The 72,089-nt window shown below is 37.7% G+C and overlaps 3 protein-coding genes across 5 annotated transcripts; 1 reads left to right on the top strand and 2 right to left on the bottom strand.

Annotated features, from left to right (window-relative positions):
• Positions 1-809: 809 nt before the first annotated feature.
• DGK2 (diacylglycerol kinase 2) lies at positions 810-8,940 on the bottom strand. Of its 2 annotated transcripts, none has more exons than XM_088252038.1 (8): positions 8,681-8,937; positions 6,723-7,946; positions 5,354-5,720; positions 5,201-5,277; positions 4,283-4,402; positions 4,019-4,183; positions 2,333-2,470; positions 810-1,264 (listed from the first exon to the last, which is right to left on the bottom strand). In XM_088252038.1, the coding sequence occupies exons 2-8, from the start codon at positions 7,833-7,835 to the stop codon at positions 1,115-1,117; spliced, it is 2,130 nt and encodes a 709-aa protein (XP_088108164.1). In that variant the 5' UTR covers positions 7,836-7,946; positions 8,681-8,937; the 3' UTR covers positions 810-1,114. The 2 variants fall into 2 exon arrangements, with proteins under 2 accessions (XP_088108164.1, XP_088108165.1); XM_088252039.1 differs by lacking the exon at positions 810-1,264 and adding an exon at positions 1,438-1,876 and having other exon boundaries at positions 8,681-8,940.
• A 21,660-nt stretch (positions 8,941-30,600) lies between these two features.
• Positions 30,601-46,225, bottom strand: LOC110762537 (fatty acid amide hydrolase-like). Of its 2 annotated transcripts, XM_088252663.1 has the most exons (20): positions 45,905-46,223; positions 45,130-45,239; positions 44,553-44,613; positions 44,003-44,190; positions 43,598-43,727; positions 43,124-43,201; positions 42,836-42,983; positions 42,487-42,599; positions 42,152-42,227; positions 41,985-42,056; positions 41,861-41,909; positions 41,651-41,722; positions 41,425-41,505; positions 41,193-41,296; positions 41,009-41,101; positions 37,964-38,032; positions 37,562-37,626; positions 37,359-37,420; positions 37,180-37,275; positions 30,601-30,924 (listed from the first exon to the last, which is right to left on the bottom strand). In XM_088252663.1, the coding sequence occupies exons 1-20, from the start codon at positions 46,008-46,010 to the stop codon at positions 30,853-30,855; spliced, it is 1,845 nt and encodes a 614-aa protein (XP_088108789.1). In that variant the 5' UTR covers positions 46,011-46,223; the 3' UTR covers positions 30,601-30,852. The 2 variants fall into 2 exon arrangements, with proteins under 2 accessions (XP_088108789.1, XP_088108790.1); XM_088252664.1 differs by lacking the exon at positions 41,985-42,056 and having other exon boundaries at positions 45,905-46,225.
• Positions 46,226-63,400: 17,175 nt separating this feature from the next.
• LOC110746929 (uncharacterized) lies at positions 63,401-69,651 on the top strand. Its single transcript, XM_021947158.2, is given in 2 exon segments — positions 63,401-64,730; positions 64,733-69,651. Coding segments are annotated over 2 exon segments (6,249 nt in total).
• The last annotated feature ends 2,438 nt before the right edge of the window (positions 69,652-72,089 follow it).

Here is a 72,089-nt window from a genome sequence, read left to right as displayed (position 1 = left end):
AGTCTGGGGATCGATCAGTTTCTAGCCGAGCCTTCCTCTTCCTTCTTCCTTCACATCCTTAAGGTAAGCCAACTCCAACAATATCTACTACTAGATTCAAGAATATCTTTAGCTAGATTTTTAGCTACATATCTACTACTATGTAGAACAGTTAAAACACATGAGAATGTGTCATTGGCTTGGGATACCTCTACAATGGCATCCCTGTGTATATGTAAAGTTAGGCGCATGAGAATGTGTCATTGGCTTTGCAGGTTTTCGTCTAGCCAAGTAGTCGATAATATGATCCTACCAGCTGGTTAATCTCCATTGCTTTCTTTCGGTTCTGGATTGTCCTTAATGCTTCCACATGTTCTATGGGAATTTTCCTATGTATCTACTAGTTCACAGCATACCCCAAGTTTGTCAATGCATTGGCATGAATATTTTCTGCTCTGCGAGGAGTTTGAAGGGAAGCTTGTCATGTCAGCCTATGAGAAGCTCCTGATATTTATCCAAGCTAAGCTAGGCAGTTTTGATAATTTCAAATATAGGTATTTTTTTTTTTTTTTTTTATTTATTTGGTCGAGAGGTATTTTTGTTTTTAATCTGCATTTTCTTAAGATGTGAGGTGAATTCCTCATTTGCCCTCAGATTTTAACGACAAATTAACAGAGTTAACGAAAAGGATTAATGGTACAACACCAGTCCAAAGTAAAGGACAAAAAAATATGAATCGGGGTGTTGGAAACAGGAGGTATGTATTAATAAATGTAGAAAATTCACTGTCGGAAACAAAAAAGAAGGAAAACGCTAATTCTCACGGGGTGTATGCGTAATTTAAACCTTTTATAACAAAGTCAAAAAACAGAAGGCATTCACAACTGCAGGAAAAATAGGATTTCAACCCAATGTGGTAATTCTCATAATATACAATCTCTCTCTCTCTCTCTCTCTCTCTCTCTCTCTCTCTCTCTATATATATATATGGGGTTTACAAAAACTGCTTCTACAAAGAAGATATTCCAAAAATGCGTGGGCTAGGGCTACTGAACCAACCCGAAAGAAGGGTAAGGAAAAGGAGGACAGGAGAATTGTTAAAAATTTGATGACGGGGAAGAGAAGCAGAGTGACATCAATTGAGCTGGAGGGCCATCTGCTGTAGAAGTATTTTCTTCTGGGATGCATTGATGATGCCTTTGCATTCAGCATCTAATAAAACCTCCGCCATGATTGCAGCCGCATGCCCTCTTGGCTCTTCTGAAGCTCTCCTCAACATGAACATCTGAAAATGCAATAACAAAAAGAAAAGAAAAATATTCAAGATTCATTATCTACCATTTTCATTTTTGGTTTTAAATTTTTCCCAACATGAAGCCAGACTGAGCAATTAATGGAGTAAAATAGAACTATCCAATGCTTACATCTCCTACCAGCATGCATGAAAACATATGCAGATAGTTCAAACCATGAGAGCCCAGCCCTCCCAACAGATTATACTTTTTTTTTAAAAGAGACAATATTATTCAATAAAGCAACACACACCAACAAAATAGGAGATGGCCAAGGAGGCCACCACACAATTAGATAGGTAAAGCTCTACACTACATAGCTACCGCTTTCCAATCTAGATGGATGAGCTGGAAACTAAACTCCCTAAACTCTGCTGAAACAGAAGCCCAAAGAGAGGCCCAGACTCGGATACGATCCCACAGCTGCTCAACCTCATCCCCAACCACATCCTCAAAGATTCTCCTATTTCTTTTCCACCAAATAACCCAAAAGATTGCCATCATGGCGCAATTTCCCAACACTGAACCCTTCCTCTTACCACCAAAGAAATTCAGCCTAGTTTCAAGCATCGCACTACATGTTGCGAAGTGACCCCACGTTAATCCTGCCACCTTAAATAGCTTAGCCCACAGGGATGAGGCAATAGGACAAAGCAAAGAGAATAATACCACATATATTTATATATCCATAGGTGCACACACACACACACACAAGTATAGAATGGCGATCAAGGGTTGACATCACGACCGCTCAAGCAGCCATTCAATTTTCTTACCAGCATTTTCCCCTTCCTTTTTTTATCTTTAAAATTTAGAGTTTCCTTATTACTTAGGGTGTATGTTGGGATTAGGGTTTAAAGCCTGAAACTTAAAACCTAAACCCTCAACCCTCAACCCTCAACCCTAAACATAATCATTTAACACACTAAGAAAGAAAAAGCCAAAAAACTGTATCAAACATACTAAACAATGAACAAGTTATGCATCTCTAACAAATCCTAGATGATCAGGCATATTTGTGTGCCTCAAAATACATTATTGAAGGGGTCTTCAAATCATACCTGCCCATGATGTGTGATCTCTAAGCAGCCAGGTTGTTGTATAAATGGCTCTCCATCTATTTGGACTGGGAAAGGACTGGAGGCATGTATTCTTATGACTTTCCCTTGGGCTAGTCTCCTAGCATGTGAAAGTCCAACCTGTACAGCAAAACAAGAATGAAATAGTAAGCAGACGTTTAACATTGGAACAAAAAAACAAAAAGAAAAAACAGAAAAAGGATACAAATGTGATTCTCAACAAATATTTCACCCCAAAAAAAAAAAAAATTTCATCGCTATTGTGAAGAGGCTAAATATATTTATAATGGCTTTTAACGATGCATAATAAGGTGCTTCATTCTGCAATACAGTTGTTTCAGTACACTACTAATCATGCTCTGTTAATGATGCATACTACACAGTAATTCGAGATAAAGGCCATATAGGCCAAAAACTGCATTCCCCATATTATCAAGCTGAAGGAAGGCTGGACAATGTACACCTCTGAAAGTCACCATGAAGGAGGGAAATCTTTATATCAAGCTGATATAAAGTCCAAGAATTACTAAAAAAACAGAAAGGACAAATTGGACAAATTTTAGATGGGCGACAAAGAGAATGTCCCCAGAGAAATCAACATCAGACTCAGCATGGACGGACAAAAGTTTCACAACTCTTCACTTTTTCTTTTCGGCCCCTCTAGTGCAATTTGGAAGGGAAAAAACTTCTTAAGGTGCAGGTGAATTATATCTCATGGGAGGATGAATGCTTGTGATTTGGTCAGTGTGATATGGAAAAATGCTGCTGAAACTTCAGATCACCTGCTGCTCCATTGCCCCATTGCGTTGTCCTTGTGGAGAAGATTGTTTAGGAACACCCAATTGAATTGGTACTCCAGCTTCTTGTGCTACATTATTGGGTGAGAGATGTAATTTCCCCAGTGGAAAAAAAAAGGGAGGGGTATATTGCTAGGGAGAAGTTATGTGAAGCAATCTTTTGGGTGGTGTGGATGGAGAGAAATAGAAGGATCTTTACGGGTGTAAGGTATGAGGAAGTGGACCTGTTGTGGGATAGAATTTGTTTTGGGCGTATCTTCAGAGATTGGGGATAGTTCTTTTCAGGCTTCATTTGATGATTGGAGTGCTGCTGTATTTTAGATTCAGTCATGGAACATTAGGATGCTTTAACTGTGCCACTGTTGTAGTTGAGTAGTGTAGCTTGTCAAGTAGACAACTTCTCCTCTGTTTTGTAGTATTTCTTTATTAAGGAAACCATGTTTCTTATCAAAAATAAAAAATAAGAAAAGGTGGGACTCATTTCAGAAAATAAAAGGATAAAAACAATAAACAAGGCAATACCCATTTTTAGATTCAAATCAAATCCATTCAAACTACCACATTAGGGTTGCATCGAAATAAAGTAGTAGATAATACTAGAACTGAAACTTGAGTTCATCTTTGGAGCTCTCTTGATAGGATTTTATTGTTAACAACTGGATATTGATACCAAGTTTTTTATATTTTATTATGGGGAAAAAGCTTCTTATCTAGCTTAACATATTAAGGAAAAAGAAACTAAATGGGAAAAACAAACTATTCCACACAAATGCATGTGTAAGACTTTCTTTTCGTGTTTCATTTTTTGGTAAAGCTTCCATGACAGAATACACTCAAACATAAAAATAGAAAATATACAAATTTCACAAACCTGAAGTTTGCCAAGGTGCCAAGCTCCACATATGCATACAACTTCAAGCATTTTATCATGCATGGACTGAAGACTGAATTCATCATCATGCTCAATATCATTTTGCCAAAGATTAACTCCACCCATGTAGCTGCCAATGTTGAGCACGATTAGACCCTCCGAATCCTGGAAGCAGAAGAAGAAAAAATATGACTAAAAGGCATCACTTCAAACATGAAAGAAAACAGCTTAAAACAGAAAAACACAATTATGATTATTGTGCACCTTTGGAATATCTATGTCTTCCCCATCAACTTCAAGCCAAACTTGCCAAGGAAGGTCAGCACAGGTTCGGTCCATTATATCTCTGGCACCTTCTTTAGCGTATCGTAATTTATTCACAAACTGCTCATAGAGCAATCATCAGTGAAGCAAAAATCACACGGAGCAAATAAAAGATAACAGTCGTTTCCTTAAATATTAGGTTATAATTCTCACAAATTAGAAAATGTGCCATTTAACCTAAAGCAATTCCACATCTGAAACTCAGAACTGAGAAGCAAACAATAATAACTTGAAAGAAAATTTTTTTATTCATATTGCCCTTCTGGTTTGAATACTCATGGTTGTAGTCAAGAGAATGATAATCGAGTTCAGCCAAAAGTTTTATAATAACATTTAAATTCCAGCCAATTATTATTTAAAGGCACAAAAAAACCTGGATTCCTAGAACAACAAATTTGGGATCATTGTGTTTAATTTCAGTTTTCCTCTCTTTCTAATCAAAGATACAAAAATAAAAAAAAGAGAGGCAGAAACGAGGGATGAAAATGAGCATTGAGAGAGATAAGAAAGATTTGAGAGAGTGCACAGAGAACTAAAACTTACAACAACTATTTTAAAATTGTTTATAGTTTACAGTTTTTATATTATAAACCATTCGCATTTTTATTTTTTGCTCTCTCATTCACATCCATCATCTCTCTTCTCACGTTTATCTCATTTTTTTCTTCTCTATCTTTAGTTAAAGCCAAAAAACAAAAAAGAAACATATCATTATGTAGCCTTCTGTAATTGTTAATTGAAAAATCACAACATTAAAAAGGCTATACACATGCGAGATCAAAAAACTGTAAAAGGGATAGTGCCACAAAACCCATCATTAAACAATTATACAAAACCCAAAGAGAGGAGTACAGGTACCTGACTACTGAACTTCTCAGGATTTATTTCCCGAGTCACATGAAATTCATATGCAACCTTTGCATCACATCCAATACCTTTCAAAGACAATGAGAAAAAGGTCAAACACATCCGACAAACCATAACTAGATAGTAGTACATTCAGAGAAATACCTAAATAGTTCATCATGAACTTAGACTGCACTTTATTCGGATCAGCTTCTGATTTGATGTTTACCTTCCAGCGATCTAACATTGTAACTGCAGCATGGTTAATTTCATGCAACAGCATGGTTAAGCCACCTTGTCCATCAACCGTCGAGAAGCCTCTTCCCCATTGCAATACCCTTGACAAATCATTTCCCGTGCCAAGGGGAAGAATAGCAACAGGTGGGGGTGATTCAAATTTATGCCTCTCAATCGCATCAAGGACCCATGCAACAGTGCCATCTCCTCCACATACCAAAACTCTAAAATACTGCACATGATTGAACAATTCCAAGCCCACCTCAGGCCCTTGGGAAGAACTCAGTTCAAAAACCTGCAATTTCAAAATAGAGCTCAGCTAATTATCTATAAACCATAATCTCCTGAGTGCAAAACCATTTCTAGCACACCCAGGATCCATCTCAATCACTGAATTCAAATATTGGTGATTTACTGTGGGAATATCTACTATTAACATTATGCTCTTGAATAAGCAATGCAGAAGATTTAAGCTGCTAAATAACCATGGAAATAAATTACCTGCACCCAAGGTGGGGAAAAGTACAAAATTTTGAATCCAACTTATACTCCTAGCAAGGAGGGAAATTTTATCATTTTGCACTTTCCTCCTTTATGACTATTTTAATCCTCACATCAAGCTATTTATGTTTTCTTCTACGCTTTTCTGTTTGTGGGAAATCAAAGGAAAAGGAAGAGCAAAGGCGGGGTATAATAGGTCCATTCACCCTAGGATGAGAGCATGTAAGCTTTAATGTTTCAAGAATGAGGAATGAATAAGATGCCAAAATAAAATACACGTAAGGTCCCACCACCCCCCACTCCCAAAATTCATCCAATGAATATCTTTTTTCCCTCTCCTCCCACATAAAGTTGCCAGATATCCTACTACTGGGAACAGCGCAGCAAATCACATCTCTGGATTAATATATGGAAATTTAATTTTGTACTAATACAGCTATTTTTATCGTTAGATGCTCACAAACTATAATTTGATGTTCATGTATCTAATTGTTTACGCACTTTTGCTTACGTGTATCTATATGCTTCAATTTGTGCACAAACAACAGGAGGTACGCAAGTGGGTTTAGGATTACTGTGATTAGCATGAAGAAGGGTTAAGTTCCTCCTGAAACTTATCCATTCATTTAGAAATAACTAACTTGAAAAAACAAGCATACAAACTACAGCGCAAATTAAGAGCTGTAACACAGCAGGATAACATTAAACATCAATGATCACCTTTTGTTTCCACCCTAAAACAATGTACAGTAATAATTCATCATAGTGACTGAGGCTGAAAAGGCACAAACATTACCTGCACAGGATTCAATAGCATGTTCAGCCTTCTCCTTAGAGAAGCCCCATTTTGACCTCCACTCCTGGCATTAATAAAGACCAAAAGAGGTCTTGCATCATGTGGCAAATCAACCAGTTTATATTTCTTAATTTGCCCATAGGTGACAGTTCCACCCTGTCTTTGCATAAACCCATTATGGTTGCCTTTAACAATCAGTGCCTTATCATCCTTATTCAAGTAGTCAAAACTCTTCTCACTACGGGATTTCTTCATACGAGTAAATCCATTGAACACACACTCCACAGGTGCATCAGTGGCTAAGTTACCATTAGCTGACTGACCATTACCATGCTTACAATGGCGGCGCTTTCTTCTATACTGGCGACGAACAGATGGGGTTATCATTTCCTCTGTGTATGAACTTAGCATTCCACCTCCATTATAGTGGCCAACTTCTTTCACACACAAAGGAGAAATAATAATTCTGCTAAGAGTACCAAAATCGCAAGCATCACCACATTCTTTTGCCATTTTGTTGTGACATCTGACATGTATGAGGCGTTGACACCATAGGCAATGCCATGTAGGAGAAGCATCAAGGAGAGGAACACCACATGGCTCATCACAATAAAAACAGAAGACCGATATCTCTGGATTATCATGCATATTAACCCATCTTTCGGACCAGTGGTGTCGGACATGGGTAAAACCAGCTTGTGCCACACACTTGCAATCCCTTACTGCGTACTGAGAACAATAGAAATGAGCTGCTACACCACAAACAGAGCAACGATGGACAGGAGTGCGATATGAGGCTTTTGTTCCTAGGTTATGAAGAAACACCAAGGAAGTCAAGCAAACACAACAAGTGGATGGCTGTTCACCATTAGTCATATCTTCCATCCACGTATGATGTGATAAAGGAACTTTTAGCTTCTTCCAGACTTTTTTCTTTGCTCTAGCTGCAGCTTTAACCCAATTTAGAGATGTCCTTCTCTGCCATTTAAGAAATGCAAAGATGATGGCTAGAAGCCCAAATGACCCAGTGACCAGCCATCCCAAAAGAAATGGACCATAACCATCCAAGCTGGTCACTACCCTTGCAAGTGAAATGCCCAAATCAACCATCATGACCTAGTTTTTCACTTCCAGTATATTTTTTTCCCAGATTACAATACTGTTCCTTTTCCAGGATTAAAAACTTGAAATTTCTCGGCAACATAAAGATTATGCATATGAAACCTGATTGTGAAATGAATTCATGAAAGAGAAAGGAAATGATTAGCATGCACAGACCAGACCAATTAAACAAGGCAATAATTAAATTTCACCTGACTAAGAGTCTAACATAATGGGGGAAGGTGGGCATGTGAGCGAGGGAAATCATTGTAAGGCATTCTAGAAGTATAAAATTATAAACGAATAAGATAATATAAAATGATAACATGCCAACAATTTCTGAGGCTCAAGCTAAGCTTGTTGCTCAGGATCAAAAGCAAAACAAAGAGGACAAACTAATGAATCAACGTTACTTCTCAAATAAGCTTACAACAAGAGCACTAATAAATCTATCTATCTTTTGAGTTGCCTAACATCCTTGTACAATAGCTGAACCAGAGGAATTCATCTGTTCAAATTCATGTGTTTTAGTTTTAGCAATAGCATGGATTAAATGATGAATGTTCAAATTCTCCATGACGAATGTTAAAATTTCATGTGTTTTAATTTTTCCATAACAATAACAACAGATAATAATAATAATAATAATAATAATAATAATAATAATAATAATAATAATAATAATAATAAGTCTTCAATTTGCTACATCAACAAATTCAAACGAAAAATCAAACCTTTCAGCATAATGAAAACATGAAAAGATCAAATGTCAACAAATTCCATAGAGAAAGAGTACGATCTAGAGCTGGAGGATGCAATTGAAAAAAATCCAATTTAGATCTGCAAAATGAAAATACCTCAAGAGGATGAACAGAAACCCTAGGAATTGAGAAAGTGAACGTGCGAGCGAGCGAAAGAGCGAAAGAAAGAGAGAGGACTTTCGAGCTTGCGGAAATTTTGGTTGAAAATCCAAAATAATGTGAGAAAGGGAAAATAATTAATAATTAAAAATAATATGATTTAGAAAATAATAATATTAATTTCATTCGTACAAGCCATGTTAGGAGTAAAGGAAGACGAAAAGGAGGAGAGAGGATAGAGAGAAAGAAAAGGGCGGGATTTTCATTTTTGCCTACGCAACGAACACGGCTCACCTTTGCCTTTGCCGTAGGCCGTAGGAAATGCGCGTGTGTGGGTGGGCCCCCCAACTTACGGAAAGGTCCTTGGTTTTGTTTTGTTTTCTACTTTAAATTACCCGCCTCTTCCCCTTGACTTTCACGCCCCCACTCCCCACAACTGAATCTCCAAGGTCAGATTCAAGATTCTCGGTATTATGCTACTCTTATCATATTTTGGTATCACAATTTGATACCATATGATGTGGCACATGACGTGTCAATTCATGTTATTGACCACATCATCAATTTTAATTTACTCCAAATTTATAATTTAATCCTGTTATTATTATTATTATTATTATTTGGAGAAAAAGGGATTTAATCTTGTTATTTAATTCATTAATTATCATAAAAATATAGGAGTTCCTACTTATATTAATGATCTATGTCCATCTACTGTATAACATACAGTAGGTGGGTTGGCGGGTTGGCGGGTTGGCGGGTTGGCTACCCAAAAGATCCAACAAAAAATTCACTTCAAAGCACGCCTAACTAATAAGGCTGTCAATCACATTCAAAGAACACATTAAAATGGCATAAAGAATAAACCAGGAAAAAGATCCGTGAGATAAACAAGTATTCAACAAATCCAATACAGCTACGCACTAGAGTACCTCATGCATCAAGTAAAATTATCTAGAAACAACCTATCAGGCATCTGGAACCACCTATGAAGACAACACTAAACTCCCAAACCAGAATATTATTAACAATGGAAGACACCCCTTTAAAATAACACCATTCTCCACCCCTCTCCGCCGTTCTTCATCTCTCCCCACCATTACCATTAGAGTGTTTTCCACAGGTTTCTTGTGTATCTCTTAATTTATTTATTTTTGGGCTTGTGTTTCTCTTCATGTATTGCAGATTCATCTTTTAATTGAAAGGAAGACTATTTCAGATTCTCAATGGTTTTTTTGTTGTCTCGTTCTCATCCACCTTTGCTAAAATCGGTCACCAAGAGAAGAAGTCTAGCATCTCCACCCTCTTGGTTGTTTCCTTCTTTATTTGGTGTGGTGAACTAGAGGGTAGCTACTGTGGTACCTTGTAAGAAAGCTTCACCCTTTCCTCCCTTTTTCTATTTGGGCATATATGAGATTAGACCTAGAAAGATACTTGGGAAATTGGATAGCATTAGGCTCAGTAAGAACTAAAATTCGCTTCCGCCTCTTTGAATGTTTAATTCATGTATGTTATAGCCCAAAATCCAATATATTTAAATTTTAAATATATGTTTCCTTCAAGTGGTATCAGAGAGGGATTTAATTTGTTTATGCCTTTTCTTTTGGTTATTAGAATCAATATGGGCTTAGGTTCAAGTTGTATAAGTGTTATGCTATATATGTTCATTCTTTCATGTTTTTCATCCATGTATATGAGATATTAGAGATATGGATGTTGTATGAAAGATGGGTTCAATGGAAAGAGCATATGGGTATTTCGGTCATAGGGATATTTTGGGATTTTTATGCTAGATGATGCTTATGTGTGTATGGATTACATGGTTGTGTTGTTCTTGAAGTTTTAACCATGAATATGATTTTTGCATGAAATTAGAATTTTTGTATTTTATGAAGTGTCATAAAATATAGAAAAGTGCATGAGATGTTCATATGAGTTCATGTCAATATGCCTTTTTGATCTTGTATGATGGTTGAAATATGAGTATTGAATGTTAGTAAAAAAAATCCTACGAAATTTCCACCTATTGTATTGTTTTGGTCCCCTAAAGTTTTTAAAATGGACCAATAGGAATAAAGTTGCGGTCGGTGCTTAGTATGCAAGGTCAAGTACCCAACATAGGCCCGAGCAGAAAAACCCTAACCACCTAACCAAACAGAGAAGCCACCCGAAACAAATGCCCACAAACTCGAAACCACCACTGCAAACCACCATGCCGAGAAGATACCAGAAGGACCAACCAGCATAGGCGACGAAAAACCCTACCACGATCCTAATCAAAGTCATAGAGAGATGAATGGCCAACAACCGATGCCGACGAAAACCCTAACCCTAATTTTTATATGACAACCCTCCTCGAGTACGAGAAAGCATCCCTTGTTGGAGAGTCCTTACTTAGTTAGGATTTTGGTTCCTTACTATGTTAGGATTTTGGTTACTTACCCATTTATCTAGTCCTATTATAATTGAGATTTATTTCCTATTGTAATTTATATTTATTTTCTATTGTAATTTGGATTTATTTCCTATGTTATTTAGGGTTCTACTTCTTTATAAATACCTCCATATTGGAAAAGAATAATATATGAGCATATACGAGCATATCTGAATATTTGCCCTACTTTGTTTAACTTGGTATCAGAGCCAGGTTCTCTTGTGACCTGTGCTGGCATTCTCCTTGCAATTGAAGTGCTCTCCTCCCTTCCTCTTCAAAGGGGGGGTGGGGGCAGGGGAGGGAGAGTGAAAAAGATATGTTTCTCTTCCTCATGGAGATATTGCATCTTTCTTGACTCTGACAACCTATTCTCTTCAGGGGGAGAGGAGGATTAAAGAGAAGTTGTGTCTGTGTGAATTAGCTAAAGTTTATATAGAAGAATTTATTGTTTCTGTTGCCGCTACTGTCGCCGTTCATGTTGCCTTTGTTTGCTTCGCTTTCCGTTGCTATGGTAATCGCCAATAATGTTGCCGTGTTTTGATCCGTCTCTACAACATAAAATAAAATAAAATAAAATAAAAACCCTAACCCTAAACACTACCTATTTCCTCTGCACTATACATCTAGCCTATAATCCTAGCCCCCCGCCGCCGTCGCCTACCTTGCTATTGCCGTCGAGTGAGCTTGGAATATTTTAAATCGATTGAACCTAGGATCCTTGGAATATTTTAAACCGATTGAACCTTGGATTGAAGCTTCATCATCAACTCCAAAAATTGTGAGTACTAGACTGAGTGAGCTTTTGCCTAATCATATAGAGGGTGGCGTTGGCAAAGTCTAAAATGACACAATATCGATAGATGGGTTACAGGGACAATTGGTCCAAGGATGTTGAAATTGTAGTTGGTGAGTGAGTATTCTTGGAATTATCTCCTTGGAAGACTTAATGAGGTTCGAGAAACGTGGGAAGTTAAGTCCCTGTCAGGTCAAGCCGTTGAGAAAGCTACTTGGGAACCCGAGGAGCAAATGTGGGCCCAATATCCATACCACTTCGAGTGACAAGTATGAAATATCGAGGACGAAATTTCTATGAGGGAGGTAGATTGTGATATCTCGTTTCTAAATTAATATTTAATTATTAAAAATATTCAAGTAAAAGACAATTTTATCCGATGATATTTTAATGGTTTAAAGTTGACTTTTTGTTCAGGAAAGAATTTGGGGATTTGGGTGGTACCGTTGCGTAGAGCTTGACGATACAAGTTCGTAGACATGCAACACGCCCAATTCCGAGTTGTAACAAAGGAGGAAATGTCTAAAAATGAAAAGGACGTAGTGGGAATTTTAAAATTTGTTATTGCTACAGTATCGCTTCATCGTCAACTCCAAAAAGTGTGAGTATTAGACCTAGTGAGCTTTTGCCTAATCATACAGAGGGTGACATTGGCAAAGTCTAAAATGACACAATATCGATATAAGGGTTACATGGCCAATTGGTCCAAGGATGTTGAAATTGTAGTTGGTGAGTGAGTATTCTTGGAATTATCTCCTTGGAAGATGTAATGAGGTTCGAAAAACGTGGGAAGTTAAGTCCCCATCAGGTCAAGCCATTGAGAAAGCTACTTGGGAACCCGAGGAGTAGATGCGGGCCCAATACCCATACCTCTTCGAGTGCAGGTACGAAATTTCAAGGACGAAATTTTATAAGGGGGGTAGATTGTATTAACCCAATCCTAAATTAATATTTAATTATTAAAATATTCAAGTTAAAAACAATTTTACCCCGATGATATTTTTATGGGTTTAGAGTTGACTTTTTGTTCGGGAAAGAATTTGGGGATTTGGATGGTATTGTTGCGTAGAGCTCGACGATACGAGTTCGTAGACATGCGACACACCCAATTCCGAGTTGTAACGAAGGAGGAAAGGTCTAGAAATGTAGGAATATTATTAGAACTGATAGAATATTAGTGGGATTTGATTTTCAACTTTAATTGCATATTTTTATAGGTGGAAGTTTTTGGGAATTCTCCGTTTTTCAGGGGAGACTCTGCCGGTTTTCTGGCAGAAGTCAAACCCTTAAGGTTGTGTTTGGTACCCCTCACTGGACTGGACTGGCATAAATAATACTGGAAACCCATGTTTGGTAAAAGAGGGGACTAACTTAAATGAGACTATATAGCACAACAGTGATCAGAACCCTTCACTCGTTGCTCTAATATAGCGAAGTCGAAAAGTGGTTCACAAAATAGCGAACTCGCTAAATAAAATAGGCAAGTCCGAACTACACCAATTTCTCCTTCTTCTTCATTTGGAACTAGATTTTCTGGATTTTTGTTTTCTGTAAACCGTATCATACCAAAAACCATACCCAATTAAACACCCATCACCACCCAACCCATTGCATAACCCATAAACTTGGTGTCTCCACCTCCCCTACACAACCACAACATCCCTTGCACAACCGATTTCCACAGAGCCAATAATTCCATTTGAAAAAATTAAAAACCAAAGAGAGTGACATATTTTGGGGGAAAAAAAAATCAAGGGATGAAGAATTTGGATTCTTGAAAATAGAAGAAGATTAATGGTGGGTTTGTCACCTTTGGAAATGTTTCTTCCCCAATTAATAGGCTGTAACGTTTCCCTCTTTCATCGCCTCTTCCAACTGCGAGCAATCCAATAAGACCCCATCATCATCATAATCATCCCCATCTTGTTCGTTTTGTTAATGTGGGTAAGAATCTGATGGCCTTAATTAAGGGGCAAAGTGGGGTGATAGGGAAGAGAAGAGGCATGGTTGTGTTTGTGGAAAGCATGGCCTAAGTTGTGCGGTTTGGGGAGCTAGGCAAGGCAAATGGGTTTGAGGAGGATTGTAGGTGGTGAGGTGACGGGGAGAGGAAGAAGAGAAGATATTTGTGGTTCTCTCAAATATTTTATTAGTTTATAGTTAATTAATTATTTTAGCTTAAATTTTATTTATTAATTGTCTATATCAATTATGATTTAATTATCTATTTTTTTTAAATAGAATTTTTATTATTTTTCAGAACATAAATTAACAAAAATACACTTGAAAATGGCTTATAGATTATTATTCTAAAAAAGATATTAGAAAGCCTTTAAAAAAAAAATATTAGAATCCTTAATTAAATTTAAATATTACAATATTTATTTTTTAGTTCGACACAATACCAAACATAGGTCTTCATTATTTTTACAATCCAGCTTCTTAGTCCGATGCAGCACCAAACGTAGGTCAGTACTTAATCCAGCTTAGTCCAATCCAACCCAATCCAAGATAGTCCCAGGATTTAGTCCAGTCTATGACAGTCTGCCGTACCAAACGACCCCTAAGGGTGTTTTTGTTTTTATTTTGTGGTTCAAGGTAAGAGGGGTAGTTTGGACAATTTGTGCCTAACACCTGCCAGGTGTTGGACACGCACAATGTTCGACACGGATTCCAAAGTGGAATTTGGGTCGGGTCTTGAATTAATATTTAATTATTAAAAATAATCAAGTAAAAGACAATTTTACCCCGATAATATTTTAATGGGTTTAAAGTTGACTTTTTGTTCAGGAAAAAATTTGGGGATTTGGGTGGTATCATTGTGTAGAGCTCGACGATACGAGTTCGTAGACATGCGGCACGCCAATTGCGAGTTGTAACGAAGGAGGAAAGGTCTAGAAACAAAAAGGACGTAGTGGGAATTTTAAAATTTGGTATTGCTACAGTACCCGGGGCTCCTATTTCTCTTCTTCTTCCTTGCAATACAACCAGATTTTCTGGTTTTTTTTTCTTCTTCTGGCAACCACTTCCATCACTTTTTCTGGCGCCGTCTTATCCCGGTTGCCATCATAACCTTCACGAAATATCTTCCCCTCGTCCTCCTCTACAAAACCCACCCAAGACCTAATCTGATTCGTTGACGAAGAGCTCGTTTGAAGCTGAAAAGGGTTAGGTTTTTTCGGTAGTGTTCTTGCATTTTCTGGCGATTCCGGCAATGGTTTTCGTCGAGTGAGGTATGAAACTTCATCTACTCTTCATGCTCTATCCGTTTTTGTAGGTATTATAGATCAATTTTGAGGTTTTATAATTCATTCATTATACCCATATTTGGCCGATGGTTTCGGCTCCGTTCCGGCTAGTTTTTTGCCGGGTCCAAGACCAAAAGTGACTCACCTCGTTGTGGTGGTTCTAGAGGTATAGATATTATCAGGTGTTTTGAGAATTTTCCGATTGCCAGAATTTTCTCAGGCCACCCACGCACTGTCGGTGCGTGAGCCAGGTCTGGGTGGCCCATTTGGTCCTAAAATGATCCCCATGTCGTCCTGAGCACGACGGTATGCTCGGATTCAAATTTGGTTATCGTTTGACAGTCGAACGAATTTTTACATATTAGGTGATACTCGGGTTCGATATGTTTGAACCGTTAGATCGACTCCATTTCCAAATATGTTGATTTAGGAACCTCTAGGATCGTGAAGGAACTCGCATATCAAAAATCGGAGTCTCGGATACTTCGAAACAATGAGTTAAGTTTACGTAAAACGGTAACCGTCTAATCGTGCGATCGAGAGCGATCCGACCGTTTGTTCGAGACCAAACTTTCGGGACATGTTAAGTAGACCTTGTTGGAGTTATAGGAATGTTCGGAATGGAATTTGGAGGCTGTGGGCCCCGTGGGCCCAATTGGTCAAATTTCTCAATCGGGATCAAACTGACCGTTGGATCATAACGAGAGTTCTAGGATGGGTTTACTCATGAGGTCGTGGGCCCTACAAGCCTAGTTGACTTAGATAGTGGGCTATGTCAGTCCACATTCGCCATTAGCTCGTCGAAAGCCTCAGGGGCTTGCATGGACCACCCACGTGTTGCCGAGAAGCCAAAACGTTTGTCGTCGGGTCTTCTATAGTCTGGACCCAGAACATCTAATTGAAACAATTTACCGTAAGGCTTTGCTCGATCATCATGGTAGATGTCCCCAATCAGAGTGCATGAGCTTTCCATGTGGCCAATGCAACCACATCGGTAGCAAGTGATGGGTAACTTCTCGTATCTGAGGGCCACCTCGATAGGTTCCCCATTGTTAATAATCGTTAATATATATTCGGAATAAGGTACTGCATACCTTGCGGAAGATTCCAAGTGAAAAACCGCTTGCAATTACTAGCCCGCCGAGATGCTTCCACGTCACGAACACGCCAACAAGATTCTACACGTTCCTCGTCTCCAAGGTCGTTGGATTGGCTATGAAAGTTACTCCATTGATTCCACGTACCCAAGACCAAGGCTCTTGGTGAATTGCCTAAAGGAGAGTGTTTAGGGAGATATGAGGTTTCTCTCTTTGTGGGTGTAAAACTCACTACAACTCTTTGATATGCACTCACACTTCTTGTCTCACACACACCAACTTAGAGAGTATGCACTAATGCTTCTCATCATCTCTTCACTTGCACACACTCCATCTATTTATAGGAGTTGTTTTAGCTCATCTCAAGAGAGCATAAAACATACACTAGTGCTTAAGTTGGTAGTGCCTTAAAACAAGGTTTAGTGCCTTAAAACAAGGATTAGTGTAGTGCCATAAAACAAGGCTAAGTGCCTTAATTTGTGTAGTGCCATAAAACAAGGATTAGTGCATAATCATTGTTTTATTACATCTCCCACTCACCCACATAGGGTGTGATGACCTTGTTTTATTACATCTCCCACTCACCCACATAGGGTGTGATAACCTCATAATCATCTTAAACCTCTTCTATACACTCTTCTTCTCATACAGGAAATGGGTCGTGCGACCTTGCAAGAAAAAACGTACAGCTACAAGAGCACATTTTATTAAGTCATCACCAAACTAATAAAAGTGCATCATTTGAAATCATCTCGTACATACCCCAGACTTATTCAGACTACACCGGTATCAGCACTCTTAACCCCTCATAAAAGCAGTGCTTCACCCCAAATATGTTTTGTACTCATGACATGTCATCAACAAATATGACATAGACGCTGGCCAGCTATGAGTCACAAAAACATGGTGTATTGTCGAACAGCCTTCCTTAAGCGCTTATATCAATCCAACTAGACTTAACTGCTTTCTTAGACATGCCCCTTGAGACCTTATAATTGATCCTAGGAAAACAAGCTAAAGTAGCAACATCAAGCATCCTCTTCATGCCATAGGCTAAAGTCAACTAAGGGTACATTTTTAGGATCTTAATTAATGATCCAAGTGGCTCACATAGTGATGAAGCAGGGATTCATTCATCGCTCCCACTGTCGATCGCATCTAGCACATACAGTATAAAATGTATGCTATGACGTATTCTCATAAAATGAGCATGTCACTTGTCCAAGAATTGGACATACGTCATACGAATCTTAGTCTAGACATTACACAAATGTCTAACTTTAGTTCTAGTCTCAGTCACCCTCTCGGTGCCTGTCTGGAATCTCACATTCGGCTCAATACAGGCTTCATAGATTTTATGGAAATTTTCTATGATCGACCTCTTTCCTTTTTCAAGGTCTCATCTTAGCTCCAACTAAGGCGACATTTAGAGAAGTGTTTTATCTTGCTGCCTACTTGGGCGCAGATATACATATATGTCATAATATGTTGTCTAAGCTTTTTAGAACATAACACAAATGTCTCATCTTGCTCGCTATCTTAGCGCCAAGGTGAATCTCCCATGTGAGTGGGCTGACTCAAGCCTGGTGACAAATCTTTGTGCAAAAACCATATCAATCATTCTAGAACAAGTACCATGGAAAAAACGATTAACATTGCATTAATAATAAAGTCAATTACAAAATAGGTATACTAAAACCTTCGTAGTCCCATACTCCTAATATGAGAAAGGAACACATCTCTAGCAATGGGTTTAGTGAGAGGATCAGCAACCATATTGCCACTTGAGATATGCTTTAATATAACCTCTCCTTGTGCTACCCTCTGTCTGATATAGTGATATCTGACATCTATGTGTTTGGATTTTCCATGGTATTTCGGATCCTTTACATATGCCAAAGCAGATGTACTATCTGAGTAAACAAGTACTGCCTCACAGGTTTTGGCTGTATAGTTTAGTCGTTGCAAGAATCTTCTTAACCAAACAGCTTCCTGAACTGCTGCTGAGCAAGCAACATATTCCGACTCCATTGTGGATAGGGCTATGCAAGACTGTTTCTTGCTACACCAAGAGATAGCTCCACCTCCAAGTATAAAAGCATAACCAGAGGTGGATTTACGTTCATCTCTGTCATTGGCCCAATCTGCATCGCTGTAACCTCTAAGTCTCAAATCGCCACCATGGTAGCATAAGACAAGATCAGCGGTACCTTGCAGATATCGAAAAATTCTCTTTACTGCTTTCCAATGAGCAGGTCCAGGGTTACTTTGATAACGGCTCACCATACCAACTGCATGACAGATGTCTGGCCGTGTACACAACATAGCGTACATTAGACTTCCTATCGCAGATGCATAAGGAACTTTGGTCATTTGGTTTCTTTCCTCATCATTTTTAGGACATTGGTCAAGGGTTAGGACACATCCTTTTTCCATTGGTGTGTCTATGGGTTTGGAGTGATGCATACGAAAACGTTCAAGTATCTTCTTAATGTAAGTCTCTTGAGACAAACCGAGAAGTCCTTTTGAACGGTCTCTTATGATTTTCACTCCTAGCACATAATTTGCCTCACCCATGTCCTTCATTTCAAACTTTGCGGACAACCACTTCTTAGTGGCGACAATGGAATCCATGTCATTTCCTGCTATGAGAATGTCATCAACATACAATGAAAGAATCTGAACATTTTCCTTGGATCGTTTTAGATACACACAGTGGTCTTCTTCAACCATCTCAAAACCAAAGGAGATGATTGAGGTATGAAATCTAATGTTCCACTGTCTAGACGCTTGTTTGAGGCCATAAATAGAACGTTTGAGACGGCAAACTTTGCGCTCTTGTCCTTTGACCTCAAAACCCATTGGTTGATCCATATAGATCTCTTCGTCTAGATCTCCATTGAGAAATGCAGTCTTAACATCCATTTGAAAAAGGTTCAAATCCTTTTGTGCGACAATAGCGAGGATTAGGCGAATAGATGCAAATCTCACCACAGGGGAGAAAGTATCATCATAGTCTATACCCTCTCTTTGAGTATAGCCTTTCGCCACAAGACGTGCCTTGTACTTGTCAATTGAACCGTCCGCTTTGCGTTTGATTTTCAAGACCCATTTGTTTCCAACGGTCTTGCGCCCAGGCGGAAGGTCAACTAACTCCCAGACCTTGTTTTTGTCCATTGAGCTTATCTCATCTTGCATAGCAGTCATCCACTCTTTACTAGCTAAAGATGATAGCGCTTCCTTATAAGAAGCAGGCTCTTCTTCATCTATTGGAGTACACAAGAAAGTTTCCCCTTCAATTTCAAAAAATCGACGGGGAATATTTCCTCGTTTGCTCTTGCGCACCATTAAATCTTGAGTTTCTAGCGGTGTACCATCCTTTGGTATACTCCCACTAGGTTGCAGATCATTGTCACTTTCTTTAGCGATTACTGGATTAGGAGTCAATTCCCCATCCTCGCTTAAAGATTGTGAAATATCTTCACTTCCTTCCAACTCATGGAGGTCAAGATTCTTTTGGGCATCACCAAGGCTAGGAAAATCATTCTCTATGAAATTCACATTTCGGGAATCTATTTCAGTCATTCCTCCATCAGCATGTTCACCATACATCACATAGCCTTTCGAGTGCTCGCAATACCTTATGAAGATATGTTTTTTACCTCGAGGGCCAAGCTTTCCATGTTTGTGAAAAGTATTATGAACAAAACCAGCTGATCCCCAAGGGCGCAAATGCCCCAAATTGGGCTTTTCGCCTTTCCATAATTCATAAGGGGTTGAAGTGACTGATTGGGAAGGCACTCGGTTAAGAATGTAGGCAGCAGTTAATATTGCATCTCCCCAAAACGAAATTGGGAGATTAGCTTGCGCCATCATAGACCTAACCATGTCTAATAAAGTTCTATTCCTTCTTTCCGCAACACCATTTTGTTGCGGTGTATAAGGAACAGTAAGTTGTCTGCGTATCCCCTTATTTTCACATAGTTCTTTAAACTGTTCAGATAAGTACTCGCGTCCGCGGTCTGTGCGAAGAGCCTTTAAACTCTTCTCTGTCTGATTCTCAACCTCAGCTATAAAATGCTTGAAACAATCCAAGGCTTCATAGCGGTGAGCGATCAGATAGACATAACCATATCGCGTGTAATCATCAATAAATGTGAGAAAATAAGAGGCGCCATGACGTGCCTTCACACTCATAGGTCCACAAATGTCCGAGTGAACTAACTCTAGCGGTTTAGTAGCTCTCTTAGCCTTACCAAAAGGCTTTCTTATAGCTTTACCAGCCAGACAACATTCACATATAGGTAGGTCAACTTTAGTGAGTGAGCCTAAAAGACCTTCTCTAGCTAACCTTGTCATCCTGTCACGTCCTATATGTCCTAGTCTAGCATGCCAAGTTGCAGAATCAACATGTACATCAGCATAAGCTATATAAGAAGATGAGTAATCAGAATCATTCAAATCCAAATAAAAGAAGTTACTCCTTAAAAAACCATGACCAACAATTGTACCATCCAATAACACATCCAAACCAAAAGCAGAAAACTTAAAACAATATCCATCACGCAAACACTCTAAAACTGAAAATAGATTATGCTGAATTCCAGGAACGTAGAGCACATTATTGAGGAGCAATGTGCGCCCATTGCGCATCTGAAGTTGATATGAACCAACTCCCAAAGCTTCTATACGGCTTCCATCACCCATGAACACACCAGAGGTGCCCTTTGGAATTCGTCGATAATCCAAAAAACCTTCTCGATCTCGAGTCACATGTTTGGTTGCTCCCGTATCTACAATCCACCCAGAGGACGTATTAGCAACTAAAACATGCTCACATACATATATGTGGGAAGGTTTAGTCAAGAAAGATACCTTCTTCGGCTCAGTACAATCACGAGCGAAGTGACCCTTCTTATCACAGTTATAGCATTTGACTTTGGACAAGTCTTTCTTCCCACCACGCTTGCCCCGACAGCGCTTGGTTTTGTTGTCATCCTTTGGTGCAAGCTTGTTTGCCCCATCCTGCTTATCTGTCTTTCCTTTTCCTTTACGCTTAGACCCTTTAGTCTTAGTCGTGCCACCCTGGGTGAAAAGGACAGTAGCATTGGTCGCCTCTTGGCGCTCCGATTCTAGCTCAACATGACGAGAAATATCAGAAAAATTCTTGATATTCTCATTATGTGTCATGATTTGTTTCATGGAGCCCCATGAATCTGGCAGGGATCTGATGACTGCCTGCACTTGCTGCTCATCAGTGAGGGTATTTCCAGCAGCCTTTAAGTAACGTATCATGCTAGAAAGCACCCTTAAGTGCTCATGAATCGTGTGCTTAGGATTTTTGCGGTATACCTCAAACTTCAGGACTAAACTTCTAAGTCGAGTGGTGGACGTACCACCAAAATCAAACTTTAGTTGATCCCATAAAGCCTTGGCAGTAGGGTAGCTTTCATATCCCCCAATAAGATCATTGTGCATGCTGCTTAGCATAGTAAAGCGCGCACAACGATCCTTTTTGAACTAAGTCTGATAAGCTTCAAGATCACGGCGATGTTGGGCCGTTTGCCCAACCTCAGGTTCGACCATTGAATTGGTTAATGTTTCCAATAACTCCTGCTCATTCAAGAGATATTGAATTTTCCTATGCCAAATATCATAGTTGGTACCCTCAAGCTTGTCTCCCTTATTTAGGTCAGCAACAACATTTTTGGTGGCCATTATCTATACAACACAAGGATTGACTTTAGTATTAGCGTTTTGCACATTTCTATTTGTTTCAAAAATAAATTGAAAAGAATTATCCTTCCTTACAAATTTGGACTCGAAAATTTGCTATGCTTATAATCATCACCCAAAAAAGCAAGTCAAAATAAACATTTTCAATTACTTTTAAACAAATTTCTACTTAGAAAACACAAAGTTTCCAACCAAACAAATGTTTGCGCAGTTTCATAAAAGCGCATGGGCCTCTCATAGATCTAAAATTGGGAATCCATTTAATAGGTTAACCAATGAAAGTCCACCGAAAAAATGTGACCAGGTAAGTTTCGGGAGTAGTGGTGGAGATGAACTCGCTTAAATACCATTTCCTCTTAAACACCAAAGGTGTTTCCTAAATAACTTGCCTAGACATCACACATTTTTGGGTAGTCAATTCCACTAGTATGACCCATAAATTAACTCAACCAATCTTAAGTCCATATTTGGCATGCTAAATATAAACAACTTAATAACATATTTAGTTTCTAAATGACATGTCATTATGTTGCAACTTCATAAACAAACAATTATTCATTTATTCCAAGTGATACTTTAGCCAAATGATTTTTAGAAAATAGACGGGAGGAGTCCACGATTGGATTCCGTATGTCTAAGATGAAGCTCTACAAAGGGCATACGTGCTCTCACGCGCCTTCAAAGAGGATGTGTTCACAAAGAACACTGTTCACGAAGAACACTGTTCATATGCTGAAATTTCCAGAAATTTTTTTCCAGATTTTCATGATCATTTGGCCATCTTTGGAGACCTCTATCTCCTTCGTTATGCATCCAAATGACGCATACAATATATCATTGGAAAGCTCATGCAACAGAGAATATGCTAAGGCAAAGAAACAGCATAGAAAAACAATTTAACAGCATACAAACATGCTCTAAAAAACTCGAAAATAAACTGTTTTTCATGCTCTTTGGTTTCAGTTTTTCTCCTAAACCACTCCTTTAAATTGTGCGAAAATTTAAAGGTAAGTTCTCATCACATAGAGGAACATACTTCATGGAAAGAAAACATCAAAAAACAATCAAACAAAAAACGAAGTTTCTTGGTTCATGCTTTCATGGTAGTTCTTGTGGAAGAAAAAACGGTAACCGTCTAATCGTGCGATCGAGAGCGATCCGACCGTTTGTTCGAGACCAAACTTTCGGGACATGTTAAGTAGACCTTGTTGGAGTTATAGGAATGTTCGGAATGGAATTTGGAGGCTGTGGGCCCCGTGGGCCCAATTGGTCAAATTTCTCAATCGGGATCAAACTGACCGTTGGATCATAACGAGAGTTCTAGGATGGGTTTACTCATGAGGTCGTGGGCCCTACAAGCCTAGTTGACTTAGATAGTGGGCTATGTCAGTCCACATTCGCCATTAGCTCGTCGAAAGCCTCAGGGGCTTGCATGGACCACCCACGTGTTGCCGAGAAGCCAAAACGTTTGTCGTCGGGTCTTCTATAGTCTGGACCCAGAACATCTAATTGAAACAATTTACCGTAAGGCTTTGCTCGATCATCATGGTAGATGTCCCCAATCAGAGTGCATGAGCTTTCCATGTGGCCAATGCAACCACATCGGTAGCAAGTGATGGGTAACTTCTCGTATCTGAGGGCCACCTCGATAGGTTCCCCATTGTTAATAATCGTTAATATATATTCGGAATAAGGTACTGCATACCTTGCGGAAGATTCCAAGTGAAAAACCGCTTGCAATTACTAGCCCGCCGAGATGCTTCCACGTCACGAACACGCCAACAAGATTCTACACGTTCCTCGTCTCCAAGGTCGTTGGATTGGCTATGAAAGTTACTCCATTGATTCCACGTACCCAAGACCAAGGCTCTTGGTGAATTGCCTAAAGGAGAGTGTTTAGGGAGATATGAGGTTTCTCTCTTTGTGGGTGTAAAACTCACTACAACTCTTTGATATGCACTCACACTTCTTGTCTCACACACACCAACTTAGAGAGTATGCACTAATGCTTCTCATCATCTCTTCACTTGCACACACTCCATCTATTTATAGGAGTTGTTTTAGCTCATCTCAAGAGAGCATAAAACATACACTAGTGCTTAAGTTGGTAGTGCCTTAAAACAAGGTTTAGTGCCTTAAAACAAGGATTAGTGTAGTGCCATAAAACAAGGCTAAGTGCCTTAATTTGTGTAGTGCCATAAAACAAGGATTAGTGCATAATCATTGTTTTATTACATCTCCCACTCACCCACATAGGGTGTGATGACCTTGTTTTATTACACCCATCTAGTCGGAGGATGAGGCTTCGTTGGAGTGGTTTGGTAAGGTCCACCAAAGTTCTGACCCTGAGGCAACTACCCAACTGCTCCTCCTTTCTGCTACGTACGGTCTGTTACCACGTAAACTCTAAGAGCCTCCCCGATCGTACTCCCCATTAGGCAGGTCATGAGGGAGAGTGGGAGTCCCTTGATTTAGACCCAGAATTTCTGCGATGTGAGGAGGATTTTTGTTAGGTTGGAAACCCAATCTGCTTCTGCGAGAGCCACAAGGTAGCTATTGAAAAGCCACGACCCTCCTTTCTTGACCATGTCTCTTTCTTCCGGACTGTTGAAGTCGAAGGTGAAGAGATCATGTTCCAGTGCAACAATCAGCACGCTCGCCTTAGGCCTTCAGATTTTGGCCATCGTTTTCTTGAAAGCTTCCTTATTATAGGGTTTGTCAGTGAGCAATTTCCCTACAAGGAGGAAACGCTCTGTTTTAACTCCTCGCAGTTCTCTAAACTCGACAACAATCTCTTGTTGTTCATCCTCGATAAGTACAAACTGTTAGACGTGTAGATGTCTAACCCATTAAAGTGTGGTCTTATAATCATCAAAGGATTCTAAGACTTGATATCAATTAGGAGTTCAAATACAACTAAACCTGCAGCTCTATTAAAGTTAGTGTTTTAAGGCTAATATAAGAGCTAGAAGGATTCCTATCTTAATTGTGGATTAGAAGTTATAAACCTAATGCAATAAGGACTTCTTAAGAGTTTCTTGATGGGCAAGACTCTTAGGAAGATGCATATAAATACAAGTGCCCCTGCTCAACCGATCAAGCCAACCCACACAAAAGAATTCACCCCATCTAGAATGAGTGTATGAAGGGATCGGATTGAGGAGATGTGCTCTTGTATATTCTTGATGTGTGTTCTATCATGTGTAGTCATTATAGTTTACATGTGGTATCAGAGCCTAGGCTACATGTTTTAGAACCAAAAGAAATCGCCCACGTTTTCTGCTGCTGCTGGCTTACACTGTACGACTTTGGGCTGTTGTGTTTTCCTCCTTTTTTGCTGCATCTTGATCAAGCTTCCATGGGGTATGATATTTTATTGAATATGAATTGATTGCTAAAGTTTGCGGCTATAACATTAGTTTCATGTTTTTAATTATGCAAATTGCATCCAGTGGTCACGAATTAGTTTTAATCCTAAAGAATTGGCAACTAGTATTATAAAGGACCTCTAATATGAACTCATGTCGTGACACTTATATTGTTTGCCTTTGTATTGTTTCCCCTTTTATACCTCCCTGGACACAAATTAAATACAATTTCAAATAAAAACATCTTGTTTTACGGCATATTTGCATGATATTCATATGGTTTCAGTTTACGATATCATGCATACTGAGTTTGTGAATTGCGGCATGTTAAAATATTTTATAAAGATGACATCAGTTTTCTATATGTCAAGCATGCTTAATTTTCATAAATTGATACATACTTTCAGCCGTAGCTTCAGTTATTAATGTTAAATTGACCCAATCATGTTAAGTAATCGCATATGTCATGAACTGTTTTTGTCGTGACCCATTTTGGAGAAATATGTTCTATTGAGGTTTAGGTTTTATATTAGCATAGCAACTATACACATGCGAAAGGTTATAAAGTACCAACCCAAAGTGATAAAACCTAAAACTGAAAGTTAAGCAATATATTGTTTTATTACCCTTTATTACACTAACATACTTTGTTAAGCGTGTTTCGATATACAGCTTTTTCTCGTTCATGCTTGAAGGGTTGAGATCAAAGTTTCAAGAGTTCTTGTTTCAATTTAAAGAGCGAAAGCAACCTAGTTGATTAAAGAACATTTGATTCTAAGATTGGTTATTAAATGTGATAAAAGTATAAAGTTTTAACTTTATCATATTTGGAAGTTTTATGATCATAGTCTACAGATATTCTAGCAATGGTTGAGTGAGCCAAAGCAACTCAATCATTAATAGTTTTCTGGATTTAAAGAATTGATCATAATTGGCATTATAGGTGAAGGCGTGTTAAAAAACTCTCTGTCCAAAGATGTGAGTGGTTTAACATGAGTACACTTATAATGGAACAATATGGGAGATGCACTGCATGAATTAGCAAGGAATTTCTTCAGTCCAAAGACGTGGGAGTTTCTTTGTTCCGGAAATTCGTGTATGTGCATGTCCTAGTGTTGAAAACATGTTTAATTCTCTACCCAAAGGTGTGAATTAATTATGTTTGATTGAGGATATGGGGACAGATTGATTATATGATATATTTTGGAAGATTTCAGTTATGTCACAATGAACCTTAACTCCATTGGCATACAAATTTTATTCTTGTTATACGGATTGTAACATGTTTAAGTTGTTGATGATAATTTGATATTGGTGATCTTGAATAGTCATGAAAGTTAATGGTATGACAAAGAAATAGATTTTTGGTTGATCACATAAAGGAGATATGAGTATGAAAAATTGATTGCATTAATTTCTCATATCAAATATTCTCTCAAGTTACACTACAGTTTCTGATCACTATTAGTTCACATCAAGGTTTATGCATATTCATAGAATGTATGCAATTTTGGTATTTGTGACTTGATTGATCGAAAATTTGTGTTTTCTTATTTGGTTATGTATGGACATGTTTGATACTTGGCTATTTTTCATATGCAATCAAGTGACTGTTTTATATCATACAGCTGGATTGATTCATACGTGTAAAAGGATTGATACATATTTAATTGGATTGAATCACGTAAAGTTGGATTGATCTGTAAGGTTGTGTTCGTCATATAGAATGAAATAAAATAAAGTTGGCTTGTTTTAAATGGTACGGCGTACTGCTGCAAGTGTTTTTGAGGCATGATTGGTGTTATTTTTTATGCTTTCAGTATTGGATAAAGACAAACTTGCTTTGTGAATATATATTTACAAGTATTAATTGTGGTTATATCACTTGCATTTAAGGAATATCACTATTTTATTGCCATTATAGTTTTCAATTCTCAGTTTATCGACGTCTAATTATATGTCATGTTATATAGTATTCATGCTTGATATTAAGAAATATGATCGTTTCACCCAAGAAAGGATAATTTTGAAGGATAACCTAAAGAAAAACTTGGGTTTTGCATGGCAAATTATTTGGATAAACTTTTGTTTTAATATGAGGAAAATGTCATGCTATATGAAGTTTAGATCTTGCATTAGAAATAAGGATATTCTGCTGTTGTATTGCTTTTTCTTAATGAATGAGATGCATGGATAAAATTGCACTTTTGATTAAGGATCACTTAAGATACGGCACATTGCTATATATAAAATACTCAAGATACGATCTCTAGATTGCTCAAAGGTGTTTTTTTTTTCAAAAGTGACATTTTATATATTTTGGTTTTGTGATATGTTTTTAATTGTTTCGTTTGCACCTACATGCAACTTACTGTTTTATGATGTTTAGAATGCACATAAGGATAATTAAATTTTGAGAAGCATATTGATAGCATTCATAATTCTATAGTTAACTAATTTTTCAGTTTTGAACTATGCTGCTATGATGTCTATTTACATAATGTTGTAGTACGAATTAATTTGTGATAAAATTAGGCGATAAGGATCATTTTCTAAGCTTTCTTTAGACGCTAAATTCATGAAAATATATTGAGAATTGAATTTTTGGTGAATTTATAAAGTTGAAACAGATGCACAGGAATTTTCCTGACAGTTTCCGCATTATGAATAAAGATTGTTGAATGACTCACTTAAAGATCTTCAAATGAACTGAATTTTTGATATGTTGAGCATATACGTGTCTTCGTGAATTCTGCAAAGTTTCGTGATTATTGGATGTATAGATTATTTGTGAGAATTTTATTAGTGATCTGTGTTCAGGAAAAGTATGTGCTGACAAATTTTCTGAGTAACCTTGTAGGTCAATTTCAGACTTTTTAATTAGCTCTAAAACGACTCATTAATTTTTCTGTTTGAAGATTAATGACTCTAGTTTGTTTGCATTATTTTTATGCTAATCCGATTTATAAATTAATTATGGCAAATTCTCAAGTAATCACATATCATTGCTGGAATTTTCTTGACAGTTTTGTGCATTTAGGCTTATACTGTGAAGTACATTAGGAGCACGCCTTGAAAGTTCTTTTACACCTTTTTGTCACAGTTTTTCTAATCATAAGGTTATTGGTGCACTATATATTGAAGTAGCAAAGTAGTGAGTGTTTGCCCAAGTGGGAGAAGTGATGTAAAGTTTTGGGCTTCACACTCAATACCTTATTATCTTGTATTTTGATAAAGCTCACATAGGTTTTGGAGCATACATGGAATTCTTTTCTGGTTTTTTCTGGTTTTTGACACATTGAAGTTTTCTGAGTACTAATAAGCATACTTGGAACTGTTTGGATGACTGACTGTTTCGTTTTGGCTATTAAAATTCTTACCATGCTTATTGTTTTCTACTTGTATTGCTTAAAGAAAATTGAATATCGGTGTTTAAGATACGAGTGGAATAAAGTTGAATGCTTCCATTACAGTTTTTTTTGTTTTTCTCATCTACATGCAACTTACATGTAAAGTGTTGTTTGAGAAAGAATTGAATAAATTAAATTTGAGCTCTAACTCTAAGGATTGGACTGCGATAAAGTTTTATAATGTATTCATTCATTTTATATGGTATTGATCCATTTTTGTAACATGCAAAATATATGTTTTGATGAGTGGGAGCATTTAATGATCTTCTTTGAGGATGTATTCGGTAATTTGGATATTTCTGATTAATCGCTTAACAATCTAATTTTGCATTAAGGTTTTTTAAGGCTAATAAGAACAAAGTTTGGTTTACGTATGTTATATGTTCTTATTATTTCATGCAGTTTTGTTCAAATCTTCAGTAGTTAATCAATGACTTTTGCCTTTTCAATTGAAATTTGTGATTGCTAATAAGCATTTGGATTTTGGTTCATGCTTGTAAGGGAGAAGGCAAAAGAAAGAATTTTTCCAGTGGTTCATTGATTCATTGAATAAGGTTGTTTCATACTTGTTACAATTATGGTTATGCCGTTAAGTTTTGATATGTAGAATTAGTGGGAGCTGAGTTTTATTCCACTTAATTTCGTTATTTTCTTAGAGACAGTTCAGTTATTTTGTTTACTACTGTTTGGTTCAATTCTTTTGATAAATTATGTGACTTCAGTTTTATATTTATTATTCTTGACAAATGAATCCAGTTACATGTCATCATGCAATATAGCTAGCTACAGTCACTGCATAAGACATGAATTCATACCAGAGTCATTAAGGAGAGATCTTGGTAATCTCTAAAGGGAGGGCGTATGAATGAAAGTGACCTTTGTAAACACAAATTAAGTTTGGTCATGATCATTCTGCGTTCTAGTCTTGACGGAAGTCTCATGTGATCTTGAGAGCTTGTATGTGTAATTGTAAAGACCTTGAAATATAGAAATGTTCAATAAGTCTTGATAGTTCCATGCATGTTCTTTTGATTGACAGTGACTTGATTAGGAATTATAGTTGAATTGAATTCCATAGGCCTTACAATAATTGATATTGAGTTCTTGATGATCATTAGACCAAGTGGGAGAATGTTAGACGTGTAGATGTCTAACCCATTAAAGTGTGGTCTTATAATCATCAAAGGATTCTAAGACTTGATATCAATTAGGAGTTCAAATACAACTAAACCTGCAGCTCTATTAAAGTTAGTGTTTTAAGGCTAATATAAGAGCTAGAAGGATTCCTATCTTAATTGTGGATTAGAAGTTATAAACCTAATGCAATAAGGACTTCTTAAGAGTTTCTTGATGGGCAAGACTCTTAGGAAGATGCATATAAATACAAGTGCCCCTGCTCAACCGATCAAGCCAACCCACACAAAAGAATTCACCCCATCTAGAATGAGTGTATGAAGGGATCGGATTGAGGAGATGTGCTCTTGTATATTCTTGATGTGTGTTCTATCATGTGTAGTCATTATAGTTTACACAAACTGGGATGAGAACTGCGTAAGCATGTCTTCCATACGGCTAAGAAGAAGGATGAAGGTCGCCCACCATTGTTCTGCCCAAAGAGACAGAAATCTTGCCGTTGAAGAAAAGCTGGATCTTAGCATATAGACACCGCTGCGTCAGTGGTTTCCGTCGAGACTGCCAGACTCTCCTAGTGAAACAATAGAAAACCTTGGATATCGCTAGAGAGGATTTTTTAGATTTTTTAAAAAAACGTTAAGTATTAAAATTGATACAATTGCACACCTATCATTTGCATAGATTTTAAACAAATAAAATATTTTAGTCAATATATAAATATCAGACAATGAGCTTAAATGACATATAATACCCATCATCACTTCAATACAAAAATTACTTTAGTCTTTTTCTTAGAAACTTGAATTCTCATAAACTGAAGAAAAAAAACATTACACTTGAATTCTCATTATTAATGGATAATAAACATCATAATAAAGATAGCAATAACATTCGTGTGTTATAACATTTTATTGTCTTGTATGCACCATTGTACACTTTGCTGCTGACTTTCTTAGAAAACTGAATTTTTATTGAGTAGATCATAGTAAACCTCAGGCTTTCTGTACTCAGAGACATAGAGGTCCTAGAACATAAAAGAAAAGTTATATTAATTTAAGTCTTCAAAATAAAATACAACTCAAGTACATGAATAAATTTGAACTAGAAGAAATCGCATAAACTTGGTAAAAAGGGTACCTCTAGTTAGACACCCTTATTTGCTCAGTATATCACATTTTTCAGGAGTTATGTTATTCTAGTTTTAACCTTATGTAAATTAAGGGCAAATTTTTCTATGAAAATAAACCTATAAAAAGAATAAAATATATGTTACTCATGATACCCCTTAATACCTATACAGTTAAAATGTTAAACCTACACACTCATCTTCTTCCCATCAACAAATACCATCAGTAAATTCTATCTCACTTCACGCATGCATGCCCCCTCACAAATTCATGTAAGCAAGTGTGTAACTTAGAAATGATTATTGAAGTCTAACTAACGTTGGGTGATGCTGTGACCATTATTAAAAGAGTAGGAATCCAAGGACATTGTGAAACCTTAAGCCTTATACTGACTTGATTGGCACTGCAAGGAACAACCATTGTTACACTACATATCTCACATTCACCTATTTTTGGCAACTTCAAGCTTCTTCATAGTTGATCAATTTTTTGACACCAATTAAAACTATAGAGGTTGAAATAAACAAATGTGAGAACCATGAATCTCCGTAGCCATACATGTGGCATGATTTAAACAAAGGGCTATTGGTGTCTTTACACTCATATCACATTTCTTACATAAACACCGTTGCTCCAGAGTCACTATGTCTAAGACCAGCTTACATTGGAAGTGTTTGTAGGTAAAATCATAGTCTAAAATATCAATAATATCGACGAAATATCGAGGATATTATCGTTTTTTCGGGTCACAGATATTTTGGACCGTATTCATACACATATCGTATAAATATCGATAATATCGGAAAATATCGATGTCGATAATTTCGCTCACACTTCACCAATATTTTGTCAAAACATCGGTATAATATCTCTATTATATCGATGTAATGGAAAAAAGGAAAAAAAAAACACAAAGCACACACACAAAGGGGATTCGAACCCCTGCCATTTCACTCCTCCAACGCCTTAACCACCATGTTGCTTATGTTTTTGTGATAATATGCAAAGGGGAACTCTATGTGGTATTAAGTCACTCATGTATCTTACCATGCAATGTATAAAGTGTAAAATATTGTAGTAAATCATTATATATAAATGATTATAATGTGTTTAATCTTCTTTCATTAATTACTACATATTTTCTACACTCACAGTGTTTGTCAGCTCACTATAATCAACTTAAATCAGTTAAACTCATCATGCATTGCATTTCCTTCCAATTGTTTTGTGATAAACTAATAGATAATTGACTAAATAAACATCCTCCAAAGTTTCAATAAAAATTTCCAAGTTTTTCTTACAATTTCCGTGGTTTCTATTCACTTTTTATTGATATCGATAATATCCAGATATTTCCATCGAAATTTCCATGTTTTTGGACTACCGATATTTCTGATACCATTGATATTTTAGACATTTGGTAAAATCACCTTAAGGCCGAGCTTCATAAGAACTGGAATTCAATTCATAGATTGACTTATACTTTAAGGCTAACTAGGAAGCCTATTTCAACAAGGATTTGGTCATCTCCAAGCTATTATATAAAGACAACTCTCCAACCTGAGAGGGGATCCTCCCACGAGAACTCAACCCTACGATATCGATGTTTTATCTTGTTCATCATAATAATGAGTTGTAACATCCCGATCGAAAATAATTATTAAATTAAAAAGTTAATTAAGGAATTACATTGTTACTCTTAATGGTAAGCGTAAATTGGTCACTTTTAATTTGGAAAGGATTTTGGGGAATTGAGTTGCGCTGTTGAGTAGAGCTCACTCTCACAAGGTCGTAGACATGTAGTGGTCCCAAATTGAAGTTTTAACGAAGAAGTTGTGGTCAATGGAAATGTAGTGGCACAATCGTAAATTTTTTGAAGTTGGATTTTAAAATCTGATATGCTCACTCTCTCCCTGACGCATCCTCTCTCTCTCCCCCAACTTTCTCTCTCCTCCCTTGAGAAGAACCCAGAAGCAGGCACCTTTGACCGGCGAGATACTCGTCGTCCGGCCGTAGTTGGTCATTAGACCACCACCAAAAGGATGGGCCCGACCTCCTCTTTCCATTCCTTCCCTTCTCCGATGAGCCCAGCCTCTCTAGTGCCGAAGAGAGCTCGAAAAAGGGCCAATTTCCCCCAAAGTTTTAGACGTCATTTGCGGGCGACTCTGGCAACGAAATTCGTCGATCCAGGTATGCTTTCTCACCCTCTCAATGAGCTCTAGCTATCTATTCAAGTGGTTTGGGTCAATTTTGGGTTTTTGAAGCTCGATCTAGAACCTAGGTTTTGTCCGATTTTTTAGTTGATTTTCCGGCAAGCACTGGCCACCTTTTGGCAGGGGTCCAAGACCAAAAGTGACTCCCCTCATTGTGGTGGTTCTATAAGTATAGATATTGTTCGGTGTTTTGAGAAATTTCCATTGTCGGAAATTTCTCTAGACACCCAAGTCATTGCCGACGTGTGTGGCGGTGCGTGGGCCACTGTGTGATGACCCATTATGTTCTAAAATGTTCCCATTGTCGTCACAAGCGTGACAGTATGCTAGGAATTGAATTTAGTTATCGTATGACAGTCGAACGGATATTACGCCTAATAGGTGATATATGGGTTCAACAGGTTTAGATCGTTGGATCGTTTCCAACTTCAAATATGCCATTCCTTGTGCCTATGGGATCGTGTAGGAATTTACGGATCGAGAATCAGAGTCTCGGATACTCCGAATCTTTGAGTCTAGGGTTAGGCGAAGCGATCGCCGTCCGATTGTGCGATTGGTTTAAATCTGACTGCTCGATCGAGACCAAACTTTCAGGATGTGTACAGTAGACCTTGTCGAACCTCTAGGAACTTTCGGATTTGAAACTGGAGGTGGTGGGCCCCGCTGGCCCCATTGACCAAAAATGAAAAGTTTGACCAAACCATTTATCACGGGTCCTTTGAAACCGTCCCATCCTTTGGAAAGTACTAGAATAGCCTTAGGACTTTTCTAAGGTGGCGGGTCCACGTTAAGTCCAAGGAACTAGGGTTTGATTTTAAATGCGCGGTTGAGGCCGTATAACGAGTTTTGATAGTGTTTGGACATTTGATTTTAGTGTGCATTACTCTCTCAACTTTTGAAAGGTATGTTTATAGTGCTTTAATTTTTGAGATTATAATATTGTTTAATTGTGGTTTTTGGCTGTTATATTGATATAAATGAAGCTTTGGGGATGGTGTGAATTGATGCATAATTTGATGTTGAATGACGATAATTCCTGTGGGGTGAATGGACTTTTGTTCTAAAATTGGCTTTTGTGCTTTTGAATTTATTAAACATTTATGGATGATGTATTTGTCAATTTTATTTCCAAGCAAGATGTTTTTACATACTATTTTTCAGTTATGGCTTGGGATGATTTTAAATGTGTATGTATGTTTAAAATTGATGGCTAGTTTGATAAGTGTGAACTATTTCACGAATGAATTAAATGGAGGTTTATTAACAGTTTAGGATGAGGGATTACAGTATTGGATTATTAAGAATTGGTTCATTTATTATTTTATTCTCTAGTTTGGCGTTTGATTAGTTGTTGTATTGCTTTTATGAAAGTGATGAATTATGTATATCCATTTCTTTATTCATTGAATTATGAATACCAGATTATAAATGGTCTACTATGCATATTCAGATTTTAGTTTGAGAACGTTTTGAAGGATTATACATGGTTGAATCAAGTTAATGAGTTTTTTGATTGGTTTCGGTTTTTATAAGGTGACATGAGGATTTCAGAGAGTATATAGTCAATATTATTATCGGTATATTACTATTATTATTACTATTATTGTCATCATCATTATTATGTATAAAGGTTGCATGTTGAGTGGGAAGTGGGGTCGTATTTTATATATATAATATTGGGATCGATATGGGTTTGTGAATTGCACCATCATATGTACCTTCCCTGGTTCGATATGGATGATAACCACACGTGCGTTGAGGTATTTTCTGACATATGAGATGTTGGTTACACGGGCACCCTTGGCAGAGTGTGTCGTAGGCCTTGACCGGCATTCCGCGCCCGTAAGACTTATTTTAGTCACACGTGTATTGAGGATTCTATCGTGCGTGTCTAGGGAGCAGTAGTCCCCCGATTGGACTACTCATTCCCTAGCCACATGAGTATTGAGGATTCTGCCATGTGGTCTAGTAAAACAATCCCCATTGGATTGTTTCCCCCCGGTACATGATGTGTACTATCATATATACCTCCCCTAATTTTGATACTTGATATATTAGACACACGGTAACTCTTCGAAGGTGTGCCGGGATACCGAACACCCTTGACTGGGTGTACCGAAGGCCTTAACCGACAGTCTGCGTGCGTAGGAGGGATATTCAGCCGCACGTGTATTGAGAATTCTACCGTGGGTGTCTGGGGAGCAATAGTCCCCCGGTTGGACTGTTCATTCCCTAGCCACATGAGTATTGAGGATTCTGCCATGTGGTCTAGTTAAAATGATCACCGTGTTGGATTGTTTTCCCCTGGTACATGATGATGATGGTGTGGGTTTATATATATATATGGTGAGTTTTTTGTGTTATAAATTGGATTATTTAGATACTGGATATTATTATTATAATGTCTTACATGTTCATTTGAAGTTATTATATTTATTAAGTGAATAATGTTTATTGATTTATTCGAAACCTGGTTGTGGGTTGAGTTTTTATTATATAAATTTATGACCGTGTGTTTTGGGATTTGGGATAGTGGTTTTGAGTTCCAACCGCACGGGCGTTGAGGATTCCACCATGCGTGTCTGGGGATTAAGTTTCAGATGTGCGGGCGTCGAGGATTCCGTCATGCGTGTCTGGGAAAGGTGTATATGTAAAGATAAAGGAATAATGGGAACAACGGTGGGATTTTCTTGAGCATGCGCTTGGTGAATGCTCTGCATAGGTGTGATCTATGTTATGATGCTTCGACAATATCTGTATGTTTTTGAAATGTGATCCTTTTTATTTGGAAGAACTACGTGTGGCTTGATCCTTCTGTAAGGGTACGTAGGCAACTTGGGTTAACCTAGGTTCAGCCGTGAAATAGTTATTTTTGTTGGGTCTAGTTGTGAATTTGTCGGTGGACCTGAAGCCCAATTGAAACTCAGGTGAGATTAAATGCTTGTTTATATTCTAGTTTTATTGATTAGTTGTGATTACATTGTGTTTGTGGCTATGACGGGTCTGAAACCCGTTTTGGATTGATGTTAGATTTTTGGCCTGAGTCTTTAGAACTGCTTGTGTTTGTGCTTGGTTGGTAGTCTTTGTGTGCTGAAAGTTGGGAAGTTATTTTATTGTTTTTCTACAGGTTAAAAGTGGGAATCGTTCCAGTTACAGAGGAGACTCTGTCGAATTTTTTGTAGGAGTCAAGCGGTTTATCCTTTTAAATTGGGGTTATGTGGCTTTTTAGTAAAGTAGGTCCGACATTGGGTAGATGTCGGACGGAAAACAGGGTTCGTCACGGATTCTAAAGGGGAATCCGAGGCGGGTCCTATCAGTTATGGCTGTAATTAGGATATGGGTTTTGAGGATCAAACACTTTGTACTTTTTTATGTCCTTCTTCAATAGCAAAATACCTAATACCCTATGGATGTAGCCTAATTATGGGTGAACCACATAAATCTTACATATTGCTTGATTACATTTTGTCATTTAATTTTTATTCCAAGTAGCAATCCCTAAGCACTAGAACTTGTTCTACGGGATGACATGCTTGGTCATACCAAGTTGGTTTGGAAGGATTACTAGACCTCGATCTTGAAGAGGTCATCTTGTTGTTGAACCAATTATAGGCATCAACATGAAGCATGTGTCATATTAGCATCCACATGTAGAAAATAAAGCTTCTAGGTGGTTCTTGATAGTCAAATTTGAACTCTTAGCTAAACTGAGATAGAAATTATCAAAATGAATGAGAATGATGACATATTATTGATTATTCTGGACATACTTGATAACATTTGTTCTCTTCACAATGTCAAGGTTTGTGCATAGTTATGTTTTGATTCTCAATACGAATTTTCTCACATTTTTAAATATGGACTTTAGGAGCAAGACTAATAAAAAAGGTAATTAAAAAAAAGAGAACCAAAGAATTAAAGCAGATAATGATAGCCTACCTGCAATGCGAAGGCCATGTGAATAAGCGTTGCTTCAGACCAAGGCTTCCCAATTAGTTGAAGACCAATTGGCAAACCTGATTTATCATATCCAACCTACCAAGGAAAATTAGTACAAATTAACTTCTTATTCTACTCACATGAAAGTTTGACACTAACAAGTAATGATAAGATCATACAGGAACAGTCACCGCCGGTAATCCCAAAAAGTTTCCGGCTATTGAATATCGAACAAGTGCAGCTAAAAAAAAAAAAAAACATTGGTGAGAGTCAATCAAGTGTTGTTTCATTAGTATTATCAGAACATGAAAAGATTAAGATTGTTTACATCTAGGTTCAACAAAACTGAAGAAGAAAGATGTGGGCTTATGTTATTTCATACCTCCATTGATGTAGTCAAGCTCACCAGTGTTAAGAGCGTCATCCAAAATTGTGTATGCAGTTACCCTGTTATGTATGACATCGAGCTTATCATGCACTCTGTATCTCTCAAAACTTTAGTATGGTGTTGGCAGTCCCGATCTCTTGGACTACAGGGGTCCAAGAGATTTGTGGTCACTCACCGTTAGATGTAAATTCAACGGTTCACTCACTCTTGCACTCTTTTTAAGAAACTTTTTTGAACCATTGGATTAATATCCAACGGTGGGTGACCACAATCTCTTGGACTCCTGTGGTCCAAGAGATCGGAACTGATGGTGTTGGTATCTAAATGTTATACTAAAAACTTAGTTTATGACATTATCATAGAATTACACTTTACATATTAAGGAGGAAACAATACCCTACTGTCGGGGAAACAATGACATCTGCCTGAGTAAACAAATTCATGTGGAACTGCATCTGTCGGTTCCTGTAAATAAGTTTAGTTGATGTCAAAAACAAATATTAAACAAATCCACCAAATAGTATCGGTTAACATTACCATCAATAGGATATCCAGAAAGTATGCATTATGAGCTTATATGTTGCACAATAGTGCTATCACAAAACTAGAAAATTTTAGTATAATTAGAAAATATATGTATAATTTACTCACAAAAAATCTAATTTCAACTCTAGCAATTACAGAATGGTAAACAAAATGAAAAGTAAAAACTGAAAACAATTTTGAGAAGTTCTTTTTTTCAATTTTGGTTCATGCATTCTCCTTCATTTCTCCCTCTTTTCTACTACCACCATTCCTCTATCATTTTTCATTCATCATGTCCCTATATTAATTTCCCTCTGACTCTAGCATAAAAAGGAAAACTATAAACTATAAACAAAATGGTTATCAAACATGCCATAAGATTTTAACTTTTAAAACAAACGGTAGTGTCTCGAGAGCATAAATAAATTTTCCCATAAAATTACTATATTTAATTTTTTTAATGTTTCTTTTTCTTTTTATATCAATCTATGTATATTTTTCTTCGATAAAAGTTATTAGATAATCTTCAAAAATACAAACTTAGACACCAACAAGACATCTAAAGCACCAAGAGGGCAACAAAACTAACACGCTAAGAAACAAAACTAAAGTCGACAAAAGCCGCACCAACAAATACTAACCCACATCACTACAATTAAGTATAATCTCAATCAAAGCCCACAAATCCAACATAACTGAAACGCTAAAGCAAGCCTACACGAACACTATCATGACCACCTAAAGAAGCGTTGTCCCAGTCACACCCCCACCGAATAGTCTTTAAGCGAAAGTAAAACATGTGATAGAATTGAGTAAAACATAGTTTGCAGCAATCTAATTGAGCATAACAACAAACATATATGCCAATCCAACTATCATGGCAAAAAAACAATTGGGTAGGTTGCAACAAACTCTATCAAATATGAGGTAGAAATAAATTTAGACAATATGAGAAGTGTTAGAGATAGGGTTTTGGGAGAATGATTTGATTGAGGACATAGCCCAAAAGAGGTGATGGGGAACTTTGATTTGAGCATGGCTTAGAAGAAATCACCACAAAGGGCTTCTTATTCAAAATGCCCAAGGGACTTATTCACTTACCCAAAATAAAATGGAAGATGAGAGGAGAGGAGAAGGGAGGAGGGGTAGTGACGGTTCTTCCTCCTCCCACATCTATTGAGTTTTTTATTTGGGAATTAGAGAGGGGGAGATAGTGCAGCTAGGGATTTTAACTTTACAATGTCTATTGTTCACCCTATGTATGTATTGTTCTTCATTTCTCCTCCACATCGTGTATCTCTTTTCATTATCTCATTTCCAAATTCCTTTTTTCTTTTCTTTTTCTCATCTCCGATAAGCAACAGCCATTTCCACCCTTCTAAATTCTCGACTATTAGAGTAAGGAACCGCATGCTGATTGCTCCTTTTTATGTACATTTTTTTCTGGTTACATATATATATATATATATATATATTTAAAACTATATAAAAACATGACTGATGTAGAACAACAAACTACATGGGCCCTGAGCTCCAATTTGGCCCATAATACGTTGTTTCATTATAAACCTCTAACTACAAACTACGCGCGCGGCAGTACTAAACCTCCAACTACAAAATAAAGAGCAAGAATTATTTGATGAAGCTATTTTAGTCATTATAAACCTAGCCCTATATTATTTGATGAAGCTACAGTGTGCTACAGTGTTTTTATGTTTTTTTTTTTTGGGGGGGTTTGTTTTTCGTCTTTTCTACTTGTGGTTTTTAATGTGCTACAAAGTTCTTATCGAGGATGGGGAGCCGGGACGGGGGCGGGAATGGGGATGGTATTGTCATACCCATGACCAAACTGGCTCATTGCCATCCCAACTCCTTATAAGCCCTTGCTAGGTTTCTCAACTTTTCCAATGTGGGACATTTTCACCTTCACATTCTCACACGCCCTCGCACTTGTGAGGAATTTTCAAGCCTAACACGTGGAGAACACATATTAGGTGACGTGGAGCATGTGTGACCGTTGGGCTTTAACACGTGGGCAACCCGTTTTGATATCATGAAGGAAGTTGAGGTTCCACCCTAAAATCAATTGGCGATAAGGGGAGTAGCCCAACACTTTATAAGTCATTACTAGTTTTCTCAACTTTCCAATATAAGACATTTTTACCTTCACATTCTCACAGATTCCAATCTTTATGTGTTCATAAGCTATTGTTTGATTGCCTACAATTGTTACGGTGTGTCGATTACTTGTTTTTCTAAACAACATTAAATATATTAAAATTAAAATTAAAGCATTTGAATTGTCAAAAAAACAAAAAACAAAACAATGATCCCTCGACAAGAACAAAAATCCTTAGGATGAATTTAAAAAAAAAAAGAGAACTTTACAATGAAACAAACGTCGTTTAGAAAAATACATGTTATTATAATTTCAAAGTGTAACAAAAACAAAAGTGAAAATTTGAGAAAGTTTAGGTGGTGTTTTCAAATTTATATCATATTGAGACAGTGGTCAAGTTTCCAAAAATAAGAGTAGCAAAAGAGGTGGTTGTATCACTCGTAAAAGATGATGGAAAAGCAATCACAGTCCGACTTTTAGTTTGCAATTGGTAGATAATTAAAGAGGACAGCATGCCAGCATCTAAAGTTGCAGAACTTAAATGAGGGACAAGGGTGCTGAAAAGGCCCGTGAGGCATTGAATTTGTGGCAAAAGAAAACATACAGCAATAGCAGCTAGGATGTGATAGGGTTTAGGTTCATAGACGCAGTGTCTTTTTTTTTTTTGGATTTTTTTATCTGTATAAATAAAGGATCAGTATCCCTTTTCAAGAACACTCGTATTTGAAGCTTTTAGCAGTCACAATATTTTCCAAAAGAATGGTACTTTTTGGCATTGCTAATTAAGAAGCACTTACCTAATTTTCTGAGCCTTTATATACTCTTTACTGCTGAAAGCACCATACACAGCAAGTGCTACCCTTGCATCCCATCCTAAGTCTTTGAAATCCCTATTTTGATGAGTTTGTAATGTCAGCATTTGGATTTCTTGCCTGTTAGAAGAGGATAGTTGGGAGAAAATCGGGGTGGTCAACAACATACAGCTTTTCCAGAAACGAACTAAGCGAAGTGGTGCACTCCGATCCGATCGTTACATAATGTGCCAGGCGCATCATCTCTATCTCTGGTATGGTCACCTCTACAGTCTTACAGACGAAGAAGAAAATCAAAACGTTAGGACGTAGTCAATACCGTCTTTATCGACTATATATTAATCATGAAAAGTGTATAATTTCTCATATTGCTTCCAAAGCAAGCAATGGACTGCCGGTACCTTCCAACCATATTGCTTCTGAAGCCTTTCCAGAGCATTTGAACAGCATTCTCTGATATCATCACTACAATCATTAAACCACTAATTGGATCCAATTAGTGGTTTCACAAGCAAATCGCTGAATATTAGAAGGAACTCACATTTAATGTATAGCAATGATTTATCATTGACCATAGAAATGTAACTTTGATCATACATGTGACCAGGTCAAGAACAGGTCACTAACCTCGCCATACTTTGCCAATTTGATACTAGATATCGGTTTAGTTGAGTTCAACAGAGGAAAATTTACTTTGGGCTGGAACAGAGAAAGACAATTAAGGTAAAGAAAGGTGACCGTTAAGACTACTATAAAAAACAAATAAGTTTGTAATCTAATTAATTTTTCTATTTGGTAACAAATAGTTGTAATAAGTTCGCAGAACAACATTCTTACCGATACAGAAAGTTGACGTGGTGGAAGTTGGCAGCTAATAGCTGCATAGCTGCAGATAGGTAAAAGCTTTAACATCAAGCTTATAGAAGGCATCTAAGAAAAGCAAATGAAAAAGAATACTGACACTATAAATGCATCCTCAACAGTGCCTGCTAGTATTCCAACCATTCCAACTGACCAATTCAGAGGAAGAACACTAAAGAAAAAACCAAATCAGTCTGTAAGACTGTAAAGATGGTAATAAACCTTCAAACAAATGACTACTAGAAAAATATTTAAAGACTAATTTACCCAGAATGAGGTACTCGTCCGAATGTTGGTTTCAAGCCAACAACACCACAAAGAGCTGCAGGCATCCGTACAGATCCTAATCATACATTAGACATGAAATACACCTGTCAGTTACTTTGCGATATTCATATCTAACACTCACACACATGCATGTTTGAGAAAGAGTTTGCCAAATTTCCTACAGCCATCATAGAGAAGAGGCAATCGGCCATATGTAAAGATTGCACATTAAAAAGATGAGTAAATATAATGATGTTGAACCCCAAGTCTCTGAAAAATCAGGTAAAAGGACTACTGTTAAATTAAAACATGAATTCTTTTATGGGAGCAGTTACCTCCTCCATCAACACCAAGAGCAACAGGGCACAATCCGGAGGCAACCACTGCAGCAGATCCGCTGGAGGAACCTCCAGAGATCTTGCTGCGGTTGTATGGATTTCTAGTTGCCCTACAGGACAGCAGATAAAACATTAACATGCTTATCATAGTGGTTGAGATCTCTGAATTAATTGAACAAAGAAAATGATAGGGAAAATTTCGCTACAAAAAGGGCACGTAGCCTGGTAAATCATGTCATCAGTTGATATGGACTCAGAGCAGAACAGAATATTAATAAGAATGGCAGACCTCAATATAGGATAAGGCATTATTCAGTTTCTGGAAAACAATGTGGGGTTTTCTTACCCATAATGGGGATTTATCCCACTTGTTCCAGCTCCAAGTTCATGCATATTGGTTTTCCCAACAAGTACAGCACCACATAGTCTGAGGCACTTAACGCAGCATGCATCATCTGTACAGGGTCTTAGGTTGTGCATCCACTTTGTACCTCCTAGTAAAGTCAGTTTTTAGATTGCGAAACTATTACTCATTTATGAACTAAAAAACTCATTGTTATAATGTATACGATACGAATATTGGGTTGACATGTATAAATAATCCTGTCACTGGAAAACCTGAAATGTAAGCTACCTGTAGTTGGGTATGGTAAGCAATCTATTTCATCCTTGATTGCAATTGGGACCCCATCAAGAGCTGAAATAGGAACTCCTGGAGAGCAACCAGAATGCGGACAGTATAAGAATGTATAGCAGGGCTTGATCCAACATTTTGTAAATGAAATACCAACATTAACATAGATAATGGAGATCCACTGTAGAAGTACAAAATATGTTATTTATTAGGTTACAAAGTAACAGTTAGCTCATATTCCTTGACACGCTTTCAAAAACAAGAGATACTGAGTTCAAATACTTGCAATTGAAACTTCTCAAGTTATGTTGAACTCCACAACCATTGTAGAAAAGCATTTCATGACAAGGGAGGAGTTCTAGCTTCTACTTACTATTACCATAGGAAGTACAGTAGTAAAGCATTCCTAATTTGATCTCAAATGCTGGTGTACTATTAATGTGTTTAAGACTACAATTTAGTCTTCACAAGTACCTTGTTCATACCGAAGAGTTGATTCAGTTGCTTGCTTTAGAATATCTTCAGCTTTGTAGTTGATAAAGAATGACATCTGTAATGGTGGAGTGGAAGATTCATGGATGGCAGCTATAAGGTGCTCTGCAACCTGTAGAAGTAACAGAAAAAAAAACAAAAAACAAAAAGCCACAGGAGGATATGAAAGTATAGAATACAGTTTCTTTTCAATTTTAGTTAGGAACTTGTCACTAGATAAGTAAAGGTAAGAGTCCGAACAAAAACATAAAATTGGGTAAATAACCTCTTATATGTCTCTTTGGGATTTGGCAAAGATTGACTCAAATCGCTCTGAAAACAATTTACTGATATGTACAGAGTGCGCAAATAACAGTTATAAAAAAAGGTGTCAAAAATATGACATACCGTTCGAGGAGTTATTTCTCCAGAGGTATAGGCTCTTGAATAATCCGATATTGTCCAATGACGAAAAGAAAAGTTTGAACCATTTAATGTTTTTTCTAAGGACACAGGCAGACATTCAAATGCCTGTTGAACTAGTTCGGGTGGAGACAATTCAGACCCTACTTGTTTGACATCTTGTTCTTCTTTATCTGCATTCACAAGCTTAAGTTAAAATTAAAAGGAAATGTATATTCTCATTTCAAATTCCAGAGTGAGAGGTAAAATTTATCTGGTGCGTAAAACCTATTTGTAGGACAACAGATGATGAAATTTGAAATGTCAGTGCCAGTTTACAGAATCAAATCAGATTCCATCAAGGTGTCAGGTGAATAACCTCCATTTTGAATAAGCTTCAGCTTTTGTAGCAGCTGATTAAATTTTCATTTCTAATTGGTACCTTAGCATAACAAATGTACATTTAATTGATGGTTTATTGATATTCTGATACAAAGTGATAAACCAGCTACATTCAGCAAGATTTAGGGGTAAAGATAAGGTCAAGAATCCATACCATCAAAAGGATGTAGGGGAACATAGACGGGTGGCTCCTCCAGCTCAGCATTTGTGACCAGCTGCAAAGTTCAAAGACATTGTTGGCAATTTAGAAGCTATTTCCTTGATTATTTCATTGAATTGCAGTACTATTTGTGCATAAGTGACTTAATATTCCAGGCCCTGCAAAAATATTTCCAATTACTAGACTTGGAGTTTTTTTTGTTTGGTTCTTATTCCTCATAGTTGTTAATTGGAAAGAATAGGAACATTCCTTTCAATACCAACACCAAGGACAACAAGGTGGTCAGTGAAATTTCAGCTAAATTCTATTTCCACCCAAGGTTTTATGGCAAAAGTACGGTGGCACCCGTGTTGTGCAATTTTTATGTTGATGTAATTAATGGTGGATTCTACAAGTTGAATTATCATAGAGTTGGCATTCTACAGGGTGTACCTTATTACTGCAATAAAAAAAATTACTGCAAAAGGTTATATCATAAAGTCCTGTGAATGGACCTAATGTAGTGCTTAGATGCATTACCACAGAAACCTCATAACTTGAAATGAGAGACAAATAAAAAGCATGTGTGTACCTTATGAATTAAGTTATCCCGTTTCAGTATAAACAATAGCAAGGTCCCAAAGATCCGTGACTCCAAAAACCAGGCAAACACTTTGACCAGGAATCCAGCCAAACGAGGAGCTGCAGAACAAATGACATTTAGTTGTAATTTGAAGAAATCAAACAGTTATAAATTTGATTAAAGCACATGCTTCAATACAACAGATTTAAGAAAATCATCCACAGAAAACACACATAGAACAAGCAAATCCAGCTTTTCTTTATTTAACAAAAAACCAAAAAACCAAAATCAAATTGTGAGTTATTCCATGTACTAGTCTTTCTGAACAACTGGTGAAGACCTGTCTAAACATGATCAATGAAAACAATTTATGTCAATGATCAGTTCCATACTCAGCGAATGTTTCGATATTTTATAATAAAATTCGAGTGATAAAAAGAAAAATGGATAAAAGGGGAAACTCAACCTGACAATACAAGCTTAAAAATTCCTATGGACTTCTTACTTCATGTATCTAACAACCGTGATTGGTAGGACAAGACTCGTGATCCGTATAGGCGAAAGACAGCAGAAAAGAAAAGAAAAGCAAAAACAATATTGATCTAAGAGTTACTGATTAGCTTTTATAATTTCATTGCTTATTATAGTATCTGTAATTAACAATTCATTCAGCAGAAAAGTTAGTGATTAATCTAGTGTTTACCAAAAAGCAAAAACTGATTACTAATATCAACATACTCAGAAAAACAGGACTTTGAAATGATATGAAAAAGTAAGTACGTACCTTTGACATTGGCTGGCAAATAGAGTTCAGAGCTGGCAGGAGTTAGATCAACATCCTTTGCAGGCTTGAAAACCACATGCGCTTCCTTCTTGAACAACAACCCCATTCTCAAAATTAAACTCCTCTGGTTTTGGACAATGTAAACCCAATTATTTCATATCTTTATAGGGAGGGAGGGAGAGAGGGAGAAGAAAAAGAGGGATGGCGGAGAAGGCAAGGCCAGTAATCTATAATCTATGTATTCTATATTCTATATTCTATATATTATAGAGAGGGAGGAGAGGGGTGGGGGGGAGGGGGAGAGAGCTAAGAAAGATCCTAGTAGAAGTTATATATATATATATATATATATATGTATATATTTGGTTGGAGGGTTTAGGGAGGGAGAAATTAAAGAGTTGCTTTCAGAAGGTTTGGAATTTATAACTCCACACACACAACAATGGAAGACGAAACTTTTTTTCTTCTCCCGGGAAAAGCACATTTTCTCAACCAGCCTCTATTATTTTGCTTATTGTTATCTATTCTTGTCAGCCACGTCGCCCACTCTAATCATATAATTATTAATAATTGCGAGCGTTTAGTTGGATGGAGTGCTGGCTGGTAAAGATTATGACATTTCGTTCAAATTTCATCTTCTGTCACTCAAGTTTCTTAATATTGCTTCTATTCTGCATTCCTACCAATATTAAACTAACCTGATTAATGGTGCAAATTGACAATTCAATATTTCTAACTTCAAATATTAAAACTTTCACATTGATTTTTAAATCCAAAACATTATCTTAAAATTTAATTTGAGGTAGATCATGTGGGTTAGGCCAATTGGCCAGGGCAACTTCCTCGTTGCACCTAAGTTCGAATACCCTCACACGCGCTTAGATTAAATTAATTTAGTTAGGCCATCGATTGTATAAAATTAAAATTAAAATTCAATTTGAGAATTTAGAACTCCAACCTCAAACTCCCAAACTCAAACCAGAATCTTGATACTCCTCATATGATTCAAACACCAAACTTCAAAAAAAAAATTATTAAAAAAAAAAAAACACTTAAATGCATGTGGTCCCTAACTTTTATTTTTTATTTTTTATAATGTGGTCCTAACAACAACGCATCTTGTTGCTAACGCCATTGATCAGTAAACGCAACTACTTGAGCGGGCATCTAAATTTTCATTTTATAAATTTATGTTTTTTTAATTATTTTCAAGTATAAAATCTGCTTTAACTAATTAAGGTATTGTGGATAATTTAAGTAATAACTTTTTAAGGGTTGTTCTAATTGACTCATGTTGGTACAGGATCTTTCTTATGTATTTGTACTCTTGTGAGTTTAGTTTAATTTAAGTTAATCTATTACTCAAGTTAATTTAGGGTCACATTAACATGTTTTTTTTTTATATTTATAATAAAATGAAAATCAATAATATTACCATAATTAGAACATATATTTAAACTTTGGATATACACATGTTATTTATTTGTAGAAAGGAAGTCATTGTAAAAGTCTTGTAGCTCAAGTAGTTAAGATTACTTTGTATCATATGCCCTATGTTTCATTACCCGCCCCGTTGACACCCAAACCCGCCTTTCTAACACACAAACCTCCCTTAGTTCGTAATTATGTTCTAGTGAGTATCAGACCCACCTTGTGGTTGTTAGCGTGCATATTTAACTTAGTACATGCAATATCTTTTGCTAATATCAATGATGAGTAGATAGTTAATGTGATATGTAAAATAATATAGTATAGTAATTAAATTTATGAATTTGTATTAAGTAAAAAATTAATTAAAATGTCACCGTAAAGAAAAATAAATTTCAATATATGAGGTGCCCCCTCTGTAAAAAAAAAAATTATGGCTCCGCCACTGCCCGATGACACCCAAACCTGACTTGATTACTGCCAAATTTGGCCCACGAGTCACCAAGTCAGTAATTATGTTCTAGAATTAATAAATTGTCACGAAACTAGATGTTATGAGTTTTTTAGAATGAACAATAATATATTCTTAGCATTTTGTGAGGAGTTATAAACTAAGACTGGCTAAGCTCTTAAGTATGTCACAAGCCAAGAAGAAGTTACTATCTTTTTGTATATCTCATAATGAAAGAACTGTCTGGCAGGTGTAAGATTCCAAGATTTAGTACATATTATCTCATGGTACTTTAATCATGTTTTAAACGAAGTTTGTTTGCTTGAAATGCAAATTTTTCATCCTCCTAACTTTTTTGATGTGCCTCTTGAGATTCGGTTCAACATGAGATGATATCATTTTTTTCAAGGTAACTTTGCAATAGTGATTCCGTTATTTCTAATTTGAATATATCATTTATAAGATAATTTTATTATATTTGCTTATAATGGAAAAGCAAAAGGTAAAATAAAATGAAATGAAATGAGAATCAGACACCAAACAATTTTCAGTTTTTATTTTCCTTATTTCATTTGAAAACTAAAAGAGTTACTAATTTGTTTCTTAAAAATAATGTCAACTAAAATGTGAAATGATGCTACCAAATGAGGCCTTAAGAAGCCATTACATAACTAACAAGGCTTAAACCCATTGTACTTTCACTCAAATTTCACTTTCCCCTTTGCAATCTCAAGTGACTCAATTTGCCCCATGTCGTTTTTCTTTGTTTCACGTTACTCTATTCCGTCAACTCAATTAAATATCTGTTAATTTGGTTGACGTAGCACAAATGGGTGCCCAATTTGTTGGTTACGTTACATGTAAGCAATACAGATTTAAAAAATTAATTGCAATTATTTCAATTCAGTTATTAATATTGTAACATTTCAAAAATATTAAAGTTATTTATCATGTCTATTCCACGTGGACCAATGGGGTGTTAGAGGAGTACTGCTATTTCCACCCACTTGTCCTATTTTCCCACTTACTTTTATCTTCAAAATTTTAGAGACAAGTTTACCCTTTGTAAAATGACCCTTTACCCCTTTCTCTTTGAAACAGAATATTTTCATTTCACCCAACGCCAACGGCGTTTTCCTCGAATTTGAACAATTATCTAAATGGGATTGAATTCTTTTCCAGCAAAGCTTTTTTTTAACTTCTTCTTCGTTATATGGGGGGTTCTATTTACCTCAGCAAACATCTCATGCCATCTAACAAGCCCGCCACAACAAATCTGCAGAAATGGTTGAAGAAATTGCTAATCTAGTGGGAACAAGGTTGCTGACAATAGCTCTTTGATTGTGGGTTAGACAGAGTATATATCTTCACTGTCTTTCTTGGATATCAGACCACAAACTGACTGCAATTCCAAATTATGCTTCTAATTGGTTGCCTTTCTATGCACTCTTCTTTCACTCCAATTTTGATCTAGTTCCAATTATCACTTCTGTGCAACCTTATAGAGAGAGGGTTGTTTTCCATAGGGATGAGGGGCAGCTTTGGGGTGGAATCTTTTTTAAGTTTTTTTAATTTATAAATATTATAGTTTTTTTTTTGTTCCCATAATATTTTAGGTTTTGCTTGAATTAATAATGAATGGGTGTTTTAGAAATAATGGTGGGTGGAAAGATAAAATTGGGTTTTTTCAAATTTATATGATGGGTGAAAAGATAAGGTGGGTGGGGGAAGTAGGATAGAGAGGTGGAAATAACAGAATTCTAGTTGGATTAGCTCAAGCCTTTAGTGTGCTCCCAAGAAGTCTGGGTTCAAGTTCTCATAGTACCCGTGTGTGTGAGTTTTCTCCCTCCCTTTCTTAATATTGATAAAATAAATAAATAAAATCTTGTAAAAAAAAAAAAAAAAACGTTGGCCAAAAAGAAAGAGTGCGCCCAATTTATGCCATGTCAGCCAAATTAAATGTTTCTTTTAGAACCAATTGACATAATGGGGTGACACGGACACAAAATAAAAGCACGTGAAGCAAAATGATTCGGCTGAGGGTACAAAGACAAAATGAGATTTGAGTGAAAGTGCATGGGCCAAAGCAGTCATTAAACCTAGCTAATAATGAATAGAAACAAAATACTTCAAAAAATAAAAAGAAACAACTCAACTTGTGAAACCTCAATATAAATTGGGGTTTTATCACAAGTGATCCTTAAACTTTAAAAAAAAATCTCATTTTAGTTCTCAAGTCAATTTGTGGTCCTTATTTTTTGGTCTATGCATAATTTTGGTATCTGATGTCACATTCCAACATAACTTTTGTTAGATTTGGTCACATGTCATCACATGACAAACTTTAAATGGATATTTTTATCAAAATATACCTCATTTTTATCCTAAAATGTCACATTCCAACATAACTTTTGTTAGATTTGGTCACGTGTCATCACATGACAAACTTTAAATGGATATTTTAATCAAAATATACCTCATTTTTATCCTAAAAACTCACGCTTTGCTCAACAAAGTTTTCTTCTCTCCATTTATGGTTTTACATTTGAGTTCTATCAAGAGAACATACAGTCTTATTCAGCAAATACATTAGATTATTTTTTGTCGTGGGTGGATAGGTTGTACATGTATTTTGATGAATTGATCAAGTGTCATTCAGAAGCTTATATTTTATATACAAAATCTTTGACCTATTTACTAGTTGTTATCCCTAGATTAAATTGTTTTTTTTTTTTTGATAGGATTGTTTGTTTTATTATGTTTTGTGAGAATTGTGAAGGATTTGTGAAAATATGATAAACTGAGCTCAAAACGACAAGAAGATGAAAATTGGAGATTAATTGAAAAGATGCCGAAAAGCACAAGAAGAGGAGCTGAGATTTCTTGCCAATCAACTTTTTTGCGCTCTTAGAAGGTTTTTGACAGAACATCAACTTTTTAGAATAATTTTACCTCAAGGACAATTGAAGAAGAAAGTTAAGACATTGAAGATCATTGTGTCAAATTTCATAATTTTCTATCGGGCCAATTGCTCCAGAATTGCAAGTCAGCCTAAGTTGAACAAAACTACACTGTTGTGGAAGATTGAAGAGTTGAAGACATTCCTTATTTTTCCTAGTGGTGTACGATATATACCTGGAAAGCTTATAGATAAAGCTACAATTCCTATATTTTTCCAGAAGTGGAACAAACCCATAACATGAGTCCAAGTTGGCTGATGTGTTTCCCAATGAAAGAAGGATTTTTGTCCTAGTTTGTTTCCTTAATTGTTTAGGATTTTTTTCTTCTTGTTTTAGGAGAGTTTTTCCTAACCTTTTTAAAAGTAGTGTTTAGTTATAAGGCCACCCTAAGCTCTCTCAACCCTAACACCATCCAATTCCTCAACACTCTTACCCATAGCCGACACATCCTAAGGAGGAGAAGAGGAGAGCTCATAAAACCTTGGCATTCTACTTGAAGCATTCGGCGCCTTTCATGTCTTCGTCAATCATCATGTTTTTCCATAAGTCTTTCATGAACTAATTTCTTTTTACTAGGGCTACAACGTAGCCTAGCTATGAATACTTAAATTCTTTGATACTGTTAATTCTATTTATATATGCATGTTGAGTGCTTGTTATCGTTCTTAATGCTTTCAATTAATTGACCACTAATTGCATGATTGGAGGAATTGAGTTGGGATTGGAAGGAGAGGCCTAATAAATAGCTTCTTGTAACATGTGCCATAAATTACATAACTGACTCGGAAGATTAGGTTGTGGTGTGTAGTCTTTAATATTTTTCATAAATCTTAATGGGTTCTTAGCCATATAAATCTATAGCTAGGATTAGAGTGGGTAAATGGTAAGGAACACAACTAGTATAACTTGGAAAAGAGTATTGGTGAGGTAAGGAAAAACGATTATCAACATGTTAGGTAAATCAGGATTAACAAGCTAGGAGGATATGAGTGGGATTAGCTAGGTGAAATCGGTGTCCTGTGCCTTATTGTCCTTGGTTTCATCTTTTACATTGTTTACTAATTCTGAATTTACTTGCTTATTTAGATTTTTGTCATCATGAATCTTTTATTGTTAAATTCAAATATACTTAGTGTAGACAAAGAAATTTTGGTGCAATAAATTCCATTGGACAAGAAAATAAGTAGGGTTTGATGGATTAAATTGTGGGCCCCATAATTCGCCCATGTGGCGTGTGACTCATCAAAATTGAATTAGTTGTTAAAAAGTGACATGTGGCGACATCCGACGGAGTGCATCAAACGGTTCAAGATGAAGACAAAATTAAGGGAAGGAATCTTCTGTGATTGACTTTGATTTAAATCAAATATTAATCAGGTCAATCAATTGAAGGTTAAATTGCCAGATTATGGGAATTGATTTAAATCAAATCAAAATCCCATAAAACAAGGTTTTAAATAGGGAAAGTTATTTAGGTCAAGTATCCTACAAAAGCCTATAAATAGGAGGCCTCAAGACGACAAAAGAAAAAAAGGCTTGGACAGACCCAAGCACTCAGAAGAAACAGAAAACTCTCTGCATTCTTCACCTCACTTCGGAAGAGCCACCAAGCACAACAAATACGTGCCGGTTCCTCCACCCTAGAAAAATCCAAACACACCCAAACAAGCCTTGTGCTACCCGTTTGATCAAGATCAAGTCTCTACGACCCTTGTATCAAACACAACTTTTCTTTAAACACTTTGGAGATCGAATCAGAGGATTCAATACAGAGATTGTAACCCTAAATTTCATTAATACAAATATTATTTTGTACACGTGTTCTTGTCTCATTTGTCGCAGGAAATTCGTGTTTACAAATTTGGCACGCCCAGTGGGACCATCTCTGCCTCTCATCTCTTTCTCCAGTTCCAAAATCAATCAACACACTGAAAACAATGGCTTCCAAGAAGATTCAAACCGTTCCCACGATGAGAGGCAAAAGCGTGAGCGCCTCCTTCTCAAGCGGAGACTCTGCTGGGATCGTCACCCGGAGCAAGGCCAAGGCGGTTGTTGCGTAGATTTAGCTCCACCAAAATGGATTAAGCTGCATCCTCAACTTGTGATACTCGCAAGTGCACGAACCGTTGGTAGTATAGCATATGTAAGTGCGAGGTCGATTCCACAGGGATTGGTGATTGAATGATCCAATTTAGTTTCCCTACACAAAATAGAAACAAAAACAAAGAACATAAAACAAGGAAGAAAGAAATAAGTAACTCAAGCAAATAAGTTCCCAAGTTCAATTTAGATTAATGGATTGATTCTAGCTAAAGTATGATTAAGCCATGGTGTGTGGTCATAACCTTGTGTTCCTAATTCCCTAATTTGATCATTTGTTGTCTAACCTAAAATTAAGCATTAGGAACCCATTAAGCATAGAAGAACATTTTAAACAACCAAGTATGTATCTAATCCCTGTTGTCGAATGTCCATACATACTCTTCCTATTCATAGTTCAATTCGAATTAAAGCATGGTGTATACTCTTAATTCAAACCAAGATAGCTAACATGCAAGCCTAAATGGTGATCAATCATTCAAACTAGCATATTAACTTATAAGCATAATGAATAAGAACAAAAACCATAATTGAAACTTGGAAACTAATTCAACTTGAAAACTTAAGAAAGAATGTACATTACAAGAAAAATAAATTACAACTAAGAAAACATTAAAGAAACTAAGAGAACTTTGAGGAAGAAAGGAAGTGTTTGAGAACTTTGAGGAGGGAGAAGAAAGTGTTTGGGAACTTTAGAGAATTTTGGAAGAACATGTGTTTGAGAACTTGGAGGATGTTTGTGAACTTGGAGAATTTGAGGGAGAGAAGGGAAGGGAGCTCTAGAGAAGTGTTTGAGAGCTCCCCCCCCTTGGGGTGTTATTACAAGCTTAGAGAACTTCCCTATTTATAGGCCTAGGGGAAGTGAAAATCAGAATTCAATAAGACTAATGCATACAACACTTGAATTATAAAATCTGAAATGGTTGATGCACTTGTATTAGAAAATCTGAAATGGGTGATGCACTTGTATTAGAAAATCTTGAATTGGTTGATGCACTTCACCAATAGATCCCACCAGCAGCCCTAGCTCATCTTCATGTCACCATGACCAAGCTTCCAACCAGAAATGATAGCTCATACCTAGCTCACCATGACCAAGCATCCAACCAGCACATGCTGAGGTCAGCATGACCAGCAACTTCAAGGGCTTACAACTTGGGCTTCTCTTAATCAAATTAGGACTTTAAGCACTCAAACTTGAAGTTCAGAATGTCTTCTTTCCAGCCATATGTTATTTGGGCCAATCCAAGGTCGGAGGAAGAAGTTAAGGCCGAAACAATTTGCTAACTCATTTTCCGCGCTGATAAGATCCATCCTGAGCATGGTTCTGTGTTTGCTAGGTAACGGACTCCAGATTTATCCAATGGGGCTGAATTTTGGATATGTTATAGTACACACCAATTGGAACAACTTTCATGAAGAATGTGGCCTCATTCGAGCTATGTAGGTTGTTGAAACAATGCTTGCAATATGACTTACGGAACTGGACTGGCAGGGGGCTGTAGCCAAAATGAGTTTGTCTTTAAGCTCTTCATCAATTCATCCAAATTAGGCCTTAACATGCTTGAATTGCATGAATTATGTTCTCCAAAGCCATCATTGTTACCTAAAGCTCAATTAACTGAAAGATAAACACAAAAAGGATTAAAAGCACAAGTTTAACTCAAAAACATAACCAAATCATAAGCTAGAAGGGTAAGAAATAATATACAATTATGAACCGATCAAATACCCCCAAACCTAGATTTTGCTAGTCCTCGAGCAAAACAACACAAAACAAAGTTAAAAACAAAACTAGAAGTTAACTAAACCACTTTCGTAGGTAACTCGATTGCATTTAGCATATGCAACAAGCCTTTAAACCTCTAGGCATCCCTAGTAGGAGGAGTTGTGTCTCCTGAGGGTTTAACAGATACGATACCCACAAACGTTTTACTGACTCTGTAAAACAAAGTAATTAGAAAACTTAAAGATTGTTAGTCCTTAAGCAAAACCAAAAACAAAAACAAACACAAAAACACAAAGAACTTAAAACAATTTTTCCGAACATTTTCTGAAGAGAAATGACTCATGCACATGACTTAAACGTTTTAACAATAAAAGCTCAATTTTTAGACATTATTTACAAAGCGGCAAAGTTCTAAACACAATATGCTCAAAGTGTAGTAGTGTGATAGCCAAATGCAACAAATTCCCCAATCTTAGTTTTCACACAATTTCAAAAATCATACAAAGCATAAGTTCAACTTCAAATCTCACCAAAGTTGTCCTCTCACAAATGAATCACTCAGAAGAGGGCTATAATGCACACTCAGTTATAAACATGAGAATAGAGTTAAACCATAAGGGACTTAACTCGCAATAGAAATATGAAGAACTTGCATTAATATGATCTCAAGAAGGATGTCAAACACTTAAAAGTAGAAAAATGAATGCAATTCAACCACATGACATTTAAGATCAATTTAGGTCTTTAACATGGGTTGTAATGGGGCCAAGGGTGTAAGGTGAGTAAGAAATGAAGGATATGGATAATACAAAGTCCAAGGAACTCGCAATGCAAGAGCATAAAATAATTGTTTACAAGACTTCGAATCATCACGATTAGATTTTTTCTTTTACATGATCAAAACTCCTTATACCTTCATTTACATTGATTGATACTCCTTTCCTTTAATTGAACAAACACCAATTTATTTTGAAGGCCCAAAAATGAAATTTCAATCAACCACCACTTAAATTTTCTCTTTTCTTTCACCAATTGTGTGATTTTTTTTTTCTTCGAAATGTAACACCCATTCCCAAACTTAGTATGAAAAACACATCCCAATTAAAGCTCATGAGTTCCTTAGAAAGGTAAATATTTGTTTTTCGGGCTAAGGCGAGGAAATAAAATTGGTAAATGAAAGAAAAGGTTTACATGTAGGCTCAAAATGGTTAACAATGGAAAATCATGCTTAAGCATGCATAAGGTTAGCTTGAAAGGCACAAACGATCCAAAGAGGGCCTTAATATCACTTCTTAAATGTCATGAAATCAAATTGCATAAGAATGAATGACTTTTAAGTGTTCAACCAAATCAATGAATAATGAGATCAAACAACAACTTTGATGACAAGAAAATAAGAGTATGTATATAACACTCATGAATTGAAGTACAAGGCTCAAAAGCTCACTTTATATGGTTGGTTATATAAGTCTAATTTATGCTTCATACAATTCTTTAGATCATGCAAATCCTTTAATTGGAAAATTATGAAACAAATGGCAAGTGCAAAGAAGGTTTCGAACATGTCATGCTAGAACGATGCCAAATTAATTAATTAATTTATTATTATTTTTTACAATAAAAATTTACAAGGAAAAAAAATAAATAATAAATAAAATTCAATTTTTTATTTAAGTCATGCAACATTTATCACAATCCCATCAAATGTGTTCAGAAAGTGACTAAACAAAACAAGATTCAAAACAAGAAAGAAATTTAAATTTTTTTAAATTTTTTTTTTAAGAAAAACCAAGTTTACTTGCTAAACTCCAATACCCCCAAACCTAGAAATGAGCATTGTCCTCAATGTTTAAAAATTAGCCACAAACAATGTCATAACAACAAATGAAAGGTATTAAAGCAAATAAATAAAAAATCACAAAATCACAAAAGAAAACAAAAACAAAATAATTATAAAATAAAAATTACAACACAAACAAACAAATAAAATAAAATAAAATAAATAAATAAAAAAAACACGAAACAGTAAAACACTCAAAACAGTAAGCCCTAACAGATAGTCTTACACAAACTGAAACCCAAACAATTGAAAGCCCAACCCAAAATGAAATTAACCCAACAACGGTAAAACCCGACCCAACATGAAATCTGAAGCCCACACGTTTAAATTTAATTTTTTTCTTAAAAAGATAAAACGTGAATTATGAGCGCAAAGCGGGATTTCTAAAAAGAGGGAATGTGGTCCCTGATGTCGTTTTATGGATAGTCACGGGCAGAAAGCAGGAGCCACGTGTCGACGCATAGAGGCGCCGCAGATCCACAAGCGAAAATTACGGGCTCATGGAAAGGCGCGACAACTTTGCTGAACGCGTCCGTTCAGACAAAGCAAGTCGTGACAAATGTGTTGGAAACGGTTGGAAAGTGAGAAGGTTGTGGGACTCGAGGAACGCTGGATATTCAGAAAACGCTTAGACGCTGCAACGGCTAGGGTTTGTTTGTCAAAGACTACATCTATAAGAAGGAAAAAGAAGGGAAAAAAACAAAAAACAAAAAACACACAAACTCAGAAACACAAAAGAGAAAAGAAGCAAGAAAAAGAAAAAAAAAGTGAGAAATCAAATGGCTTCTTCCTACCCCTTTTCGTTAGATCTCAACCTAGCTCCACTGACTCAGACACGAGGCCAAGCAGTAGCACCAGTATGGATGCCCTACTTTGCCTCCGCACGGGGGCCTGTGACTGTCAATGACTCAATACTCCTGGACAACGATGTTGCCATTGGAGTTTGCAGAAATTTAGTGACTCCCAAAGATATACGTGTGTTCGGGACAAGGGATGACAACCGGGTCACGAGTGATGCCCTGGCACTGAGCGTGCAGAGTACAGCATGTGTCGCAAGTTTGGGTCATCGCCTACTTGCGAAGTCCCATGAGGTAGAGGTGCTTAAAGCTCAGTTGGCGGCGGAGCGAAGTTTGGTTGAAGACTGTCAGAGTGCTATAAAAAGCTTGAAAAGGGAGAGGTCAAGGATTGTGGAGGTGAATCGACACCAGCTAGAAGTATTGCGAGACGAGAATAAAAATCTATCAAAGATGGTAGAGTTGTACTCTCGCGACATGAGAAAGCAACTGGAGGACCTAGACCGACCGGGTAAACGCAAGCAAGCGGATCGCGAGAGTAGTTACGCTCAAGCTAAGATTGCGATCTTTGGGAGCTCAAGTGATGAGCCCCAAGAGGCTGTGCGTGAAGCCCCGGAAGAGGACAGCCAGAGGGCCAAACTCAAAGCTCCTATGGTCGAGACACCGAGCGCCAAGAAGAAATGATTTCAGTTTTTATTTATTATTTAATTTTAAAGTGTATGTGTGTTTTTTTTTTTCTTTAATTGGGAAATAAAAACGTTAGCTATCTCAAAGAAACGATTGACCCTAAATGTAAAGAACGACAATCAAACAAAAACACGAAGAACCAAACAAGATTTTTTTTATTTTTTTTATTTTTTTTATTTTTAGTTAAGTAAATACATAAATAACTGCTTCTTCTTTTAAGAGAAAAACTTAAGGATGACCAGTTAAGGGCCTCAGAAAACACAGCCAGGGGTTCCGGGAAGGTTGGAGGGGTCACAATGGTCCCGCTTAAAACCCTAACTTCTTAGACACCGAAGGTGTCGCCTTAAAGAACTCTTAGACACTGTATAGACTGCGGTTGCTCACTGGAGTTACCAAAAATTTAGCTCCTTCAAAGAATATCCTATGAGTTTTAAATTATACTACCTAATTAAATAAAAAACAAAATAAATAAATAAATAAATAAACTGAAATAAACACGCAATTCAAACAATAATTTAAAAGAAGAGTTGGGATTCTTGCACCAGGTGTCCAAGACGCATCTTTAATTTTGTCTCTTCTTCCAACTACATTATTAAGAAACCAGTCAAACAAGAAGAAAATAATTGAAAATAAAATAAAATAAAATAAAATAAAATAAAAACTGAAAAAGCAAAAACACAAACATCAGAAAACAGGGAGGCAAAAGTAAGTGAAAGTGTAGACATGCTCCCTTTTAAAAAAAAAACGTGCTCGCAATTTGCGCCAGAAATGAAGGGATCCGAGAGAAAAGAGCACAGGATAGCACCCTCGAGATCCGAAGTGCTTTCGGCTCCCTCATCTGCATAAGTCTATTTAAACTCATCTCGGTGAAGTAGAAGAGCACCCCGCATTTCTTCCTGCAAATTTAGAGAAAACATCAAAAAATCCAAAAACAAAACAATGGCATCCTCATGCACTCACCTTGATGATCTTAGCCTTGAACTGTCCCTTGCACCACCGAATGCGCAGATAAGGGCTCCTCAAAACCATGTCTTCCCAAACTCCACATATCATCACGGTACGGCCTCAAACTTTGCTGAGGTAATACCGAACTTTTCTGAGGCAATGCCGAACAGAGCAGCGCTGCTTGGAGGCATGATTGGCTGCAAGCTCACACCGACAGATCATCTGCATGTGGCACAGAGGTCTGACAAAGCAGCGGTGGAGGAGTCCAATAATTTAACTGTTCTCCATGCGGTCTCGGCTACCAATTTGGGTATGCGATTGCTGGCGAGAACACGGGAGTGTGCCGCGATGAGCGAGGAAATAACTTCCTTGAAGGCTATGGTGGCGGACTTGCAGAAGCGGCTCTACTGTGCCAATCAGCACGTGGAAGCACTGCAGAGAAAAAATGAGGACCATGTGGAGCTGCTGCAGATTCTGCAAGTAAGAGACAATAGAGGCATGCCATGAAGATGAAGATGAAGATGAAGAAGTTGTTTTTATTTTTAATTTACTTGAATGTTTTTTTTGTTTTTTGTTTTTTTTTGTTTTTTTTTTTGTTTTACTTTTTTTTTTCTTTGTTTGTAATGTTTGAAATGAAATAAAAATGTGTTTTTAACACTCAGAAATAAACTAACTAACCACACCACGTAAATAAATAAACTAACCTAACAAAACAAAAAAAAGAACATAAAAGAAAACAAAGAACTTCCAAATTGATTTTTTTTTTTAATTTATTATTATTTACAACTAACTGACCACACAAAGAAAAAAAAAACAACAAAGAAGTTCCAAATTGCAATTTACAAGGAAAATTAAATAAAAACTCAAATTTCAATTTTTTTTTAAACTTTTTAATTTTTTAATTTTTTAATTTTTGTTTTGTTTTGTTTTTTTTTTTGAAAAAAAACACACAAATATACAAGCAACTCATGGATGACCAGTTAAGGGCCTCAGAAAACACAGCCAGGGGATCCGGGAAGGTTGGAGGGGTCACAAAGGTCCCACTTAAAACCCAAACTTCTTAGACACCGAAGGTGTCGCCTAAAGAACTCCTAGACACTGTATTGACGGAGACGCTCACTGGAGTTACCACGAGTCAGCTAATATAAAAAATCTTTTTTAATTTTTTTTTAATAAAAGAAATAGAAAATTAAAATTACTGAAGTAATAACAAAACAACTAAAGAGAAAGGATTGGAATACTCCCCCTTGAAGCGATTAGGTCGAGCATGATGCATTTGGAGGTCGCGACTTCTCCCACTGCTCCACACTCCCCATTCTTATGATTGAGGTTGCCATCTCTCTCCATTTTTATTAAGCTATCATAAATTGCTAAAACGAACACAAAAAACTTGAAACAGAATTAAAGGATTACGAAATATAAAAAAAAAACTAAAAATGAAAAGGAAAAATCAACACATGTCCAATTCCATGCTTCAAAGCAACAAGCATCAATGGGTTGTGTAAGCTGGGACTTAAACCCAGTTCTCTTGCTTGTTGGGCAATTGTCCTTTTCTGTTGGACTACAAACACAACTTGTCCATTAATGTCATTAACTTTAAAACTTGAAATTGTCCAGTTAAGAAAAAAAAAATAAAGTAGGAAAGCCAAATAGAATCAAACAATGTTACCGATCCCCGGCAACGGCGCCAAAAACTTGTTGCGTAGATTTAGCTCCACCAAAATGGATTAAGCTGCATCCTCAACTTGTGATACTCGCAAGTGCACGAACCGTTGGTAGTATAGCATATGTAAGTGCGAGGTCGATTCCACAGGGATTGGTGATTGAATGATCCAATTTAGTTTCCCTACACAAAATAGAAACAAAAACAAAGAACATAAAACAAGGAAGAAAGAAATAAGTAACTCAAGCAAATAAGTTCCCAAGTTCAATTTAGATTAATGGATTGATTCTAGCTAAAGTATGATTAAGCCATGGTGTGTGGTCATAACCTTGTGTTCCTAATTCCCTAATTTGATCATTTGTTGTCTAACCTAAAATTAAGCATTAGGAACCCATTAAGCATAGAAGAACATTTTAAACAACCAAGTATGTATCTAATCCCTGTTGTCGAATGTCCATACATACTCTTCCTATTCATAGTTCAATTCGAATTAAAGCATGGTGTATACTCTTAATTCAAACCAAGATAGCTAACATGCAAGCCTAAATGGTGATCAATCATTCAAACTAGCATATTAACTTATAAGCATAATGAATAAGAACAAAAACCATAATTGAAACTTGGAAACTAATTCAACTTGAAAACTTAAGAAAGAATGTACATTACAAGAAAAATAAATTACAACTAAGAAAACATTAAAGAAACTAAGAGAACTTTGAGGAAGAAAGGAAGTGTTTGAGAACTTTGAGGAGGGAGAAGAAAGTGTTTGGGAACTTTAGAGAATTTTGGAAGAACATGTGTTTGAGAACTTGGAGGATGTTTGTGAACTTGGAGAATTTGAGGGAGAGAAGGGAAGGGAGCTCTAGAGAAGTGTTTGAGAGCTCCCCCCCCTTGGGGTGTTATTACAAGCTTAGAGAACTTCCCTATTTATAGGCCTAGGGGAAGTGAAAATCAGAATTCAATAAGACTAATGCATACAACACTTGAATTATAAAATCTGAAATGGTTGATGCACTTGTATTAGAAAATCTGAAATGGGTGATGCACTTGTATTAGAAAATCTTGAATTGGTTGATGCACTTCACCAATAGATCCCACCAGCAGCCCTAGCTCATCTTCATGTCACCATGACCAAGCTTCCAACCAGAAATGATAGCTCATACCTAGCTCACCATGACCAAGCATCCAACCAGCACATGCTGAGGTCAGCATGACCAGCAACTTCAAGGGCTTACAACTTGGGCTTCTCTTAATCAAATTAGGACTTTAAGCACTCAAAATTGAAGTTCAGAATGTCTTCTTTCCAGCCATATGTTATTTGGGCCAATCCAAGGTCGGAGGAAGAAGTTAAGGCCGAAACAATTTGCTAACTCATTTTCCGCGCTGATAAGATCCATCCTGAGCATGGTTCTGTGTTTGCTAGGTAACGGACTCCAGATTTATCCAATGGGGCTGAATTTTGGATATGTTATAGTACACACCAATTGGAACAACTTTCATGAAGAATGTGGCCTCATTCGAGCTATGTAGGTTGTTGAAACAATGCTTGCAATATGACCTATGGAACTGGACTGGCAGGGGGCTGTAGCCAAAATGAGTTTGTCTTTAAGCTCTTCATCAATTCATCCAAATTAGGCCTTAACATGCTTGAATTGCATGAATTATGTTCTCCAAAGCCATCATTGTTACCTAAAGCTCAATTAACTGAAAGATAAACACAAAAAGGATTAAAAGCACAAGTTTAACTCAAAAACATAACCAAATCATAAGCTAGAAGGGTAAGAAATAATATACAATTATGAACCGATCAGCGGTATCCGCAGCTCAACCTGTCACTGCCATACCGACTCACTCCAAGGCGAAAGACGTGAACCGAAGGCGTGAACCGGTTATCAATTTGGCTTCCTTGGGGGCAAAGAAGAATATCCTCCGAGCGGAGGAGAGAAACTCTCGAAACGAAGAAAGGAGTTTTCCAGGCTTGAAGAATTAAAGAGAACGTTCACTCTCGCTTGTTTCAGACGCTGACTCTAGTACAGGCTCTTACCATGGATCCCCATCCGACGACCAACCGGAGAAGACTGCCATGAATCACTCGGCGTCCATAGGTGAGTCTTATTCTATGGCTATGCAAGTCATGGTGACAGGAGCGATGTCTATTGAAGAACAGCTGGCCCATATGAGCGAAGCGGTCACGAAGCTAACGAAGATAGTTGAGGAGAAAGATGCGCAGATTGCTTCGCTCATCAACAAGTGGGAGGTGCATCATGACAAGGAGCTTGGCCAAGACGTGCACAAGAAAGGACCACATCATGAAGCTGAATCCAGCGAGAAAGGATTAGGTCATGAAACAGAGTCGGGCGAGAAGTTGCACGGAAAAGGTGACGCCGCCTCGGTGGGCTCTTTATCAGTCCAACAACTTCAGGACATGATTGCGAACACCATTAGGGTTCAATATGGAGCTCCTTCCCGAGACACGCTCATGTATTCCAAGCCATACACCAGGAGGATAGACAACCTGCGGATGCCAACGGGATATCAACCTCCCAAATTCCAACAATTCGATGGAAAGGGCAACCCAAAACAACACGTTGCACACTTCGTCGAAACGTGCAACAATGCTGGGACGGAGGGTGACCACTTGGTGAAACAATTCGTTCGTTCCTTAAAAGGAAATGCATTCGATTGGTATATAGACTTAGAGTCCGAGTCCATCGACAATTGGGATCAAATGGAGCGAGAATTCCTGAATAGATTCTATAGCACTCGTCGCACCGTGAGTATGATGGAACTCACAAGTACCAAGCAATGGAAAGATGAGCCTGTCGTTGATTACATAAATCGATGGCGCTCGTTAAGCCTGGATTGCAAGGATAGGCTTTTGGAGATATCAGCAGTTGAGATGTGCATTCAAGGGATGCATTGGGGGTTACTCTACATTCTACAAGGGATCAAACCGCGCACGTTTGAGGAGCTAGCCACTCGTGCCCATGATATGGAGTTAAGTATCGCCAGCCACGGAGGAAAGAATGAGCCTATCGTAGAACATAAAAAGGAGAAAGTCTTTGGACAAAAGGCAGATAAGTCTATCAAGAAGCCTACCAAGGAAGCAATGACAATCAACACTGTCCCTGTCAAAATCTCCACCCGAGATAAGAAGAAAGAAGTCAAAAGGATGGAGCTATCCCGAGAGGTGGATAGACGTCGACAAACCTTGAAGGAGCTGGAGGAAAAGACGTACCCTTTCCCTGACTCCGACGTCGCGGGTATGTTGGAGGACTTGCTTGAAAAAAGGGTGATCGAATTGCCAGAATGTAAGCGACCTGAAGAGATGAACCGGGTTAACGACCCTAAGTTTTGCAAGTACCACAGAATTTTCAGCCACCCAGTAGAGAAGTGCTTCGTGTTGAAGGAGCTAATTATGAACTTGGCCAGGCAAAGAAGGATTGAGTTAGACGTTGACGAAATCGCAGACGCGAATGTTGCCACAATTGTGTTTGGATCCTTTGATCCCGTGCCGCTGCCCGCAGTATCGCCAAGACCGGAGTTTCAATCAATAAGGGGCATACGCCAGGTGACTGATATGTGTGCGAAAGAAGTGGTGGGCGAACCGACCAATCAAGGTGGTGATGGCTTAGTTGGTAACTCATCTTTCGATGACAATGAAGGATGGACGCTCGTTACTCGGAGGAGATCTCGTACGAAGTGCATTCCTCAACGCCAAAATGCCCAATCAAAGAAGGAGCGGCGAAAGAGAAGTTCGCGCCGATGCCCTAAGAACAAAACCAAAATGATGGTGAGGAGAGACTCTAACCAAGAAAGTGGACCACTAATCCAAGAGCCACGAATTCCCATTATGCTAGGAGAATACTTTCCTAAAGTGTTCTTCGTAAGAGAGCCCATGGAGGAAGTCTATATGACAACTTGCTATCAAATAGGTGACCAAGATGCCTCGGAAGAAAAATCTGAGGCTCATGAAGAGTCAAAGGTCTCAGCACAAGCAGAGGGATCACCGTTGCACTTCAATATTGAGGAAGCGATGCAACTTCCTGAAGCAATACGCATAGCATTGGTCAAGGCGCTGATGGATCTCAATATTCATCCAAATAAAACAAGAAGGGATGAAAGATTGGAATATGAGTCTCAAGATCATGCTATTTGTTGCGCGACATGTGCTTCTATCACATTCACCGATGAAGATCTCTTGTTAGGGTCCAAACCACATAACCGTCCGTTTTTGTGTCAGGGTACGTGCGAGAACAGAAGCTTAGTCGCATGCTCGTGGATGGAGGTTCAGCAGTAAACATCATGCCTAAGTCCACAATGATGAAGTTAGGCATCACCATAGATGAATTGTCTCGAAGCCGTCTCATGATTCAAGGCTTCAACCAAGGAGGGCAAAGAGCCATGGGCATGATCAGAATCGAGCTCGTGATAGGTGACTTAAAGTCAAACACCCTGTTTCACGTGATTGATGCTAAGACTTCCTACAATCTTCTCTTGGGAAGGCCATGGGTACATGAAAATGGGATAGTGCCTTCAACTTTACACCAGTGTTTCAAATTTTACAGAGGTGGGGTGAAGAAAATCTTGGGCGATGTCAAACCATTTACCGAAGCCGAGTCCTATTTCGCCGACGCCAAGTTTTACATCGACGAAGACGTGGTGTCTGAAGTTATTCCCATTGAGGTTCACTCAACAGGCAAGGCCATACCAAGAAGAGATGAGGATTCAAAGTGCCTTCCCATTGAAGAAAATGACAGCAAGAAGAACACTTCGTCTGGACAAACAGGATCATCAATAGATTCACGAAAGGTGTCTGTTCCTATTCTTCGCTATGTCTCATCGTCCCGACGGAAGGAAGGACAATCCCCGTTTGGAAAAGGAGTAAAATCAAGAAAGTTAGGGGAAAGTGATATGAAGTTCTTGAAGGAGTCGACAACCATGCCTTTGCCCAAGTTGAACAATTCGAACATTTCAAAACCTTCAGTACCGGGATTCGTCAGATCATCACAAGACGCAACAAGACACGAATATCTTCCGGTCAAAAGAACTAAAGAAGGTTTTGATCCTAATGCTTATAAACTCATGTCGAAGGCAGGTTATGACTTCGGCTTATCTCCTTCGTTGGGAGAGCTTAATCCAGACATCACCGGCGAGAGGACACATGGCCTTAGCGAAACCCAAAAGAAGTTGAAGGAGCAGGGTTACGCAATCGACTCAGCTAGAGCTGGCCTTGGTTTTACTCCTATTGCACCGGTGAAGATCTCTGCTAGAAGAAAGGAAAAGAAGGCAGATGTTCAACACATTAGTGCTGAAGTGGTCAAAGAGGAGGAAGAATTAAAGTCCACTAAGAGAGCCTCAGTGTTTGACCGCTTAGCCAAGCCTACCCAACGGACCTCAGTTTTTAGTCGTATCAAAGAATCAACATCACGACCCTCCGTGCTCAAAAGGTTAACTGGAGATAATAGCCAAAGGGGAGTTCAATCAACTTCACGTCGATCGGTGCTAGAAAGACTCGGAGTTCCAAACAAGCAGTCCGAAGAAAAAAACCAGTGGGAATTGAAAGGCGGAGTTCATATTGATTCGACAGAAGATAATGAAATTCGAAGCCTAATTCCATCACGTATGAAACGTCAGTCAACATTAGACATAACTTCAGGTGACCAGCTCAAAGTGAAACGACGGACAATCATACATACTGGGAAGGCTGTAAGTCAGCAAAACAAAAGCGATGATGAAGAAGTAGAGGTCCTAGCTGCTCATCATGTTACGATTAAAGAGGTTGATGAAGAGGAGCCTTTCGAGGATGAGGTTCACGAAGCCCCTCCTGCACTAGAAGATGGAGGGCAGGCGACTATAGATGAATTAAAAGAACTCAACTTGGGTACAAGTGAAGATCCCAGACCCATCTTCGTTAGTACACTCTTAAGCCCTAGTGAAGAGAAATCATATTATCAACTGCTACTTGAGTATAAAGATGTATTTGCTTGGACGTATAAGGAGATGCCAGGTCTCGATCCAAAAGTTGCTGTCCATCACCTTGCAGTCAAGCCTGGAACGCGTCCAACCAAACAAACTCAACGTCGTTTTCGCCCAGAGCTTCTAGGTCAAATCGAAGCTGAAGTCGATAAGTTGATCGCTGCCGGATTCATTAGGGAGGTGAAATACCCAACATGGATCGCGAATATTGTTCCGGTGAAGAAGAAGATTACTGGACAGATTCGTATTTGTGTTGACTTCCGAGATTTAAACGAGGCTTGCCCGAAGGATGACTTTCCATTGCCCATAATTGAGCTCATGGTAGATGCAACCACAGGTCATGAAGCCCTATCTTTCATGGACGGTTCATCTGGATACAACCAAATAAGAATGTCGCCGGAAGATGAAGAACTCACAGCTTTCCGCACTCCGAAAGGAATTTACTGTTACAAGGTGATGCCATTCGGTCTTAAGAATGCAGGTGCGACCTATCAACGTGCAATGCAAAAGATCTTTGGCGACATGCTTCACAAGAATGTCGAGTGCTACGTTGATGATCTGGTGATCAAGTCATCAAAAAGAGAAGATCATTTGAAAGACCTGAGAATGGTGTTCAATAGGCTGCGAAAATACCAACTCAAGATGAACCCTTTGAAGTGTGCTTTTGGCGTCACGTCAGGTAAATTTCTTGGTTTCATTGTTAAACACCGAGGCATCGAAGTAGATCAGTCTAAAATTAAGGCTATCCGAGATATGCCCGAGCCAAGAAATTTACGTGAGCTGAAAAGTTTACAAGGACGTCTCGCTTTTATTCGGCGATTCATCTCAAACTTAGCAGGGCGATGTCAACCATTCAGTCGTCTTATGAAAAAGGATGTCCCATTCGTTTGGGATGAGGCTTGTCACAATGCCTTTGAGAGCATAAAGAAGTACTTATCGAGTTCACCACTGTTAGGAGCTCCTATTCCCGGCAAGCCACTCATATTGTACATTGCGGCGCAAGAGAGATCAATCGGAGCCCTTCTGGCACAAGAGAATGAGTCCCGTAAAGAGCAAGCACTCTACTATCTAAGCCGAACCCTTACTGGTCCTGAACTAAATTACACGCCTATAGAAAAGACGTGTCTTGCACTTGTTTTCGCTATTCAGAAGTTAAGGCACTACATGCAAGCGTTCACAGTTCATCTAATTGCACGAGCTGACCCAGTGAAGTACGTTATGTCAAAACCAGTCTTGACGGGGGGTTTGGCCAAGTGGGCGTTACTTCTCAATCAATATGAAATCATCTACACTCCAGCAAAGGCGGTCAAGGGTCAAGCTGTTGCAGACTTCCTAGCCGATCATCCAATTCCAGCAGACTGGGAAATTTCAGATGACTTACCCGACGAACAAGTCTTCTTCGCTGACGTTTCTCCTGCTTGGATGATGTTCTTCGACGGATCGGCTCGCATAGATGGGGCAGGGGCTGGCGTAGTCTTCTTATCACCCGAGAGACACGTATTACCATATTCATTCTGTTTAAGTGAACTTTGCTCAAACAATGTGGCAGAATATCAAGCTTTGATCATGGGCTTACAAATGGCCGTGGAGATGAAGATATCAAGCTTAGAAGTGTACGGTGACTCCATGTTAGTGATCAACCAGCTACTGACCTATTATGAGGTCAGGAAGGATGATTTGATTCCATACCACCAAATGGCCACGCAGTTACTTGAAAAGTTTGACCTCGTGACGCTGGAACATGTGCCGAGAAAAGAAAATCAAATGGCAGATGCCTTAGCCAACCTTGCTGCTACGTTGGCATTAACAAAAGATGAAGCAGTGAATCTTCCAATTTGCCACCGTTGGGTTGTTCCATTAGCACTTGGAGCATCGCAAGAAGGAGTCAACGTTATCTCAGTATTGTCCATTGACATTGACGACTGGAGACAACCTTTAATTGATTATCTCGAGCATGGGAAATTGCCAAATGACAAAAGACATCGATCAGAGGTACGACGTCGGGCACCTCGATTCATTTATTACAAAGAAATTCTCTACCGTCGTTCGTTCGAAGGCGTGTTTCTAAGATGCTTGGGAGAAGAAGATGCATCCAAAGCAATGGAGGAAGCTCACTCAGGTATTTGCGGAGCTCATCAATCAGGGCCAAAGCTACATTTCCAAATAAAGAGGATGGGCTACTATTGGCCGACTATGGTCAAGGATTGCATGGATTATGTGAAGAAGTGCCAGGCATGTCAATTCCATGCGAACTTTATACACCAACCACCGGAGCCGCTACATCCCACAGTTACTTCGTGGCCATTTGATGCATGGGGTCTGGATGTGGTGGGACCGATAGCACCCAAATCTTCCGACGGTCATTCTTACATCCTTGCAGCAACAGACTACTTTTCAAAATGGGCAGAAGCTGTACCTCTAAAGGAAGTGAAGAAAGAAAACGTAGTGAGTTTTATCAAAGTGAATATCATTCATCGGTATGGTGTGCCACGTTACATCATCACAGACAATGGAAAACCATTCTCGAATCGGTTAATGGACAAACTGTGTGAAGACTTCGGTTTTAAGCAACGCAACTCTTCAATGTACAATGCCCCGGCCAATGGTCTTGCAGAAGCATTCAACAAAACTCTTTGCAACCTGTTGAAAAAAGTTGTTGGGAGAACCAAGAAAGACTGGCATGAAAGGATAAATGAAGCATTATGGGCTTATCGGACGACATACCGAACGCCTACTCAGGCTACGCCGTATTCGCTTGTGTATGGCGTGGAAGCGGTCTTGCCTTTAGAAAGTCAAATTCCATCACTGAGGATGGCCATACAAGAGGGATTGACTGACGAAGAGAATGCGAAGCTACGTCTCCAAGAATTAGAAGCATTAGATGAAAAGAGACTCGAAGCGCAACAACGCTTAGAGTGCTATCAAGCCCGACTTTCAAATGCTTTCAATAAGAAAGTCCGCCCTAGATCTTTCCAGGTAGGAGATCTCGTCCTCGCATTGCGTAGACCTATCATCACAACGCACAAAACTGGAAGTAAGTTTGCTTCGAAGTGGGATGGGCCCTACGTAGTACGAGAAGTATACACAAGTGGCGCTTACAAGATTGTAGCTGAGGACGGCTTAAGAGTCGGCCCCATCAATGGAAAGTTCTTGAAACGATACTATGCATGAAGTAAATCCAAGCTCCTGGCCCGCATGAGCCTAAACTGCGTACGGCACTCAAAGTAGCTCGTTGAGTTGAAAACCTGAAAGGGCGGCTCAAGCAAAAGTTAGAGCATAAAAAAAAAAAGTGGCTCGTTGGATTGAAAACCCGAAAGGGCGATCCAAGAAAAAGTTAGAGCATAAGAAAGTCCGTTGAGTTGAAAACCCGAAAGGGCGGCTCAAGCAAAAGTTAGGACACAAAAAAAAAAAAAAAAAAAAAAAACCCTTTGAACTACGTGATGACTTGATCCCTTTTCATCGAGGGTACGTAGGCAGCTTGGACAAATAATTCCAAGTTCAGTCACATCAAAATAAAAACAAAGGGTTTCCCCATCAATCTGAACCATTTGAAAGAAATGATGAGATAAGAAAATACTTTTATTTCATTATGAAAGTTAACTAGTAAACATCAACACTTTGACAAGTTCGAAGAAAAATACGAATGAAACAAAGAAGGTTTACAATAATAAAATTTGCTACTCCCAAGACAAGTCCCGGAAGCCATTACGCAATCTCTCAAAAGAAACTCGTAATGCATCTAAAGTCTCAGCATCAGTAGCTGATAATACAGGAGCTTTTTCGACTGCTGTCTTATCCTCTCTCAAGCGGGTAACCTCACCATGATGATATGAAAGCTGTGCACCACTCTCCGAAAGTGATCCGTTTAGTTGACGCAGTCTTAACTCCAATTCTTCTTGTTCTCTCTTCAACTCTTCCATACGCGTGTTGGCAGATTTAATAGACTCAAGTATGGAAAACTGATGAACCTCTTCAGCTTGTTGCAGAGCCAAAGCAATAGAAAGTGAAGAGTCAACAGCAGCTAAACGATCGCTTTGAACCTCAGGAGAAAGCTTCTGGGAATAAGTAGAGTGTGCAGAATAATAGTCAATTGCGGTCACCATAAGTGCATCGATCATAGCTCTTAAAGATGAGACGTCCGCCCCCACATTTTCAAGGGTAGTCAACAGCTTGCCAAGCTCATCTTTGAATGAAGGAAGCCGTTCTAATGAAGCCTTCAAGACTATGCTTTTTACTTGGTTTCCTAAAACGGAAACTACTTTGCGAAGGGTCTTGTCTGCAACACCTAATTTGGGTTCCCCACATGACATTTCAGAGGTAGATGCGTGATTAGCCAGCTTTGATAGATGTTGTTGCACATGCGGACCTACATTGATCAAAGAATAATGGTTAAGCGAGTAGACTCAAAGATTTCTAAACACGGAGCGTGACAAAGATTTGAGTAATACCTCTTAGGCTAACACCTGAACCACTCATCAGGTGCAAAGTACGATTTTCCCTTTCGATAGGCACAGGATTAAATGGCACAAGCTCGGACATGGTGGGAACATGATGCACGACTTCTCCCTGAAAATATATATATATATATATATATATATATATATATATATATATATATAATTTAAATAAATAAATAATAATAATAATTTTAAATAAATAAATAATATTAAAAAAAAAAAAAAAAAGGGCTCAAAGCGAAACAAATTGCTTACCTCGTTCATTAAGACTGGTTGCGAAACAGCAGGCACATCACAAAAAAATGTGTCATCGAGTGGGTATGCTGTGTCCAGATCGCAATAGAGAGATCCACCACTTGTCTTCTTATGCCTAAAGTTGACTTCACTGTCTTCATTGCTACTTATATGTCCTCGCTTCAAGTTGCGAATTCGTCGACCGAGGGGAACGAAATCTTCATGTGAATCTGCTACACTTTCTAGTTCTCCTTTATCACTAGGGACCCGAATTGGAGAAACATCAACTGGAGGTGGGTGTTGAACCCGAGGCGCAGGAGTAGTAGAACTACCTTCAACTTCTGGAGGAACTCTGTGCGCACTGTCACGTATGAGTTTATCATGAACTAAAGTATCGTTGCCTTGTGACTTCAAAGATTTTTGCTGAGATAATGACGAAGACTTGGCTACAGTTGAGACTGTCTTTGACTTCGTTGATTCAAAGCGATGCACCTTTGACCACCAAGCAACATAATCGGAGGTGACCTCAAATTCCCGGATATTGTCCTTAGTGGGTAGGGTTATTGTAGATGCACTGCCAACATTTAAGCATGACTTCCAATGAGAATACACCGATAGCACAGTCCCATTCCGGATGTCATCTTTAAGTTCTCCTGGCACCTGTTGTATATAGCAAAACTGTCTACTGAACCGGTGTGGGCTATAAGGTTGGATGACTCGGTAGTTTTCCTGTCGTAGAGAAACGTATCCCGAACGAAGGCATATCAAATACGCAAAGTCTTCTTTGGAAATATGATCTTCATCAGTTAGTCGTTTGCACTCTAAAAACATTCTTGCCAAACGGCTCATCTCCACTTTATGACAAGTCCGGAACAAAGCTCGAGCTGTCGAATCTTCAAAGAATTTAGCTGAAAGTCT

Source organism: Prunus avium, chromosome 4 (assembly GCF_965620075.1).
Source record: "Prunus avium chromosome 4, drPruAviu1.hap1.1, whole genome shotgun sequence".
Taxonomy (NCBI): domain Eukaryota; kingdom Viridiplantae; phylum Streptophyta; class Magnoliopsida; order Rosales; family Rosaceae; genus Prunus; species Prunus avium.
The sequence above is the reverse complement of the archived record's forward strand: the minus strand, read 5'-3'. Positions and strand labels throughout refer to the sequence as shown.

Coding starts and splice junctions, on each gene's coding strand:
- DGK2 (XM_088252038.1), bottom strand. CDS start 7,835: ATGATGGTTGATTTGGGCATTTCACTTGCAAGGGTAGTGACCAGCTTG. Junction 4,403..5,200: donor CTGAGAAGTTCAGTAGTCAG/GTACCTGTACTC, acceptor CTCTATGAGCAG/TTTGTGAATAAATTACGATA. Junction 1,265..2,332: donor AGATCACACATCATGGGCAG/GTATGATTTGAA, acceptor TTGCATTTTCAG/ATGTTCATGTTGAGGAGAGC.
- LOC110762537 (XM_088252663.1), bottom strand. CDS start 46,010: ATGGGGTTGTTGTTCAAGAAGGAAGCGCATGTGGTTTTCAAGCCTGCA. Junction 44,191..44,552: donor TCCCCTACATCCTTTTGATG/GTATGGATTCTT, acceptor TTGTGAATGCAG/ATAAAGAAGAACAAGATGTC. Junction 37,276..37,358: donor TACCGGCGGTGACTGTTCCT/GTATGATCTTAT, acceptor TTTCCTTGGTAG/GTTGGATATGATAAATCAGG.